The sequence below is a fragment of the Rhinolophus ferrumequinum genome, unplaced genomic scaffold, assembly GCF_004115265.2.
Source record: "Rhinolophus ferrumequinum isolate MPI-CBG mRhiFer1 unplaced genomic scaffold, mRhiFer1_v1.p scaffold_84_arrow_ctg1, whole genome shotgun sequence".
In the NCBI taxonomy this organism is placed as follows: domain Eukaryota; kingdom Metazoa; phylum Chordata; class Mammalia; order Chiroptera; family Rhinolophidae; genus Rhinolophus; species Rhinolophus ferrumequinum.
Window position 1 is genome coordinate 82,546 of NW_022680440.1, and position 70,467 is coordinate 153,012.

A 70,467-nucleotide genomic window follows, 5' to 3' on the forward strand; every position below is an offset into this window, starting at 1 on the left:
AGACACAGACAACAGTTTAGTGATTACCAGAGGGTCAGGGGGAAGGAGAAATGGTAGAAGAGGGTAAAGAATGTCAAATATATGGTGATGGAAGGAGCACCCCGATAAATTTAATTAAAAGAAAAGAAAAAGAAAAGAAAAGGGCATTAGGGGGAAATGAGGAAATCTGAATATAAAGTATGGAATTTTGGGCCTTGTCTAGTGGTCCCTCGGGGACTGTGTAATCCTGTGGGTGCATTTCTTTATCCGGAACTGGACTGTTTTTGCAGTTCTGTAGAGACTGAGTTAGCTAACAGGCTGAGAGAGAGGCATGTGACTCCTGCTCAAGACAATGCGCATGCATCTTGTCCAAGAGACATCATACAGCTCTGTGAATGCAGTTCTCATTTAAACTGCCTGTAGCATCTTACTGATTCCTCATTCATTAAATAAAATGTGTTGATTTTTTATTTGTATGACATGTATGTGTATACATATGTATGATTTTACCTTTTTAAAAATATTATACGTCTTAAATCATACAACAGCCCTGTGAATTGTGTTCTCACCACTATCTGTCTGACAGGAAACAAACTGAAGGCCAAGGTCATGTTGCGCCATAAAGTTTAGATGCCTCTAATGCCACAACTCAACTCTTAACAACCCCCAAACCTGGCTCCACGTCCTTCAATACAACCCAGATTTCTGCCTTGTCATTGCCCTGTGCCCGTGTACCTTCTGGAATCACCCTTTCCTTTGCTCTAGGGTAAAATGACTCACTGTCTCTTCCTACTTATTTTCAAAGTTCCTGCCCCACCACCCCTTAGGACCTTTGCTGGGCACAGGGCTGGGGGAAGATGGCATTTTTCTCTGTACACTGCTCTCTCTGTCCTCCTGCTCCTAGCAAATCCTCTCTCCTTTCCACCCTGCATCAGCTTCCACGAGGAACTAAGCCCCTTGTCCTTGATTTCCTCAAAGCAACATTGGCACACTAAAGGTTTAGGATTAAAGGTGGGATTTTCAGCCCAACACAGACTTAGAAACAAACTGAATATTAATCTTCGATGTCCTATAAACTCATCCAGTGTTTGCTCCAGGGATGTCTCTCCCATTTGTCCTTCCTCAGGCCTAGCTTCCTGCCATCTACTGACGCCCCTCTCCCTCCAGACTTTTCTCCTCATTCTCTCTCTACCCTTTCCCTTTTGAGGGTCCTCATATCCACCTCCACACAGACAGAGGCAAAATGACTTTATCATGCAGAGCAATTAACCTCTTTGGCTTCTCCCATCCAGGCCAGGACGGGGAGAAGGAATCATCTTTCAGAACCAAACATGATCTTTAAGGTATGTTTTTTCCAACAATTGACCTTTTGACTCTCTCAGAGAAATTTTCTGCTTCCTCTTATGTTAAACCATAGGCAACTTTTTAAATAAAAATTGTTTTCTTCCTATTACATAAAAACCAAATTCCCTGACCGAACATGATAATCTGTCAGCATGGAATGCACCCAAACCACATTGCCGCCAGCCTGAAGACATTTCCCAGAGAGGAAATTCTGGAATATACTGAGCAACTACAGTCTTTGTGAGAATAAGGACACATACACACAACACATTTGTTCATTTGGATGAATGGTTAGCTCAAAAAATTAGGGACTCACGTCTTAAAATGCAATCCCTGCCTTGGGATCGTGGTCTCTCAAAAAGTTCTTGTAAACAAAATAGATCGCAGGACAATGAAGGGAGGTCAGACTGGGGAAACCACCATTTCCAATGGGAATATGTGAGGAAGTGTGAGTCTGTGGTGGTGAGACTCAGGGTTCTGCAGGTGGCTGACTCTGGGATTTAGCCATTTTATTATAACCTCCTTACTTAAACATCATGGGGAAGCTGGGTTCGAGGACTCTAAGTGGATTGTTGGAGATCCCACAAGGGGCTCTGAGTAGAATCAGGACCTGTTCTCCTGTCCTTTCGTCTGTCAACCACCCTGGGTGCCAGGCTTTGCCCCCATCGAGACACAGGCTGAAACAGAAGTCTGCCATGGCAGACTCAGAGCCTACAGAGGGCTGACAAGTCTTAGCTGTTGGGTCAAATCTAACCAGGTAAAATAGAGCCAGGAGAAACACCAGTGTGCCTTTGAGTTTTTAAAACTACAGTACAAAACAGGCAAAATAATGAAACAGGTAACTGGGTTGGGATGATGGGATCATGACTCATTTCTTCCATTTGTTAGTAGACAATGCCCTGTGGCCTCTGCAGTAAGGGACTGAGCAGAGCGTAATGGAGCACAGCACTCAGCACCTGGCCTGGACCCTGCCCTGGTCGCACAGGCGGAGTCAGAAGAACAGGCAGCTCAGTCCCTCATGTGCAGCTCGACAAGTGCCATGACAGACAGATGGACAGATGAGGGTGAGCTCAGAGCAGGTGGCCAACCCCTGGGACCAGGCACTCGGGTCCTAAACGGAGTGAGCACCAGCAGATGTGGGAAAGGTGCATCTTTGAGGGGCACTTGGCCACAGCGAGGCAGAGGGAAGTCAGACAGAGGGAAGAGGGTGTGTGGCTCAGCGACGCTGCTGGGACAGTAAACTCAAGCCACAGAGTGGAGGAAAATGGAGTAAAAAAGATGGTCAGGGGCCAAATCCTGAAGGGTCTGGGTACGGGATTTGGACTTGTGTGGGCAAGGGGGACTACTAGGGAGTTTAAACACAAGGGTAATGTGATTAGAAATGGGATTCTGAAGAACCACCCTGGCAGTTATGGTACACGCCAGGGATGGACTAGAGAGAGATGCCACAGAGGAAACAAGACCCTCCAGGACATTATCACATGTGTTCAGGAGGAACTTGTGCAGGAGGAACTTGTGCAAGACCTGAACTAGGAAGGAGAGAGAGAAACCATTCAGAATTGTGTAAGAGGCCAATCAGAGGACTTGTGACAAACATGGGAGCATAGAGCAATCAGGAACAGAAACCCCCACAAATATGATGGGCTTATGTGTTTCACACATACACACAAAAATATGAGAAGATGGCAGTCAGGTTGGAATGAACGTGACTCTGCAGTGATGTCCCTCAACCTTACTGCTCTGCCACCCTCAGGGAGTGGCTTTGTCCTCACTGTAGCTTCAGGGTCACACGATGGTGGCTGCACCTCCAGCTCTCATTCTAGGCAGGGAAGGAGGCAGTAGATTTTCTCTTAAGAAGGCTTTGGCTTTTTATTTAGGAAATGATTCCCTCCCTCGTCTCATTGGCTAGTACTGTGTCATGAAGCCACCCAAAGCTGCAAGAAAGGCTGCGTGACTTTAGTGGAATTCATTGGTACCTTGAACAAAATCAGAGTTCAGTTAGGGAAGAGGAACAGAGGAATATTAGGTGGGCACCTAGTAGCATCTAGTGCATGCCCCAGGTTTGACAAGGCCAGCTTAGAGGCACATAAAGTTTGAGGTGCCATGGGCATCTGGGGAAGTTGGGTAGTTAGATACACCCACCTGAACCTTGGGTGAGGACACCAACCTGAACCCATAGATTTTAGGTCGCCAGCTCATAATGAAGGATGACCTTCCAGCACTTCCCCAGCCCATTCCATGACTCTGCTGTATAGGAACCATGTGTCCTCTAGATCTACCAAAACAAAAACGGGGTGTTGTAGCATGCGTCCAGAAGAAAGAGAATCCTATTGCATTAGCTCTGGGATGATTTCTGTGTATAACTCTGGCCTACCATGAGCTTATCACCTCATTGGAAGAGCTGCCTCTTTCCTGGTCACTCCCGGCAGTTCATACAGGGCAGGGTGCTTCTGGGATGTGAGCTAAACACTTGAGGTTGACAGGTTGGGGTACATGGCCCCTGCCCATGCTGGGATTCTAAGCCTTTCTTTTAGCAAGCCAGGACATCCTCTTTGCTCCTGGGTGTTGACTTTGGTTGCCTGGGAGAGGAGAAATCTCTTCTCCCTTTCTCCCACCAGCCTTTGGGGTCCTCACCTGTAATCAGGGGCTGTCAGGAAGGCAGCTTCCATGCTCATTTTTTAATTAGCATGATTTGCTTGGTGATTTGCTCTTCCATATAAGGAGAGCCAGGCCTGGAACGTTTTTGTCAGCTGCCATGTCCTCAGGCTTGCCCACAGCAACCTCTCCCAGAGAGCCCTGGGGACCCAAGGCTGTCTGGCCTGTCCTTCCCGCGAACTGGTTCTGAAGAAGGGAACTCTTCTCTGAAGAAGGCATTTCACAGCCCCTTGGCAGTCAGTGCTGCGAAACCTCTCCTTCCTCCCTTCTCCTGATATTGGCGACCAGGACACCCTCTGGACCCTCATTCCCTCTTCACTACAAGCTCTCCTCAGGTGGCTTCAACGCTTCCCTGGCTTGTCTCCATCTCGATGCCCCTCAGCCTCAACCCGTCTGCTGTGCTTCAGGCTCCCCAGCGGGAGCTGGAACCCCAGTCCTCTCCAACCCTGCCGACTTCTTGGCCAGACTTGCCTCCTCTACCTGAGATGGGCCTTCCCCTCCTGGGGATCCCCATTCACTCTAATAGCTCAGCAGACACCACCTCCCATGTGAAGCCAGGGTAGCGGCTGGCTCTTTTTGTCTCTAGAATCTTGAACACAGCACCATGACAGTCCCTGCTGTGGTGTTAACTGTTCTTGTCTGCCTTCCTCCAAACTGTGAGCGCATTAGTGGTAGTGAACACATTTTAATCTCTTTCATGTCAGTGCCTATCTGGGAAATGGTGGGTAAGTGAATGGATGTTCAGGAGACTGAATTTATACAGACATGGTGGTATCTCCTGCCTGGCCACTCTCTCCAAATGGCTGAGGAAAGCTACACTATCTATGCTGTAACCAGTGGTGGGACAGGTTCTGGGACATGCAGGTGGTGAGGGGCAGGGAGGTCAGATTGATATTTCTCCTTGAACATGGATTACATTCCCTGGTCACACACGGATCTCCTTGAAGTCAGCCCTAGATGGACTAGATGGAATACGTACACTCACAGACCTACTTGTAGTCTCTAACTGGTCCTGATTGGAGCTATTAGAATCCATCCCCCCGTCTCCTTGGAAGCCATACCCCAATTTTTGTTCAGGTATCTATCCTCCCCGACCCAGCCCAGCCCCACCTCCAGCTCTAGGTCTTGTGTTGAGCCAGTTCAGAGGTCCCACCCCTGGCCACAGCAACTGCTTCAGCACTGGGGATCTTATTCAGTTCAGGCCAGCGAGGCCAAGATTTGCTGGGGTCTTTGGGGAAGGAAATTCCCTGCCCCTCTGTGGAAGTCTCCTCTGCACCGTGCAGTGTGCAGACGTCAAACCCGAGACCATTAGGGACCCAACTCAAAGACAAAGCAGTGGGGGTAAGAGCACAGTGCAGGCGCTGGGTTGCAGCCTGAGTGGCCACCCACCTGGACACCAAGGATGCCCAGTCAAGTTTTGCAAATGAAACCAATGTTTGGTCACATGTCTGCACAGAACCTGGTGCTTGGGGGTAGGTGGAGCTAGGGTGTGAACACCTAACTTCCCAGAGGTAGAGCCGAGGGTCCCCAGGCCTGTGGGACCAAGAGAAACAATGCTGCTGTTACCAAATCCAATGAAGGACGAGGAGCAAGAGGCCAGCCACGGGCTGGACAGCGTCCGAGGTGCTGTGGAGGGTCTTGGGAGCTGGCAGGAGGAGAACAGAGCGTTCCCTGACAGGGAATGGGGACTACTGAGACATGCTGGCCACTGGGCTGCCTGTGGCCTTGGGCACAGAAATGGAGAGGCCGTAAGTACTGACAAGGTGTGTGCTGCCAGATTGAATGAATTTTCTTGGATGGACAAGTTGGTCGCAGCTCAACTCCCAGTCCCTCAGCACAACTCAGGCTTTAGGCTGGCTGCTTACCCACTTTGAGCAGGGTTACTGTGCCCAGCCACCCTGCCTCTGGGTGCTGTCCCAGCAGGGCCGGCTCCCACCTCCTGCAGGGAGCTCCCTACAAGCCCCAGCCTGTGACACTTGATGCTGGGAAGGGAGGCAAGTGGCAAAAAGAGGGAGAAGCTGGGCAGCTTCCTGGCACACTCTCAGGTCCTCCCCACGCGTCCGGGCCAATTGCAGAGGTTCAGACCCATCCCGCCACTCACCTGCAAGCCACCAAATCTCCTTGGGCCTCAGTTTCCTCAGTGACATGGAATCCTGGCACCTGACCCCCAAGTTCTCACACGTATTAAATCATGTCACTTAGAGCAGCACCTAATGGACTTCTTGGCAAAGAACTGGCTCTTCAAGCCCCTTGTCTTACCTTGCTATCCCCATCATCTGCAACCCAACCAACCACCGGTAAAAAACATCAGGGGATGAGCTGAAGCCCTGTTGGCTCTGGGCCCAGCTGAACTCAAAAGTAAGTGGTGGTCATGCAGCTGATGGGGGCACTGCCAAGCAGCGAGCCTCTTGCCCAGCAGCACTTGCTGGGGCAGAGGTCCTGTAGGGGTGGACTGTCCGGGTAGAAAAGCCACAGATAATCAATTACAACGCACAGCAGACAGGAGTGGAGGAAGAAAAATAAGTGAACACACATTTTCTGAGAGCTTTTGTCAGGTTTTTTTTTGTTTCATTTTGTTTTAAACACTAAGATTTATTTTCAAACAGCACACAGACGGTCTGCGAGGCAGGGCCAGGCCAGATGGTTATCTGGGTCCAAGATGTATGGAGAGATTGGACCCCACCCACAGCAGCTGCCAGGAAAGGAGGACCCTTGCCCAGATGGCACGGCCGAAGCTTCAGGCAAGCGTGGTGGCTCTGCAGCCCCCAGGTCCTGCCCTGCAGCCAGGCACACAAGCGGCAGCAGACACCCAGAGGGTGTGGGCAGGGGTGGGGGCAGCTAGGAACTCAACTAGGGGACACAGCAGCTTCAGGAACATAGGTGATTCCACCAGACTTGCCCAAACCAGGCTCTTTGGAAAACAACTGAATCTGTGGGAGAACATCTCTTGGCTTAGGTCTCTCCTCTGAATTTCCCTTTGCTTTCCAAACGTTTAAAAACGAAAACAGAAAAAAAACAACACACATTTTTCAGGAAAAGGTTCTTCACATGCCCGGAAAGCTGCACCAGCCTCTGCTCTCACTGAACCCTCTCAGTGAAGTTCTCGGGGAAGACACCCCGGCATTTCTCCAGCTCCTTGTGCTGGTTCCAGTCACTCTCCTTCACGCCCATGAGCCAGCCTTCATCCTAGGGGGAGGGGGGAGCACCCAGGTAGAATAGAGACGGGGAAGGAGGGCACTTGGACTCTACTAGGTATGCATCTCACTGGGGATCTGCTGAGAGGATGTCCCTTCCTGTGCCTGTTCATCTCCTCCAGCCTGTCACACTCCCTCAAAGAACACCTCCTCCAGGCAGCATTCCCTGCTAATCTCCCCAGACCCAAACCCAACTGCCCCAGGAGCTACCTGCCCTTCAGCAGGTGATGGATTTAACTCTTTGTCATTTGGCAAGTCCTCTTCACTCTGGAAAAGCAGTTTGACTGCTGCACTGGTCTGTACGTGCCTGAACAACTCCTTCAATCCCAGCCAAAGAGCTTCCCACCATCCAGTGCCCACAGAGGACACATCACTGAGGAGGATATCAGCTGTCCTTCCAGACTTCGACAAACAATTCCAGAAAGTTCTGCTGAGCGTTGACCAGTCAAAAGCTTGTAGAGTGACTTGAGGCTGCCCCACCAAGTCCTCCAACTCAAACGGCCTCTTTGCCCTAATCCTGAGCCCTCCCAGGAATCATGACAACCTCCGCAGCCCCAGACCCTGACCTCGAGCCTGCAGGAGCCGTACACCTGGCCTGGAGCTAAGGCCGTCGCGGCCCTTGCAGCTGAGCTAAGCCTGGGACCCACCTAGGTTTCTGTTGTTTCATTCTGCATCCTTGTCACAGACCCTACACATGTCCTATACCGAGCCACTTCAACCCACTGGGCGGGGGGCCAGGATTCTGCTTCTGAAAACCCCACCCAGCAGGGCTGGCCCCTAGGGAAATCAGTGGAGATATGAAGGAGGTCTAGGAGAATCAGCTGACTCGGCACCAGGCCCAGGAAATCCTTGTTATTCAAACCTGCCAGCTCAGTGTGACCTCAGGAAGTACCTGGCGCCCTCACTCCCAGCCCAGGACCCCCATCCATGTTGGCCTCACCCTAAACCCAGCCCTCCCCCGACCCTCAGCCACCCTGACAAACCCCACGATGTGTTAAGTAAATGGGTCAGAGTCGGACCAGGACCCCTATGTACTGTGGCGTCACCCGGACACCAGCATGGGCACCCCCACCCCACAAAGGCTCACTCTATCTCCACAGTGAAATTCCTGCTGAGGGGTCACAGCTACCTGCACAGAGTGGCCTGTCCCAACCTAGAAGATGCGTTCTGCACCAGCCCCAGGCCTGAGGGGGCCACTCTGAGGAGATTAATGAACAAGGAGAAGCCAGAGCAAAGAAGGTTCTGGGAGCATCTGGGGTGAGAAACAGCTGGAGCTCAGGGGTCCTGCGGAAGACCACACACTGTCCCTGTGGGTCCTGTGTGGACAGGTGCAGGAACAGCCTGGAAGGGGCACCTTAGTGGCAGTGAGCAGAGCAGGAGGGTTCATGGAGGGGTGGTCAGGGACCCTCTCCTGGGAGGAGGGATACTTCGGGGCAGGGAAGGGAGAAATGGAGAAACAGATGCACAAATGAGAGAAAGGCAGACAGAGCTGAGGAAAGGAGGAAGCTGAAAGAAGGAAGCACATGGAGTTCAAGGAAGAAAGCGAGGGAAGAGAGGGGAGACAGAGATGGAGACAGCAACAGAAGACGGGAGGATGTGACAACAGGGGAAAATGGCTGAAGAAAAGGGAGAGGGAAAGGACAGGACTAAGGGAGGAAGGGAGGAGAGCAATGGATGAGGAGAGAAGAGGACAGAAAGGAGGAACAGGGGAGAAGCCAGGCTGGTTCCCAGTGGGTAGGCTCCACACAGCTGCCGTGGCCCAACCCTGGGCCTCACCTGCTCTTCAGGGTTCTGGAAGGGGATCACCAGCACCACGTCCCCAGCCTGGAGCTGCAGCTCGTCTGTGTCGGTAGCCGTGTAGTCGTGCTGGGCCTGCACCTGCAGAGGGTGGGGAGAGGTCGACACCCCTTTCCTCAAAGTCCCTTTGTCCCACCTGAAACCCTGCAAAGTGGGCCTGGCCTCAGGGTGGTTTTGGTATGATGTGCCAACATGATGACCGGGAGCACATGGAAGCAGCAGGACAAGGCTTAGACACTGCCTTGCCCGACGACTATAGCAGGGAATGCAGGGGCAGGCCGACTCTGGGCCAACAACACAGCCTCTGGGGCTCAGCGTGCTCACCTATAAAGGGGGTGATCACACACCCAGGGTACCGTTGGGCGGTGGCAGTTAGAGGTGGTGGGATCAGTAGCCTGGGCTCACCTTGAACATGAACCCTGGGGGCAGGTCCAAGCGTGCAGCCCCACTGCTGCTCTCCACAGTGCCGTTCACAGCTGCTGAGAAGGTCTCCACCACAACGGCAGGCAGAGAGCTCTGGGGAGGGAGCACAGGTCAGTATAAGAAGGAGGTGAGCCCAGGAGGGCAGAGGGGACAAGCAGGGGAAGTGGGTGTAAGAGCCTCATGCCAGCCCAGCCCGCCTCCGTCTCCTCAACAGGAACTGTGACCTGGACAGAGCAAGGACAACAGGCAAGACACGGGGCTGGGAGCCGCAGGCAGACAGACGGACAGACAGACAGCAGGGAGGGAAGAGAGGGCCCTGGTCCCTGGGTCTTACGGAGGCTGCTTCACTTGCTGCCGTCTCCCCAGGCTCCACGGCTCCAGCCGCAGGTTGGGTCCCACCCGCCACCTCCGAGGCGTCAGCTGGCTGCAACATAAATGCCGGCATGGGGTCAGACACTGGGTGGGGCGATGCCACCAGGAAAAGCAAAGGGGCCACAGAGGGCAGCACCGAGTGGATCCCTAGAGGAGGGGTGGAGTCCTGGGTATGGGGAGTGGCTCGAAAAGGTACTGGCAGCTACAAGGATGCTGAGTGGCATGCAGTGAAAAACCCAGCACAGGCCCCTGGGCACCACTGCTGACCCTCTCACAGGCTCCACTCCTCAGTTTCCCTGAACCCACCCGGCCAGCCTGCCCCTCACAGGTTGCTCCTGGAAGAGGACAAAGCACAGGATGGGCAGCGAGATGGGACCCTGAGCAAGATACAGTGGATGCTACCTGGCTATAGTCAGTCAGGCTGTCCTGGGCCCACACTGACACTCAGCCAGTTCCGAGCTCTGGGAACAGTCCCTCAACCTTCCTAGCTCCCCTTTCCTCTGTAAGAGGAGGAAACGTCTAGTGTAAGGTAAAGATTAAATGAGAAAATTCTGGGAAGTTCCCACCATAAACCCGTTCCTCCCTCTCAGTGTGGAAGGCCTACGCTAAGAGGAGGGGCAGAGATGGAGAGGTGTAGACGGGCTGCTCCGACCCCAGCCACCCCCAGCACAACTGGCAAGCCCCATCCGGGCTTCCTGGCTCATGGCCGCGGTCGCGGCCTCAGGCATACAGTGGCCTTGTCCATCCTGTCCATCCCCTCCTCTGGGCTCTTCCTCCATGCTACATGCCCATATACGGGGGACAATGGGGAGCTGGCAGGTGGGCACTTACTTGGGCAGGCCCCAACTCAGCCATCTGGCTGGGCCAGGCCACAGCAAAGGTGCCCTCAGCAGCACTGGGCTCTCTGGAAGGTAAGCTGCCCGCTGGACTCTCTGTGGACTGGTGACAGTCACCAGGGAGGACAGGGTGGGAGGGCAGAAGGTGAGGGGGAGAGGTGTTGGGCAGGGCACGAGACAGAAGAAGACAGGCATGAGCCGCCAGTGTTGGCAGAGGGGAGACTGGTGCCTGCGGCAGGCAGCCTGGCCAGAGCCCAGTGAGCACACACAGACCTATTCCCACCTCGTCGCTCTTGTCACCACCAAGCTGTGTGAGCCACACACAGCTCAGCACCCACTGAAATCCACTTGTCAAAACGGCTCTGCCCACTTGCACCAGGCCTCCCCCAGAGGGAAACACTGTGGAGCTTTCCGGGCTGCCAGGACTTTCACACGTGTCCCTGCTCCTGCAGGAACTGTCACCAGTTATTGGGCAAGTCCCATGCCCTCCCTGAAGCTCCATACCCCAGCTACTAAGTTATGATGACAACTTCTCAGCCTCAGCAGGCCCTGCTCACATAAGGGTACTTGGCCTCAGCTTGCCTTTCCTTCCCCTCCTCCTGTCCCCACAGTCCCCTGATGCCACTGAGTGGCCCCTGTAAACAGAAAGCTCCTCAAGGGCAAGGACTCTCCACCCCTGCCCGTAGGCCTCAGCCTAGCATGAGGACACTATGTCCATCCTGGGGGACCAGCTGGTCACTGTCTAGGGCCACTCACAGACCCTGACAACTAGGCCATACTGAGGAGGACTCCCTTCTCAGGCTAAACCAAGGAGCTCTTTCCCACAGGGCCTGGCCAGGGGCACGGTGCCCCCACAGAAGGGAAGCAGCAAGACAGCTGGAGAAGCAGCTGTGGTCAGCCGCTGAGCATGTGAGCACGGCCGTGTGCACACCTAAGTGCAGGACCAGGGGGGTGGGCCCAGGACCCCCAGGGACAGGCACAGAGCAAACATGGCTTACCTCCCAGAGGTCCCATGGGACTGGCTGAGCGCAGCAGAGGGAGAAGGACAGAGTTAGCACAGAAGTTAGAGACGGGGCGAGCAAGCAGTCCCCAGTGCACCCCCTCACCCCATGCCCACCTAGGGCCCTTGACCCCAGAAGGCACAGGGCAGCCCAGGTCCAGACTCTAATGTCCCTGAGGGGTGAGTCCCAGACACCTCTCCGGGGCTGCAACCCCAGGCTAGGAAGTACCCAAATACAGGGCAGGTGAGGGGCAGGGTGCTGGGATAGACTGTACATGGCCAGGTGAGTATCCAGCTGACCCTCCTCCCGACGATCCTCTCACCAGCCTCTGTTTGCTCTCTTCCTTTCCCCCATGGTCAGGACCAGAGGAGGTTAAAGAGCTGGGGGCCAGAATGTGAATGGGAGGAGAGCCTGGTGACCCCAGGACCCCCAAAGGCCCTGGCCTACATGGGCTCATATGGCCAGTGGGCAGATAAGAGCCCAAGGCCCAGTGGGCCCATGGGTGGTAGACTCTGACCAACCTGACCAGTGGGCGTGGGTGCCTTCACGGGGCTCACCACAGGCGGGAGGGGGTCAAAATCCAGGTCCAGCAGACTGGCCTGCTCCGAGAAAGGCCCTGGGGCCTCAAACTTGGCAGCAGAGGCAAAGGAGGAAGGCAGTTAGTGACAAGCAGGGGGCACTTGACACAGGCACACACAGCAGGTGCTCACACTCAGGGACACGTGCACCTCACACACAAAGCAGTGCCACCCACACCAGACACCTTAGCACGTACTCCCACCCACACAGGCCTGGCACCTGCCTCAGTCATCGGCAACAGGCCAACTACCCACCAGACCAATGCCAAGCCCCAGAATCTCTTGTCTGTCTCCGCCCTACAGGCTGGCACAGGCCTCCAGGTGACCGTGCTTCTTTCAGTTCCCTGCACCACAAACTCCAAGACCCTGCCACAACCCCTAGAAGCAGCACAGGCCACAGACTGAGCTGGACAAGACCACACTGGTCCACCTGACCCAGATGACTCCTAGGACAGGCACTGGCTTCCCCTCGCTGCCCGATACAGACTGGTCATCCTGTGGTGACACCCACCCACCAGCCAGCTCCAGGGAGCGAGGACAGGGCTAAGCCAGCCACACCGCCTAGGAGCCCAATCGAAAAGGTGAGGTCCCCAATACCTGTGGCACCTGTGTTCAAACTAAAGATCTTACCCCAGCCACCCCCGAGATTCCCATTCAGTGGGTCTGGGTGCAGCTCAGGAACATGCACGTGACAGGTACAGCCCGAGGAGACTGGAACATGATGGCCCCCCTCACATTGGGAGAGTCAACCCCACAGCAAGCTGGCCCCACAATCGTGGGAGAAAGGGTATTTCCCAGAGCCACCTGCAGAGAGCCAGCTCAGCACCAGCGGGTACCGAGAGGACATGCTGCCCTCCTGGGAGGAGGGGTTTGCTCAACTGTGGCCTCCATCTGGTATGTGGAGTCTCCCTTTGGGGACCAAGGAGGACTTTGCCCAGGTCCAAGAGAAGAGGGAGCTGGCTCAGCCCAGGTCCTCCTCCCCCACTGTCATCCAGTACTGAGAGGGCCATAATGCCCTGAAGCCCAGGCCAGCCCAGCTCCACTTGCTCTTCATGGGCACTCAGCAATTACAACAAGTGCCCTCCAGCCTTCATCCCCCCCAAGGCCCTCCATCAAGGACCCGAGAACTTGGAGACTGGGGAGGGCTCCCCAGAGGGGGCTTGTATAGCTGAGGTGAGACCTATCAGGAGAGACCCAAGACTCTCAGTCCTGAGAACACTTGCTGCCAGCTGTCCCACAGCTTAGGAGACAAAGCATCTACGTCAGGCCAAGCTACAGAGCTCAAAGAGCCCAGGCCACATGGACTCACTCCCTGGACAGGAGCCCTGGTCCCCAAGCCCCTACCCCAGACTCACCCCAGCCACTAACTTTCCTTGAGGTCAAGCCCTGTCCAATGAGCCTGGGGGAGAAGTCAGTGTTCTGTCAATCACAATCCTGCTGTCTCTAGGGGAACACCTGCCTAGGCACCCTAGGTGCACAGCCTCGAGGAGCCCTCCCACCCGCTGGCTGGCAGCCTCTCTCCCTCAAGTAGCTCCATCACCCGCCCTTTCTCAGAAGTCAGCCAGGCCCAGACAGCTGCCCCTTTATGCTCCAAGGGGACGCAGTCAGCAGGCCAAAAGGCTGACCATGTCCTCCGTAGCCCCCCTTCCAGCAGGTAGCCTCCCCAGCACGCAGGTGTGGGGCTGTCCTGGGCGCAGTGATGAAGGCTGCTCACCACAGCCAGCAGAGCAGCCCTGTCAGCACAGCTTCGGGAAGACGACCAGCCCTCCCCAGCCCCAGGCCATAACACCCACAGCGCACACTCCCCACTCCCTTCAGGCAGAGACCTGGTTTCCTTCAGTGGGCAGGGAGGGGGCAGCAAAGGCAGCATGCGGTGAGCGTGTAGACGGACAGCTCAGGGAGGGCGGTCTTGCTGCAGGGCAGGCTCACAGGCTCCTGCCCTGCTCCACGGGCACAGCCCCTTTGCAGAAGGTGACAGAAAACTGAAGGGCGTGCAGGTAAGTGCGGGCACCAGCCCCTGGTCAGGGCTCACTAGCACTTGGGTCCCTCAGACTGCAAGCATCCCAGGGCCACGCTGTCCTGGAGGTCTCACCACCCATCTCCCCAGTGCTCCAGGAGTGCCCCGGGCCAGCCGCAGCCGCCTTCTGTACACAGGCTCCCATGCTTCCTGGGCCCCCGAGCCAGGGCATCACCCCTCACCCACCTAGTACTCTGTGCTGACCCAAAGTCCTCGCGTGGGTCCTTCTTAGCAGACACCACTGTCCTCACCTCCCAACCATCTCTCCCTTTACACTCACACCTTCTGGCCCTGCCCCTCGCATCCAGGCCCCAGCTTGTGCTAAGGAGTTAGAGCCCAGAGCACCCCTGGCGGGGCAACCCCATATCGCACCCCAACACAGGCTCACCCTGGCCTGGGATTAGCCTCCCCAACAAGAGGCCAAACCCTGTGTGTAAAGGGCCTGGCCAGGAGGCTTAGAAACCAGGCTTGGAGCAGTCAGCACACTGTGGCCTCTGCGAGTTGATCTAACAGTGTCGGCCCGTTTCAGTGCCACGAGTGACCTTCCTTGCTTGGCCCTCCTTTGTCCCTCTGTGAATGGGCATTCCATGTCTTCTTAGGGCATTTATGAACACCCTGAACTCCAGAAGTTCCTAAGCCCATCTCTTGGCCCTCCTGGCATACACACAAGCCACTGTCTCTGCTTGTAGCCACCTGGCAACGTCACCTGCTCCAGGAAGCCTTCCCTGACTGGCCCAGGTCCTCCATGCTCCCCGCCCCTTTTGGCCGTCCCATCAATGCAAACGTGAGGCTGTTGCTGAGCTGACTACCTCCACTAGGACCATTAGCCTGTGTCTCTGTGTCTGCCGCATCACATGATCAGAGATGGATGAGGGCTGACGGATGAAGGGATGAACCGGTGAGTGACAGGAAGGCTCAGGGCCAGTCTCTCCAGTCAGATTCCCGGCTCTTGAGGCAGAGGCACAGAGCATGGGATGGAGGGGAAGGCATGCCCCAAGAGAGCAAGAGGAGGAGAGAGCTGGGCCGCGTGGCCGCGGCTGACCTGGGAGGGAGTGGTCACGCTGATCTCAGGGACAAACGTGTCATCAAACAGGCTGAGGATCTGTTCCTGCTTGACCTCCTTGGACGGGGTGTGTTTGGGAGGCGGAGGGACTGGTGGGCCTTTCCGGAGCTGTGGGGCGGCAGCGGGTGAGGGGCCGCACAGGGAGGCACAGCGGGGCGTGGGGGTTGGGGGAGACAGAGACAAAGCCACCGTTAGTCACACCGCAGGCCATCGCCCCACCCAGGCAACTGAGGAAGATGAAGCAAAAAGAGTCACTGCTCCCCAAGACACAGACAGCAGAACCACGGCCACCCCGGGAAGGAGACCAAGGCAGGAGCTCCAGAAATGCTGTGCAGAGAGAAGGAAAAAAAGAGAGGGGAGAGAGGGGGAGGGAAGGAGGTGAGAGAGCAGAAGAGGAAAGAAGGGGACGGCCGTCAGAGGGCTCACCGCGTGGCGTGGCGAGAGGCTGAGGACAGCCGGCACCCAGCCTGCTCTCCGGCCCCCACTCGCCTGCACACCCAGGCCTCGCCACACCCCCCTGGAGGGACAGTCGCCTGTGAGGCCAGCACAGAGCCAGGGCCCGGGAGGCCTGGGGAAGATGGCCGCACGCCTGCGCACTTGGGTGGCCCTCAGGCAAGTCACCCAACCACTGCGAAGCCTGCATGTCCTCACTTGTCCAGCTGGGGTGATAAAAAGCATCTGCCTCATGGGGTTGCTGTGCTGGCACAGGATCCGGCCCAGAGTAAGTGTGGGCTCTTGTCACTGTTCTTAACGTCTTTGTTCTAATCAGCTGACGAACAGGGTGATGGCCTGAAACCAACAGAGCTGCTGCCAGGAGCAGGAGGGCCAGGGCAGCCTATCGAGGCTCGCTCAGGGCTGAAGAGGACTGCGCCTGTTCCCCGCTCTCAGCTCCTGGGGATGCTGCAGAAACCCAGAGAAACCTGGTAGGGCTGGGGCCATGCTTCCCTAGGAGGGGCCGGCCTGGAAGCCCTGGGCCCCTCCCCTTCCGTGCCTCACACTCCCCTCCCTGAGCCCTTGCTCTGGCTGTCCCTCTAAGACTCCTGCATGAGGGGGAAGGTGAAGACAGGGGCTGACGGCCCAAGCCTGTGTCTCAGTTGCAAAGGAAGATGGAGGAAGTTGAGCCGCCCAAAGCCAGGGGGAGAAGAAAGGGAGGGCGCTGCAACAGGAGACACTTCAGGAGGAAAGAGACAGTTACAGATGCCCCTGAAAGGGGCCAAAGCCACTGAGGAGAGACTGGGCCATGCAGGGTATGAGGGAGACTGACATCCAGGCTCAGTCCCCACTGGGCAAAGCCTCTGGCTCCAGGCTTGTCTAGGTCTGGGCAGGAGACATGGGGAGTGACAGCAAAGCAGAAAGAAGAGCAAGAAGGGGTGGGGGACAGGCCACCGAGATACAGTGCCTACCTGAGATGGGGACTTGGGGAGGGCAGCCCCAGGGGTGGCAGAGCTGGCCAGCTCGGGTTCATGGTTGACTCTGATCTCAGGCGTGGCGGCAGGGGAGCCGTCTGGCGGAGGTGAAGGGCTCTTATTCCCTTTTGCAGGGGTGTTGTCACTGTGGAGGCAACACAGGAGGGAGCAGTGGAGGGAGGTCCAGGCATCTGGGAAAATGTGTACTCACTGGTGTGCGTGTGACGGGTGTGTGCATGTGTACACGCCTAGGAGTCCATGTGTGACGTGTGTGCACACACGCATGAGCACGTAGATCAGTGCGAGAAACTGAGAAGTACCGTGTGTCCACATATTAGGTTGGTGCAAAAGTAACTGCGGTTTAAAAGGTTAAAATAATTGCAAAAACCTCAATTACTTTTGCACGAACCTAATACATTCACTGTGAAAATGGGATGCGTGTCCATGTGCATGAGAACGGGTGGAGACGAGACCACACGTGCTGGCAGCAGGGGCCTGTCTTGGAGACAGTGACAGCAACAGGGGGCATCTCTGAGCTGGAGGCCTGCAGTCCCCAGGGGAAGTGGAAGGCCCCCAAGGGCCACAGGCCTGCCTCGGGCTGGCCCTGGCAAAAGGCCCAGCGCTCCCCAGCAGGAGAAAGCCAGACACCCCACACGCCCGTGGCAGCCCCACCTCAGCCTGAACGCCGAAGGCCTCGTGGCTGCCTGTACCTGTACACCCACTCACACGCCAACGCCACGCCCAGCCCCCGCCACACACACACACCACCCCCATCCACAAGGTGCCATCACTGTCTCCAAGCCTTAGCTCCCACAGGCCCTTCCACAAAAACATGGGAGTAGCTGGGGATTAAGGGTGAGGTCTCTAAGCCAGACTGTTCAGTACCGAAAACCAGCACAGGTACGCGTAAATCTCCACTGGGGTGCAAAGGGGGCAGAACACAAATGCCTATATTTGTACTCATATAGAGGGAAACTGTAGGACAGCTGACCAAGACTACCCACCAGCCATAGGTGGCTGTTTACATTTATACTTAAATAAAATTAAAAATTCAACTCCTCAGTCACACTGGCCACATTCAAAGTGCTGGGCAGTGGCCACCGTGTTGGGCAGGGTAGGTCTGGGATACAAAAGAAACTGGTAGCCACGTCCCCTGGGGGAGGGAAGTCTAAATGGTGGACCAGACATGTGAGAGGCATTTCTGGTACACACACACACACATCATTTTAAAACCAACACCGTGCTGCAGCAGCCTTCCCCAAGCCTCCCCAGGTCTCCTTTCTGGAGACGTTCTCCACTTGTTACTGCTCCTAACCCAGCCACAGCCAGTGGGCACTCAGTGGTGCAGAGAAGAAGGTGCCAACTGAGCTCGGGCTGTCTGCCCACCACTCCCACCCGACAACCCATCTGCCCTGTCCCGCAGCACGTATACGACACAGCGCAGCCCTGCTCTGCCCTGCCGGGCAGCATTACTACACACAGGAAGGCGAGTTAGGGGTTAGTGACACCCTCAGAGCAGGGCACTAGACACATGCACGGGGCCACCAGCCAGGGTGCTGGCCTTGACAACCCCACAATGCAGCACTCACTGCTGGTACCTGTTCTTCTTTCTGCGCAGCCGGGAGAACAGTTTAGTTTTCTTTCTGTAGGGACGGATGGGACGTGGAGTCCTTCATTTGGGGGAAATGCTGGATGTGGGGCTGGCCTGTCTCCTTCTCTCATCAGCAACCCCTAACAAAAGGGTGGGCCAAGGGCACAAAGCCTCCCCTAACACTGAGGGGCCTGGAAGAGGGCCTGACCCTGCCCTCGGGCCCCATCCAGGCCCCCGCTGCCTTTGGCATGCTACTAGGTGCCTTGGGGTGGTGCTGACAAAACTAGCAAAAGAGGCGACTGCCCCAAACAGGGCCTGGCGAGCTGCAGGAGGTTCACGCTGGGGAGACCGCTGGCATCACCCTGCCTGTGGTCCTCAGGAGCTCCAGGGGCCCAGAGTGCCAGGAAGGGGAGGGGTCATCTGGCCAGTCTGGGGCCCTGGGAGGAGGCAGCCAGGACGCCGAATGGGCCACTTTGGTGTAAAGGAGGCTCACAAGCCTCCACGTACCTCCCTATCCCCTCAGACGAGCCCCTTTCCCACTGAATGTCCTTTGGAGCAACCTGCACTGCCCAGGACAGCCACCACTTGCCCCCTGCACTTCCATCTTGGATGCTCCCACCATTATCTCCAGGCCAGGCAAGGCAGCACAAGGGGAGGCCAGTCCTCCCTGCAGTGACCTGGAAAATCATCTTTTGGCCTTTATTCCACCCCTGCTGCTCCTCAGCCCAGGGCATGCTGTTGGCCCCTCAGGGTCACACATATTTTATTTTCAGGGGAGAAGAGGGGCAATAATATTCATTGAATACCTTCTTAGTATAGGTAATAGCCTAATCACCCCAAGAAGCAGGTACAATCACCCCATTTTATAGACAAGGAAAGAGAGAATCCAGTGGTCTCCACATTGTGCTGCGATGGCCAGAAAGGAAGGGAAACCCGAGAATCACTGTTGTTTCCCATGAACCACAGCCAGAGGCCAAGACCTTTCCCCCCCTCCCTCCTGCTTTCCCCTAAGGAAACAGGAATCTCCTGGGAGTGAGGCAGGAGGGGCCAGTGCTGGGCTGAGGGCAGGAAAAAGGGCACCCTTGGGTGTGTAGAATGCCGTCACCCTGAGACTTGGGCTTCCTGGGAGCAGGAGAGGGAAAAGGTGGCGCCACTCACTGCTCTAAAAGGACCACTCACTTTCCAGAAGGCTCCAGGCCTGTGAATCACTTAGCTCCCCTCGCCCCGCAAAGCTGGGCAGGCACCCTGGCCACTCCTGCCCCACAGATGAAGAAGTGGGGCCCAGGCTCAGGTGCTGTGCAGACTGTGAGGAGTACCCGCTGACCCGACGGCAAACAGGGGAGTAGGGTTGCCTTCACCTGCTCCTCTGAGCACAGGAAGGCCAAACCCATGAGACCATGAGAAAGAGCCTCGTGCCAGCCTTGCATGAGTCAGCAAGCAGCAGGAGCCCACCTCAGACCACACTTCCCACAGCCACCCGCAGCCTGGAGAGCGGTGGGCGTCACACACCTGGGCTGGGCCTTGACCGTGAACGCGTTGCTCCCGTGCTGCTTCTCCAGACTGACCAGCACGTCGTTGAGATTCTGGTTGAGCTGCAGACAGGACAGCAAGCAGATAGGGGCGCCTCTGGGGCCACCAAACAGCCATTGTCCCCATAACATCCCTGCTTCTCCCCTACTCTAACCCCTTCCCTGCACCTTTGTCCCCTACCAGACACTAGCTCTTCTTTCACCGTGAGTAGTAGCTGAGAACCAGCTCAGCAAACCCAGAAAAACTGAGGGGAATATGGAGGAAGTGAGCTGTACTACTAATGGTTACTGTTTCTGAGAACCATCTTCTCTTTTCTTTCTCTTTGTAGGGATTTCCTAAAATGCCATGTAGAGGATGCACTGTTTTTAAACTTTTTTTTAACTGTTTCTGCACTAACTGTTGATCCTAATTGTTAAGGTCATTTGGCCAAGATGCTTTCAGCCACACTACAACTCCAGAGAACTCACCAAAAGCAAGGCAAGAGAAGAGGGTTTATCTCATTCTCATTACTGAGAATATTTCCCTCTTTGTTCTGACTACCAGGAAGCTCAGAGATGAATTTTCCTCCTACTTTACAAGTTTTCTTCCCCAAAACATCTTTCTCTCTGTCTGTTTTTAAATTTTTCCTAAGTTGTCTCAAGTCTTTGAAGGAAAGAAGGAAAAAAAGGAAGGAAAGGGATGGCCTAAAAGGCAGGAAATCATACTCAGGGCGGTGACTCAGGAGAGGCTCCAAGCTTGCTTTTTCACCTTCTGCCCTGGGCCTGGAACCCACCACCATCACGTCACTCCTCTGCGCCCAAGAGACAGAGTCAGACCCACCCTCTTCACAGAGAGAAGAAGCTGCCAACACTAGGTTTCTCCAACTCAGCTTTGCAGTTTAACTGCCAGTTACATTAAAATGAAAATGACATAACATAGGAACTTAAGCTAATCAAACGCTTTCTTACACCAGATTCTGGCAGATAAAGCAGATCTGTTTCAATGTCTTATGACATATGAAAGAACATTAAAAATTGAGAAAATTCTAGCAATTTACTTATTATTTGCCTACAAATTGGGAAGTCACCACCATTTTCTGACACTGAGCTCCCCGGACCAGTTGCCTGAGAACACGTTCAAAGTTTGCGGGGGGCTGTCTCTGTCCAGGCAAGAGGAGCAGGAATTGGAGCAGGAAGGGGGCCGGGGCTGAACAGCCTCCCCAGCACACGCGACAGCTCCCACTGGGCAGAACACTCTGCATGGGGAGCTCCTTGAGAGCATGTGCTGGCGGGGAAACACTGTGGTCATCAATGTGTGCAAAACCTCAGCAGGCAGGAGGGGGCTCGGCCCGAAGGTTCCATGTCTCTGCCCTGGCCCTGGGCAGGCTGGCGCGTGGCCCCCAAGGCCCACAGGAGTCCGCAGGGCCTACCTTGCTCATCTCCTTGTGGAAGTTCTCCTCCAGACCTGCAATGCTCTGAAATGTATTGACGTAGAAACCTACACGGCTGCAGGAGGGAGGGAAGATGGGCAAAATGAACACACAGGTCAAGGGGGAAGACACGCTGACACACATGTGCCTCAGCAGACACAGCCCTGCAAGGGCACAGGGCCCCCTGCACAGACACACACGGCAGCCGTGCAGCCTGGGGAGGAGACCAAGGCCCAGCCCTACCTGTTCCACAGAGATGGCAGCTCCTCCTGCAGGTCCACATTCATCTCCTCAAACACCTTCTGGGCTTTGACGAGCTCCTCCTCGGCCTGAGGGGACGGCTAGTCACTCCACCTGCTGGACTTCTGTCCCAGCCAGCCCAGGCCAGGTCAGGCCCACCCTCCACGACCTGCACCCCAACCTCCCACCAACACGGAGGCAGAACTGGATGTCAATGCTGGGCAGACCCCCCTGAAGTCCCTTGGGCCCTGACTCGGGGACCGCCTACAATTCAGGCTCAGGCCCCGGGGGCTGCTCCAGGAAAGGGAGGGCTGAGCCCCTGTGACAAAAGGGAGAGCCCCTCTCTCTGGCCCAGGTGGGCCAGGAGGGAGGCAAGGGATATGTAGGGCACACAGGCGCAGACATGGGGCCGGAGCTGACGGGGCACGCAAGGGCAGAAGCAGACCCGGACCCAGCCAAGCGGGGACGTGTCCACTTACACATGAACCCCTCTCAGGCTAGGTGTCAGCCCACTGCCCAGCTCTCTGGACCTTGCTGTCCCCCCGAGTATTCCTTCCCCCCTTCTCAAGGCCACCTTCTATTCAGGTTCAGCCAGCAGCCTGCATTTCACCTCAGCAGAGTCTTTCCTACCCCACTCTCCTCTGTCACCTGTTCACACCAGATACAGGGCCAGGCCAGGAGAGGAGGGGGCTGGGCAGCTGGGCAGGGTGCCTAAGCCACTCCAAGGCCTGCCTCCCCAGAGCAAGCTCTGCACCCTCCATCCGTTTCCATCCACCAGGTGGTGGCGCTAAGACCCCATCGCAGGGCCAGGAACTTAAGGAAATGCAGTGCAGGTGCCCCAGTCTGAAGGCAGAGGGCCAGTACAGGGTAGGGGTGAGTCACAAGACCCCAGGCCAAGAAGGGGCTCTGCTAGCTCATTCTGGAGGGCGCTGCTGGAAACAGTGATTCAGGAGGGTGACTTGGATTCAGGCTCTGAGTCACAACCCAGGAATGTGACAGGCCCCACCTAGGAGAAAAATTTCTGCCAGCAGCCTCAAATTCCCAGGCCTCTGGCAAAGGCAGCCAGTGGGGCTAAATGCCAAATTGCCACAAAGCACAAGATTTCCCCAAGCCCACCAGGTTGTCCCACCCAGCTTCAGGCACCAGGATCTGCCCTATCTCCATTGTGCCCAGAACTGAGCCTGGTGACATGGGAGTGGGGCTGGAAGGAGGGGCCTCTATCACTCCTGACTATAGTTACCTTCAGGTTGTTGGAACCTGAGTGAACATTAGCTCCTTGCCTAACTTTTAAAAATGTAATTTAAAAATTAAAGATACTTGGTCAGCCGGATGGCTCAGTTGGTTAGAGCACGAGCTGTCAACAACAGGGTTGCCAGTTCAATTCCCACATGGGATGGTGGGCTGTGCCCCCTACAAGTAAAGATTGAAAACGGCGACTGGACTTGGAGCTGCGCTGCGCCCTCCACAACTAGACTGAAGGACAACGACTGATGGGTCCTGGAGAAACACACTGGTCCCCGATAAAAACTTTTTCTAAAAAATTAAAGATACAATGGGGGAATCTAAACACACATGCCTCGGCTGCTCCTAGGTGGATCAGGTCTGCTGTGCCTCCAGGCCATGGCCCAGACCACGCCTGCCTTACTCCTCTAGGCACCCCTGTGCCTCCCTGGGAGCTACTGACGACGGTCTGTAAAACCCACAACGTGAGTGATGCCCACACATCCAGCCACGAGTGCCTCGCACTGTGATGCATGCCTCCCACCCCACTACCAAGAGTCGGACTCAAGTTGCCTGCCCCCCAGGAACCACCTTGCCACCCCAGCTCCTGTACCTGCACAGACTGACTCTCATAGCGTTCAGCCTCTACCCCACAACGCTGGTCCTAACTGCCTGATAAACAATTGTGACAATGACAGTAATGATGGCATAGCATCTCGTCATTGTACACCAAGCCCTGTCCCCAAGTCCCAGGAATACTGCAAAGAACAAGGTGTCTCTGTTTTAGAGTTCCTGAAGGTTGGGCCTGAGTCTTTTATTCCCTCTGGGTCACATTCTCATATCCTGGACCTTTCAGAAGCACTGGGGTGGCAGCAAGTGTGGGAGAGCTGCCCACGTGGCGGAGGCCTTTAGCCCCCAGACTCTGCTAACGCTGACGGGCGGGCATGCACAGCACATCCAAAATCAGCCCACTCACCATGCAGCAGGGCACCAGGGTCCCGCAGACAAGTTTTGGGAGACTACAGCAAGTGTGAAGAACAGCTCAAAACTAGTGCTGGGGGCACCTTGAGCCGGTCGGTCAGCTCAAGAGAGCACAGCCCACAAGGTTGTATCGTCTCCCCAAAGTCAAGTCAGCTAGCAGGGTAGCCCCAAGCCCCAAGTGCCCAGCTCACAGTCAGCCAGCTGCTCATGGGAACCCCGGAGCCTCCCCCATTTCCAGCCAGGCATAAGGCAGGGCGGGGGCAGAAGGAGGATATGCTCAAGTAAAAACTGGATCCAAATGGGAAAGCCAATTTGGCCAAAAGTTGAAAGATCTGCAGTCCAACATCCAAAGATGAGATTACGTGCCTTAGCCTCCCATTGCTCCCCAAGGATCCCCAACCACACCCATCCCATGAGCCCCAAAGTAGCTACGGCATCACCCGAGGCCCCACAGTCTCCCAACAAAAATAGTCACCTGGCCTCCTACACATACACTTTTTGACCAAACCCATTTCAGAAAAATTATGCAGAACCCTGGCTTTGGGTCAGTGGCCTCCTTTTCCCTCCAGCAGGAAAGGCCCGTTGCAGCCCCTCACTCCTCCTGTACCTCCTGTGGCAGAGGAGAGCAGGCCTATCAAAGACCCCCAGGGCACCGCCCCCAGACCCTGGGGGCCCGGGGTCACTTTGCCCTCTGAATCCAGCCCACAGCTTTGGCCTGAAAGAAATCAGGCAGCAGGTCAGGTGAGAAAGTGGCCCTGAGCCCATGCTGAGCCTGGAGCGCTGCACATCACAGGCTCTCACACATGTGGGTGGAGGTGATGACATCAGAAGGGGGCCCAGAGAGAAACCCCACCTCCTGGGTGGGCCTGTCATCTGCCCCCAGCCCAGAACCATGAAGGGCGCTGGAATCATGCCAGTTTCACTGGTGAGAAAACCACAGGCCACCTCTCCAGTGGACTGCATCCCGTGGCCCCTGGCCACACTGGGTCCATTCCGAGAGCAGGGGACTGAGAAGAGTGAAGTTCTGTCAGGCGAGTCGTATCCTTCAGGAGTTTTGTACCAAGAAGCCCTCTGGGACCACTCTGGTGCAGAATGCCCCAATAAAACTCCCAAACAGCCAACCCCAAGTCTCGGCATCCCAGCCAGACTGAAGAGCCCTCTCAGAGTCTCCCCACGGGCATCATGGGGCCCACAGGTCGGAAGGGCCCCATGAGTCTGGCCAGCTGTGGCCTGACCACCCTCACAGAGCCCCAGACCACGGCCTTGAGTCAGGTGAGTCCCAACGTAGCCACTAAGCGGCTCTGGGACCCTCGGCAGGAGATTTGCCCCTTTGCAACTTTGTCTCCTCAGTAAATTCAGGATCACCGCATAGTTCTCATGAGGCTTGAAGGACAACACATGACAGTTCTAGGGATCCTTAGTGACATCACATCCCTCCTTGCAGGAGCTCTCCCAGAAGACAAATGGCTCCAAGGCTTTCCTGGGCTCCTGGAGGCTAGGATTTCAGGGACTCTCAGGACACCAGAGACGCTGGCGCTGAGCAACAGACCCAGGTCCATCCCAGTCAACCAAAGCCCCCAGCTTCTATCCCTTCCTATGTTTGACCTGGCACAGACATTTGAAACCCTCCCCACCCAGGGCAGCTGGGCTGACAGGTGCCCAGTGCCAAGGACAAGACAGCAGACGAGAAGGCGTCAGCACGTGCAGGGTTAGAAGCCAGTGTCACCTGATTTCGGAGCAGGTTAGTTTGAGCTACGAGATGAGCCTGCAGTTTGCCTTGACACCACTGGGGGGCGGCTTTCTCAAGCAGCGAGACAGGCTGGGGGTGTAGGGAGGTCAAGGGGAAGGAGAGTGGAGAAACAGGAGGGAGACGGGGAGAGAAACAGAGACATAGATATTAAACACCACGTCCAAACGTCCCGAACGCGGTGACAGACAAGCTGGCAGCCCCTCCAGGGGGCCAGACCCCCAGAGCAGGCTGCGAATATTAAGGAAGCCCCAAGCAAACGGGGCACAGAAAGGATGAACTCCAACTGTAAAGCAAAATGTGAGAATTGTTAGCAGGGGCAGAGGGGCTCAGCAAGCAGGGTCCTGCCCTGAGGTGGGGTGGGTGGAGTCATCCTTGGGGCTATATGGAGAGTATGGCCAGCCCAAGTCCTGTGCTCCCCCACTCCTCATCCCCCAACCCCCATGCCCACCCCAACCCCACCCGGCTAATCCCAGTGGAGACAGGGGCACATTGGATCCGGTGATGGAATCCCACTTAGCACAGCAGGTCGGCGGGGCCTTGCCAGTGAGGGCCGAGTCTGCCCTTATTCTGGAAGGTGGCCTCAGAGTGAGTGGGAGGCCAGTGGCCAGGGCAGGCACCATGAAACGGACCGGAGCTGGGCCCTCCCCCAAAGGACCAAAAGGACCTTCCACCCATTCGTCCTGGGCCCAGCCCCGTCCCCAGCCTAGTTCTGGGACCTGGTAGTAGTCACAGGTAGGAACCCGTCCCTAAGGGGGGGGTCAAGGATTCCCACCCCCAGAGGAGCATTGAGAGCCAGGGTGCAAGGGGCAGGTGAGTCCCAGGGTCCTGTGTACCCCCTTCCTGCTTTATCTTCCTGAACACTGCGCTGGCCACTCTCCAGCCCTCACCTTGGCAATTTTGGCGTCATCCTTCTTTTTGGCCGTTTGGAGCGACTCATAATGGTGCCGGGCACTGTCATAGTCCACCAGCTTCCGCCCTCGCTTGGCGATGCGTGACTGGGGAACAGATGGAAGAGGAGGGAGCTGAACACATGCTTGAGACACTGTTGCTCAAAAATTTCTGGTGACAGACCTCTCTCCTTCAGAGCAGTCCATGTCCTCTGTGGTCCTTTCTTATACAGAGGTCAGACCACTTCCTTGCAATATTAACCTATTTGTCAGTACCCAACAGCCAGTACTATGTTAGACGAGCCTCTTCCGTGGCCAGGCCCTCAGATCATTGAAGATGGCTCCTGGGCCCCAGGTTTCTCTTCTCCAGGGCCATCACCATCAACCTCCCTTCCTCACACCCCACAAGACACTTTTGGGAGCCTGAGACATCTGCATTGGATGGCTGAGGGGGCTGTCATGGAGTGTAACCCTCAGTGGACCAGGTCCAGCATGATGGTCACTAACTGGGCTCCTCTTCATCCATGGCCGAAGCACCTAGGTCCCACTGGCCTTGGTGGAGACCCTGGCACACTGACAACTTACAGCACATACCCAGGCCCAGCAGAGGCAGATGGCTTTTTGAACATGTGCAATCACACAAGGACATCAGATAAGGCGTGACACACAACAGTACACATTCCCTTCCAAGCACACACAGGGCATTTTTAGGCACACTCCCAGGCTGGACATCCCCTTGTGCAATCCTATAGACTTCCAGAGTGGCATGGCCACATACACGTACATGCACCATAGGGTCACCTCCCATAGCCTGGAGACCTAGAGGTACAGGGCCCGAAGGTCCCAGCTCAGAAAAGCCCAGGTCTGGGGGCTGGCACGCCAGCTCAGCAGGAGCAGCCCTGGAAGGATGAAGTACCCAGCAGAGGGGATGCCTGCTTTCAGGACAGTCACCTCAGAGCCTGAGCCAGTCCTAGACTGCCCTCACCCCAGTGCTTCTCTCCCTCTCCAGCTCCTCTAAATAGGCTGCCAGCTCGACAGATAGCCTCTCACCTTGATGTCAGGGAACTGGCCCAGGTATGTGTCCATGGTCAGCAGCGCCTGGTCCACTAGCTTCTGGTGGTAATCCATCCAGAGGAGGTCATTGTTCTGAAGGAGGCAAGGGCACGTGAGGGCACCATCAGGGCCTCCAGCCACCCCAGCCCTAGCTCTCGCCTCTCCGGAACCTGGGGGCCAGCTCTTGCCCCATCACTTCATGTCTTGGTGGCTTCTCAGAACCTCAGTTTCTTCATCTGTACAATGGGCTGGGGGCTCAGGCCAGTAGAGCCCTGTGGGAGGGCTGGGCCTCCTGGCATGGCTCACCTCAGCAATCTTGTTTGCTTCATCCCTGCCAGGCCAGTCAGGTTCATACACCTCCTGCAGACACTCATTCAGCTTCTTAGAGGCCTCATGCATGGCTGTGGGGCAGAAGGGCCATGCTGCAAGCAGGGCCATGGGGGCCTAGGACAGGGGGTTCCCAAAAGCCCAAGACGTATATGGTTCTCCACAACAGCCCTTGCCCGTCCCCCATAGACCCTGCTGCCCTTCCCAGCTCTTTACCCATTGGCTCCCACGGGGAAGGCCTCTCCCGGGGAAGGCCCTTCCCTGTGTCCCATGAAGTCCGGCCCACCCAGGCCAGGTCTGCCCCTTACCTTTGACAGAGGCCAGGTAGGTCCGGAGATCCTTCTGCAGCCGGGTGCCCTCATTCTGCAGAGAAAGACGAGGACAAGGTGAGGGCCTGGGGGCACACCCCACACCTGACCCTCTCCTTCCTGCACTCCCTCACTGACAAACGAAGGTCTTCCTGATAGCCACCATGGATCAGCTGTCCTCCTCAGAGCACTGGGAGAACTAGAGCCCTGTTCCCAAAGGGACATTCATATTGAGTTTATCAGCACCTGTCTCTTCCAGGCACTATTCTCAGCCCTGTAAGGAAGACAGGAAGACAGAATCTTCTCTGCCCTGCACAAGACACTGCGGGCATGCCTGAATGACACACACACAGCACAGCGTATGTGTGCGATGGGACCGGCCTGCCCTCAGACAACCAAGGACCAGGTGACCAAGGAGCACAGAAACATGGGCTGGGGTGGGGTGGGGGGTTTAGTAACCACCCGTCACCTTGCTCCAGAAGCTTAGGTGGTGCCCGAGACCAGCGGGCTCCCACTGTACCATGCCTGGGGCCGGGGTGGCCCTGTGGGGAAAAGGAGCCTCTGGTAGGGGAAGGGCCAAGCCAGAGCACAGAGAAGTGTGGAGATCATGTCCAGGTCTCTCAGGACACAGGCCCAGCTGAGGGGGGATGGAGGAGGTGAGAGGAAAAGGTTAATGAGGGAGAGTGGACCAGGGAGCAAAGCTTCATCATGCTGGACCTGACCCGCTGGGGATCACGCTTCCAAACCCAGCTTCCGTTCCTGCCAAGCCTCCAGTGCCTGTCTACACTGCACCCCAAGGAAGGGGTTGCCCACAGGGTGGGGTGCTGCACTTGCCCAAGCATCAGGCTGTCCCAGGGCCCCTTGTGCCTCCCAAACAAGGCCACAGTATGAGCAGGCATGCGGGGCACAGATGTACAAGGGGCCACCCAGAGTCTGCGCCCTCAAGCCAACCACAGCTAGGCCCCGAAGCCAGCTTCACAGTCAGTCCCGAGTCAGACACAGCCCTCCCCCACCGAGCTGCCTCCTGCAGGGCAGCACCCAGGCCGGCTAGCACAGAATGTCTGTGTTCACTTCCAAGCTAGCTCCTTTGGCCCCCCAAACGGGGTGTCTGAGAAACAACTCTCTGAGCTTCCCGGGGCTCTAACACTCCTGCAGAGCAACTAAGTGGAGGATAAAGTTCTGGACCCACTGTCCCGCTGGCCTGCTCTCTGGGCTCTGGACTTGGGAGTCTGGAAGGGCACCACAGCCTTCCCAGGACCGACACCTAGAGCTGCTCGATGGAGGGAGGCGGCTTGGTCAGGTGCTCCCCACCACCCCTGACCTCAGCTCCCATTGGTGGCCTGAAGAGCCCCCATCTTCCCAGGGGGCTAAGGGGCAGGGGTGCCCCCTCCTGCATGGATTCCCTCTGGCTCCAGCTGACTCTTGCCCCTCTGTAGTCAATGCCAGAGGACCTTCACTCAGCAGCCCTGGAGCAGAGCTCTGGGTGGGCCCTGGGGACAGGACGGAATCAGACCTGATATACCTCAGTAACAGATAAACAGCAACGATGAGTCCTGAGGTACAGGCTATAGGTGGCCCCTAGGAGGAAGAGCTCGGCCCACCTGGAGGACTCTGGATGGCTTCAGGAGGGCCCGAGCTGGGTTTGCAGTACTCAGGGGGAGAGGGCATACAAGAGGATCCCCCAGGCTCTCTCAGTGCAGGGACAGGAAGGCAGGGGTGCTGTGACTAGTGCTCAGTGGGCCCCCCAGGGGCTGCGAGAGGAGGTGACAACAAGGTGACCCATACCTTTTCCTAGGGCCCCCCTCCATAAGAAAGGGTAGGAATTTGCTTCCTTGAAGACCATATTCCCTGATCAAATTCACCCCCTCCTGCTACCACCTTTGGCCCCTGAATAGCTGGCTATCTCACCCAACCTGAAGGTAGACAGAGCCCCAGCTCAAGTTACCGCTCCATGTGCATAACCAGGGAGCCCCCAGATAACAACCAACACAGCACTGGCCTCACCGCCTGGCCCCTCTACCCAAGCATCAGCGAGGGACTCCTTACCAAGAGCCAGGGGCCAGAGGGGATGACTCTGAGGGACAAATGAGGAGAGCAACACACTCTGGTCACACCTCTGGGGCCAGACCACAGGAAACCTCAGCTCCCAGATCTGCACTTTCCTCACCTTCTACCAAACAGATCAGCCTGCTCTGGGGGGCCCCATCACCCCCACTCCAGGCTGTAACTCAGGAGGTGCCGTAATATTTCCCTCCAGCCCAGCCAGTTGCCCTCAGGACAGGGGCTCAACTCCAGAGTGGGAACCCGAGAGTGGACAGCTCTGAATTTAAACCCTCAAACCCCCACACCAGCTGTGTGGCCTTGGAAGAGTTGCTTAATCTCTCTGAGCCGCAAGTGCTTCACCTGGAAAATAAAGAGAATATTAGCATCCACCTCAGGGATGCCAGGCTTGTGTCTGTGAAACACAGCAGTACCTGGTCCACAGCAGGGACTCTAGTACCCACGACCCCTGAAAGACATCCAGAGCAGCACCCCACAACTGAGGAAACCAGCTCAATAAGAGACGTGCCCCAGGGGCTTACAGAAGACGAATCAGAAGAAAGATTTCAGGTTTCTTGTTCAAGCCTCCATTTCACAGGTGAGAAAACTGAGGCCCAAGGAGCAGAGACACACCCAGGGCCACAGAGGCAGTAGATGTGTCTGTCATGGTGCCTACCTGGGCCTTGAAACACTTCCCACTACTGGTCTGGGGGACAAGACAGGATCCATAGGGGTGTCTATCCCTGCCGTGGGAGGCTCTGGACTAAGCTCCTGAAGGTGGATGTGGCCCTGGAGGCTTTCCCAGCAGGCTCCCCGGCCCTCTCCCAGCGGGCTCCATAGCCCTTGGCAGTGGGCTGTCAGAGTTCTCAAAAAAAGGCCCCTTTCCCTGGGTTCCATTCCAGCGTGGAGATGTCGGTGGGTGCCTTCAGGGCTTCCAGAGGCCACAGATATGGACGAGGAGTAGAGAGAGACCTGGTCCCTCCCAGCCTGCAGTCTGAGCCCGTCTGCCCCTTTCCCAGCGTAGCTCAGACTCTGCCCTCACTTCCCGTGCACATTCCCACTCCGGTGGCCTCTTCTGGCCCCATCTCCATCTGTCACTCACTGGGGCAGGACTGCAGAAGCCCTAGAGCCACCGCCCAACTCTCCCTTCCTGCCTACTACCTTGGCCCTCCCCAGGGAGGGCGGCATCACCAGGGTTCTCTCACTCCCCCCTCTGTTGTCCTCAGACACAGCCATAACATCTGGCTTATTCTAGATTTAGCAGATCTCTATGGGGGAGTGGTTTCAGGGACAACCCAGTCAGGGTGTTCAGAGCCCTTCAATCAGGAAGTCCTCCCTTGTATCTGACCACTGCCCCCAGGCTGCCAACATGATTAAGCCCCTCTTGTCAGTGGCCACTAGCCTATAAAGGGACTTGGTAAGAATGCCCTTAAAGTTCCTTGCAATCCTTGGAACCAGGTAAGTATGGGTCTGAATCTACTCTGAACACTTGTATGGTCTTGGACGAATCACCCTACTTCTATGAGCCTCAGTTGCTCCATTTATAGAAAGGGCACAATGATACTGGGAAGTAGCTACCAGCCATCTCCAAATGGCGTGGCCTAAGCCGCGCTCACAAATGGCTTGCTACACCGCCAGGCAAGCTGGTGCTCAGCAGGTGCCCAAATCAGTCTGCTCTGTTCCCACATCAAAGTCAGCAGTTGCCTCTCTCCTTACAAGAAGCTTCTACAGCTCCCACTTGCTTTGACATTCAAGGTTTTCCAGAGTCTGACCACAATCTATTGTCTGCTCCCCCACCAACCTTTCTATGTCTCACCAAAGACCTAAAGTATCCCCCTGCCCCCTCCACTCCCATGCTCCATGCTCAGTGCCAGTGCTCCTTCCTCTAGGAAGTCTTCTGTGACCTTGCCAGCCCACACTGATCCCCTTCTCCAAGCTCCCCTACTCCACAAATTCAGTTTTTGACATTTTCACCTGGCAGCCACAGTTCCATTTTCACAAGCTCCCTAAGGCCAAGGGCCACCCACACTCACCAGCTGCTTGTTGAAATTCTGGACACACTGTTCAAACTGCTCATCCTTTGTTTCATCTGCCTTCCCCAGTTTCTGGAGGACCTGCAGAGGCAGATGGAGAAAGGAAGAGTGTTACCTTGAGAAAGAGACCGGCCAAACCAAGAGTACCCAGTCCCCAGCACTACAGACCGCTCCCCCACCTCAGGCAGAGTCTTGGAGGCCCAACGATATCAACAGTCCAGGGTGCTTGGACCATCAGGTCTCACAGCTGCTATGATCCGCAAGGGCAGGACTGACTTCATCAGGTCTTGAGGCCTCCCCATGCTCTGTCCTCCCCAGTAACTCCTGGGCCCTAAGGCTCACGAATTCCAGAGGGAGGGGCAGAGCAGGCCCTGAGCTGGGAGGGCACTGAGGGGTGGCCAAGGATCAGGCTCTTTGTATCACTAGGAGTCAGCTCCCAATCTGACTCGATTTTCAGATGTGACCCCCTCTAGCCACCCTGTTCCCTTCTCCGCAACCCAACAGGCCATGCGGGGCCCACCCCTGGTGTGCACAGGAGCACACACAGGACACACAGGCTGACAGCCAAACACACATGACCTACTCCCAACGGGAAGTCTCAGAAACTGTCTCTGCCCTCTGCTGAGTCCCAGCTGCCCCTGTTGAGCTGTGTTGGGGAGAGGAGGTGGAGGGCAGAGGTGGGGAGATGGGTGAGTAAACAGACGGAGGGAGGGGGACAGAGGGAGGGAGAGACAGACAGACAGACACCCCCAAGGCCAGTAGAAGAGAATAAGAGGAAGCCCTGACCAAAAGGGCTGGCCCACCAGGTTTTCCCAGATTCCCCTGCAGTCCCAGAGTTCCCTATGATGGGGTGGGAATGGAGATTGGGAGAGGGAGAGAGAGAGGAACCAAATAAAGAGGTGAGGGATAAGGGCAGTGGGAGAGAACACAGAAAGGGGAAGACGAGATGGGGGTGCAGACAGGGGACGCTGAGGCAGAGATGGGGCGGGTGTGCAGGGAGAGACGGAGGCAGAGACAAAGATGGAGAAGAGACTGCCATCTACAACCTCTATTAAGCAGCAGAAAGAACAACCCTGAGATTGTTCAGCAGCGGCAGAGGCCACAACCCAACAAGAACGAGGACACAGGTGGCAGGCAGTGGGTGTGGCAGGTGGAGGAGAAAAGGTTGGGACAGGGCGAGGCTCAGCACCCCATGGGGCTGGGCCACACAGGACCAGGGGGCCAGCCCAGCAGCTGTCAGAGACCAGCAGCTCATCATCCCACTCCCTCAGCTATGTCCTCCCTTCAAAGACCTTGAAGTGGGCCACACGGCCTGGAACGCCAGCTCTGCCCATCCGGGACCCAGGCTCAGGTCCCAGACTGAGGCCTGCCCAGTTCTAGAATACAGTCCAGACCCTTCCTGCTGCTGACTGTCCTGGGAGAGCCTGCGCTGCCCTGCTGCTCCTTCTCCTGCTGGCGCAGGGGCCACAGCAGACCAGTCAGCTCTCAGGTCCCTCTCTTATCATGTAGTACATCTGGCCATCTCGACAAGCACCTGTTCTATACCTGGTCCCAGGCATCTCTGCTGGGCCAGCAGAGATCAACCACATACATGTCCAGCCCCAAGAGACAGGGAGCCACTTGGGCCTATGGGAGCCCAGGGGAGATCCCATCTCACCTGGGCAATCGAGGATTTCCTGGGGGAAGCAGCAGCTCAGATGGAGCAAGAACTTGCAGCAAAGGCAAGGAGATCAGAAAGGTGAGGTTCATTACTAGGGGATTTTGAATCACTCAGGGCAACTAGAGGCCGCAGAGGACGGTGAGGAAGGGTAAGAGTAGCAGGAGGAGCAGGGGTTGGCACTGGGGTCTGGTCCACCAACGAGTCTATGCTACATGGTCAGGACAGTCTACTGGGCAAGTGCAGTTGGATCCCAAGTGCTGACACTAGGTGAGAGGAGGAAAGCAAAACAATCCGCCACGCCCATGGACTCCATATTTCCTGCAACAACTACCTGCAGCTGGTCCCATGGAACAGGGTGGCTGTGGAGCTGCCTGAGCTTCCATAGGAGACTCACCCCTATCAGACACCCACCACACGGCCCCACCACCTCCAAAAAGAGAAAAGGATCCCTGTGTAGGAGAGAATGTCCAGCAGTTAGCAGGGCCACCGAATAGGCCGGAGGCCCCCAGGGAGAAGCATCAGCGCCGGGCCATTCTTCAAGCCTGGAAAACCAGGGAAGCGGCCTCGCCTTCTCCCCGACGAGATGCTCCATCGACAAAGATCAGCACCCGCCTCAGGGCTACGACTGTGCACACAGACATGCACACCCAGCCCCATTCCGAGATACAGCCGTGTGTGTGCCACCCAGACAGCCAAGGCCACCGGAGGAGAAGGCCAGATACAGCCGTCTGTGTGCCACCCAGACAGCCAAGGCCACCAGGGGAAGGCCAGATACAGCCGTGTGTGTGCCACCCAGACAGCCAAGGCCACCGGGGGAAGGCCAGATACAGCCGTGTGTGTGCCACCCAGACAGCCAAGGCCACCGGGGGAAGGCCAGATACAGCCGTGTGTGTGCCACCCAGACAGCCAAGGCCACCGGGGAAAAGCCAGATACAGCCGTGTGTGTGCCACCCAGACAGCCAAGGCCACCGGGGGAAGGCCAGATACAGCCATGTGTGTGCCACCCAGACAGCCAAGGCGACAGGGGAAAGGCCAGATACAGCCGTGTGTGTGCCACCCAGACAGCCAAGGCGACAGGGGAAAGGCCAGATACAGCCGTGTGTGTGCCACCCAGACAGCCAAGGCCACCGGGGGAAGGCCAGATACAGCCGTGTGTTTGCCACCCAGACAGCCAAGGCCACCGGGGGAAGGCCAGATACAGCCGTGTGTGTGCCACCCAGACAGCCAAGGCCACCGGGGGAAGGCCAGATACAGCCGTGTGTGCCACCCAGACAGCCAAGGCCACCGGGGGAAGGCCAGATACAGCCATGTGTGTGCCACCCAGACAGCCAAGGCGACAGGGGAAAGGCCAGATACAGCCGTGTGTGTGCCACCCAGACAGCCAAGGCGACAGGGGAAAGGCCAGATACAGCCGTGTGTTTGCCACCCAGACAGCCAAGGCCACCGGGGGAAGGCCAGATACAGCCGTGTGTGTGCCACCCAGACAGCCAAGGCGACAGGGGAAAGGCCAGATACAGCCGTGTGTTTGCCACCCAGACAGCCAAGGCCACCGGGGGAAGGCTAGATACAGCCGTGTGTGTGCCACCCAGACAGCCAAGGCCACCGGGGAAAGGCCAGATACAGCCGTGTGTGTGCCACCCAGACATCCAAGGCCACTGGGGAAAAGCCAGATACAGCCGTGTGTGTGCCACCCAGACAGCCAAGGCGACAGGGGAAAGGCCAGATACAGCCGTGTGTATGCCACCCAGACAGCCAAGGCCACCGGGGCAAAGCCAGATACAGCCGTGTGTGTGCCACCCAGACAGCCAAGGCCACCGGGGGAAGGCCAGATACAGCCGTGTGTGTGCCACCCAGACAGCCAAGGCCACCGGGGGAAGGCCAGATACAGCCGTGTGTGTGCCACCCAGACAGCCAAGGCCACCGGGATAGGCCAGATACAGCCGTGTGTGTGCCACCCAGACAGCCAAGGCCACCGGGGGAAGGCCAGATACAGCCGTGTGTGTGCCACCCAGACAGCCAAGGCCACCGGGGAAAGGCCAGATACAGCCGTGTGTGTGCCACCCAGACAGCCAAGGCCACCGGGGGAAGGCCAGATACAGCCGTGTGTGTGCCACCCAGACAGCCAAGGCCACCGGGGAAAGGCCAGATACAGCCGTGTGTGTGCCACCCAGACAGCCAAGGCCACCGGGGGAAGGCCAGATACAGCCGTGTGTTTGCCACCCAGACAGCCAAGGCCACCGGGGGAAGGCCAGATACAGCCATGTGTGTGCCACCCAGACAGCCAAGGCGACAGGGGAAAGGCCAGATACAGCCGTGTGTGCCACCCAGACAGCCAAGGCGACAGGGGAAAGGCCAGATACAGCCGTGTGTGCCACCCAGACATCCAAGGCCACCGGGGAAAGGCCAGATACAGCCGTGTGTGCCACCCAGACAGCCAAGGCCACCGGGGAAAGGCCAGATACAGCCGTGTGTGCCACCCAGACAGCCAGGGCCACCGGGGGAAGGCCAGATACAGCCGTGTGTGTGCCACCCAGACAGCCAAGGCCACCGGGGAAAGGCCAGATACAGCCGTGTGTGCCACCCAGACAGCCAAGGCCACAGAGGGGAAAGGCCAGATACAGCCGTGTGTGTGCCACCCAGACAGCCAAGGCCACCGGGGGAAGGCCAGATACAGTGAGATCTGCAGGCAGTGAGAAGCCCGCAGAGGAAAGGGACTCTTACTGTCTCTATCAGCCTCAAGTGTCTCATCTAGAAAATAAAGAGAATGTTCGTGCCCACCTCAAGGCTCATGCCTGTAAAGATGTCTCTGTACCAGGCCCACAGCACGTACTCAAGTAACAGGACCCCCCCGGAAGGGCCCTTCTCAGCAGAGCAGCCTTCACACAAATGCGGGCCCGGCATGACACCAACCAACCCTCACGCCCGGGCCAGACAGGCGGCATTTCAGATGCTAGGCAAGTCACGTGCACACTCACTGTTCATATGTGCATGGGCATACATGTGCACACAGCAAACTACTATTCATCCTTCTAAACCTTCCTCCGCCAATGCCTCCTTCGTGAAGCTTCCCCTGCCCTCTCCCTCTCACACACCACTCTGTACCACTTAGGGCCTGGGATCTATTCCCTCATTGCCCTGTGATGGTGCCTGAGAGTCTGCCTTTGGCCCTGCCCCAGCCACATGAGCAGTCCGAGGTCAGGGACAGTGTCCAGCCCTATGTCACCAGCTCTTACACAGGGCTGGGCACAGGGTGGACACACAACATGTTCTTGGTGGCTGCTGGCTAATCTGAGCCATGGGCTTTGAGGGCAGTCATGACTTTGAACAAAACATCCCATCTCTCAGCCTCAGTCTTCTCTCTTATGCAAAATGGAAGTGTGACACAGACACTCCTGTGTCACACTTGTCATGTACTTATCAAACATGTCTCCCTTTGCAATAAACAAAGGGAGGCTTTTTGATGATGGGACAGAGGACAGGTGCACAGGCCCCCCACACTTGGTATCAACCCAGAAGGCGGCAGTGGGGGTGAGTTCAGCAGCCCAAGTGCCAGCAGTCACTGCAGTTCCTCTCACCACATTCTCAGCTCAGCCAGATACAAGTGGAGCTGAAGTGCCTCAGAAGTGACAATCCAGGCCAGGCCAGTTCAGAGAGAGGAGCTGGTGGCAGGAGGAAACCTCCTTCTGACAATTCCCACAGTCCAGGCTCTCTGACCCTGGGCTGTGAATCAACCAGGCCAGCGGCCCCACCCTGGGGGCAGGAGGGAGGCTCACCAGACCCGAATGAGTGACTCTTGGTGTCTGGGCTCAGCAGGGGCTTCCTGTGGCCAGGGTGCTATGGAGGAGAGGTGCTCCTTCCCCAGCCTTGCAGCTGTGGCCTCTCTCACAGCCCAGAGCCTGCAGCTGGCCCCCTCCTCGCTGGTACAGATGTCCTGCCCTCTCCTCTGCTCCTCCCAGTTAGCACACAACCTGAAGACGGGCAGGCCCACAACACACAGGTGCTTCTGCACAGCTGTGTTGCCCAGTAACCAAACCCACAGAGGCAGAAGGGCCCTTGAGGCCAGTCTTGTTTGAACTAAGAGCAGTTTATCACGTAATGTGCAGCCAACATGGCACTTTACAGACCCCAAGAGCTCCCTCCTTACACTTAAGTGTCTTCACCTTCATGTAGCCAATGTCAGGTAAGCACAGATAAACTAGGACACAGAGCCTAAGGTCTCATAGTCAGGAGTCAGCACTGAACCGCTCTGCTGCACCCAAGCTCCCAAACTGGAAGCCAGGCACCTGGTAGACCTCACTGGCTCACAACACTCTGGCCGCAACACGGTGTCATGGGCCCGCTGCACTGACACCCGGTGGTCCTGCTTGGACTCAGAGCGGAGCCCCGCGCCCCGGGGCCCGCCCGTCCTGGGGCCTCTGACTCCCACAGAGTGGCTGCGCCCCCTGCACTGGTGGGAACACAGCCACATCTGAACGGCATGGCACAGGGTAGGAATAAGTACTTACTAGAACCTAAGGCTGCGGAGGGCAGAGCCAGGGGCCCAAGAGGGCAGCTTGAGGCAGGAAGGGCTCACATTCCCAGTCAGCCCCACTCCCAGGCTCTGGGCCAGGCAGGAAAGCTGGGCACCCCCAACGGCCATGGCACCTGTCACAGCCGCTACAGGAGGAAGCATCTCACACAGCCATCCACCCCTCACCCAGAGTGTCCCCAGAATCCCAACCCACACCGACATACACACTCATATACGTGGGGGAGGGTCTCATCCAGCTCCCACCAAGGGACCCACCGCCCAGCTGCTGAAACCCCATGAGGCCCTCACCTTCCTCATCTCCTCTCGGCACCTGCCTGGCTGCCGGGCTGCCGCCCCAGTCAGCCGTTGTCGCAGAGTGAGCCGTACCCAGGTAGTGGGCGGTGCCACCTCACTTCTTCCTCCCAGCAGAGCTTGTGGTCAGGGGACCACAGCAACAGGATGCACGTCTCCGAACCCTCAGACAGAGGCTCCCAGAGGCAGGGCAGACAGACACACAGATGGGCAGGCAGGTGGAAGGCCAGGGTTTCCCAAAGATCACTCAGCACCCACAGCTGGGTCCTTTTCTGAGGGTGACACCCCAAGAGGGAAAAGTGAGGTGAGGCCACTGGAACTGGGCCAAAGGTGGTCAGCACTGCCCTCCCCGAGGCAGACATGGCAGGATGGGACCTTCTGCCCACTGACCCCTGAGTTTCTGGCTCCCCCTCACACCCTGGACATGCCCCCTGTGAGTGTCTCTGGTCATGTCGTCCGCCGTCCCTCCCACACACACTGGGATGGCCACGCTGGGGAGCATGCCGAGAGCTAGCCTAGGGCTCCTCCACACTGAGGCTGCAGGGCCGCTCCGGCCTGTCAGGGACTCAACACTGGAGTGGCAACAGTGAGCGTGGGGGACCGCACAGAGACGGTGGGCTCCTCCCACAGGTAGCCAGCACAATGCCTACCTTCCTTTCAGTGGGCATGTGGCATTCTCACTTAAGGAGAGAGGCGGCCAAGGCACAGAGGCTTGAGGTGACCTGTGGGCTCGCGGGGACTGGATCCGGGTCTCCTGGCTCTTGGGTCCTTTCCCTGGGTGCCTCTCCTGGGCTGTGCCTTTTGACCCCGGGCTGGTGACTACACGAAAGGGGTATTTTCATCTTCTCATCCAGCCCAGGAAACTCTGCTTCTCCCTCCTCCAGAGAGCCCAGTGAACTCACTAAGGAGGAATAAGGCAACTCTGCCTTCAGAGCGGCCATGCTTACCCCCAAGTATCTCCTACTGATGAGTTTGGCCTGGTCAGTCCCAGAGCTGCTGTTGCACCCTTGGCTTGGGAGGGGACCATGGAGAGAGGGGCTAGAAAGATGGGCCTCCCTGGGAGGGTGTCAGGACCGTGGGCCCCTTGGCCTGGCTCTAGCCCAGCTGAAGGGAGAAGCAGCCCAGGCTCCTACTCAGGAGCAGAGCCTAGGGTCTAGGAAAGCAAGTTCAGAACTCATGGCCAACAGGCCCTGGCCAAGAAAACTCCTCAGCCTCCTATAGCACCAAGAGGCTTTGCCGTACAACTTCCCAAAGGCTACATGACTTTTTAAGAAAAAGAAATACTGAAACACTGGCTTTGGGCAAGAGCCTACAACAGCATTCCATGCCTAGGAGGCTAGAATGCTCTCAGCAGTCAAGCCTCCCCAGCAGCGCCCGTATGCACACACACAGGTCCCACACCCATGTAGCGCGGCACCCAGCACGCGTGTGTTCACATGCTGGTGCTCACCACCTGTCTATGCACACACTCACACACATGTCCTGACAGGGCTGCCCGCGGCATTTCAGCACCTCCGGGCATGACAGAAAGGTGGCAGAAACCATGAGGAGGCCACAGATCCAGACAAGAAGCAGAGCAGAGGTCAGGAGAAACTGTGGGAGGAGAACCAGGATGAGGAAGCAGAGCTGCAAAGAAAATTGGAGAAAGGGAAACCAACAGTGGCCCAGGCAGGAGGGCCCGCCTCCGGGTGGTCACTCTGGGGCACGTGCGTGTGTGTGCATACAGGCAGGGCTGCCCCAGAAACACAGGCTGGGCCTAGGCCCCAGTCCCCTCCCCTGTCCCTCTGCCCCCAGCCCTTTCCCTAGGCTTGCTCTGGGGATGGGCTGTTTGCTGTTTGCCTTCCTCCCAGGGCAAATACTGCGAGCTCAGCTCACACTCAGGAGGGAACCCCTAACTGTCAGATTCTACCTCTTAGCCACACACCTGCCCGGCCCGGCTGGCCCAGTGAGTAACCGAAGGACCCCAGCAATGGGCATTGAACCCACCCCTCCTGCTGAGATCCACTGAGGTCACACAGCAAAGGACCCCAGACAGCCTGGTCCAGGGACCAACCTTGAGGGAGGCCCACCGCCCTCGATATCCTTACAGGTGGGCTCATATCACCAGGGCAACCTGAGGTGGTGACTGTTGGTCCCATTTTACAGATGAAGAAACAGAGGCTTAGAGAAGTCGGTTGGTTGATGAATGGCAGAGTCAGGACCCCAAACGTGTCGGTTCCAAAGCCCAAACTTAACTTGTGATTCTCAAACGGGGGGGTTCACAGACTCCTGAAAGTAACAGGCAGGGTGACTAGGGTTTACTGAAAAAGATTCACATTCCACTGCATCCCAAAGATTTAACAGGTAAGAGACAACACTTTTGTGGCATAACCAACACAAATAGTGTAGCAGAATGCAAAGTCAGCAAAGATTTTTGCGATGAAATGTGAAAGTAGAAAAATATTTCCAGGTTCCTACTGGCCAACTGAAGCTGGGCGGCACCCCAAACTCCAGGGCCTTCCCCCCGACATGGCAATCTAAGGTGTTTTTCTAAGTCCTTGTGTCCTAGAAGTCGCTGTCCCCAGACACCAGTCCAAAAAGACTCATCATACTTTTCTGTGGGCCCCTAGTCAGAACGGCTGACTGAATGAGGAAGCCAACTGGCCTTTCTTGGGAGACTGTACCTCTAAAATTATCTCCTTCCTCTTTTAGGTTTAGAAAGTGACTTTCTCTTTCCTTTATGAAATACTGGCGAGAATAAAAGGTGATGTTTGATTTCCCTTTTTACATCCTTAACTGAACACATAAAAACTTGGCTAGCCCCACAACAATGCCTTGGAATGCGACTGGTTGGTCAAACACCAAAGTGCAACAATGCCCTCCTAGCCCAGGCCCTTTCCACGGTGACCCCCCCCCAGGGCTGGCAGCCTAACCCCACCCCTGAGAAAGGTGGAGGGATGGGGGTCTCATCCTCATCCTCATCTATCCGTCTGTCTCTGCAGGTGGGAGCGGAGGCTCCCACCCAGGCAGGCAGTTGCGAGGCAACTCTAGGCTGGACGTCTCCCACCCTCTCCCCTTTCCTCCCCCTTCTCAGTGTGCCTCAAATTCCATGCTGTTCTGCAGATAAGCCTGTGTCCAGCGATCAGGTCGGGCCACCCAGACCACAGAAGAAGCTAGGGTGGGCTGGGGAGACTGGACCAGCCCAGAACAGAGCACAGGAAAGCACAGCAGCAAGCAGCATAGGGAAGGGGTTGGGGTGCTTGGAGGGGCCAGGCTGGGTTGGTGGGGTGAGGTGGAGGCCATGAAACAGCGGCAGCCTCTCGTGCAAAGGCATCCAAAAGCCGTGGAAGTGCCCTCCGAAGCCTGTGAGGGCATGGAGGTGCTCCACAAAGGAGGAGACAGGCTCCAAGTGCCTGACCTCAGGGCTAAGTCCGTGAGGAGCTGGAAAGCGAACACTACCATTGGGTCCCAAGCCTGACAGTTCTAACAGCCATGGCGCCACCTTCCACAGGCTAAAGTAGCACAGGAGCCCCATGGGACACCTAGAGGGCCCAGGCTGGGTGCCCCTCGCCTCACGGACACCCCCCCACACACACACACCAGGCTGAGCCCATTCCTCGTCTCACAGAATCAGGTGTGTGGGGGGAGAGGCGGGGAGGAGGGCTTCTGGAAGGGCCAAGACCAACCAGACCAAGACTGGCCCCCCTTCCATAACCAAGCACCACGTAACTATACAGAACCCCCGCCCCCACCACTAGCCCTCCACCCCACCCAGTCACACTCCAGTGGAAGAAAGGACTGTTCACCAAGGCTGCTTCCTCCTCAGTGGTCCCTACTTGACTTTCACCTCTCACAGCTCAGACCCGATGGCCCCTCCACTGTGAGCAGTCCCCACTCTGAACGTGGGGCATTGGCCCCCTGGGCTGTGAGGGCTGGGCTCGGCTTGGACGCCCTCCCTGAGCCTGCCTAGATCTACTCTGCAGAAATCAAAGCAACGTCCCTACTTTGGAGGGAGAGGCACGTGGTGCTCTAAGCCTATGAACAAAACCCCTGCAGGGCACCAAGCGGGTGGGGCAAGGGCGGGCTGCTCTTAGGGAGGACTCCGGAAGTGCCATCTAAGAACTGATGAAGGAGGGCATGCCAGGGAGAGGGCACGGCAAGTGCAACGGCCTGGGATGGCAAGAGCAAGGCCAGTGTGTCTGAAGAGAGGGTCGTGGGTGAAAAGCAGGGGCTCTACGAAGTGCCCTCATAGGGTGATTTTATCATAAATTCCTAACTGGGCAGGTCATGGTGGGAAGTCACGCCCCAGGCCTATGACTTCTTTAGTGAAAGGTTTTAAGCCAGCCCTGTCCATTGTTCTTGTGTATCTATGTTAACACACCTTTGAACTGCCAGAAGTAATGCCCCTCAAAGGGGTATTAACCCTCAAGAGAGCACATAATCTCATTAACCATCCCGTAATCCAACCCCCGCCTTGCTCTCTCCTATCTTACATAATCTCCCTTACTGTCCCTCTTTAATATCAAGTGCATAAAAGAAGCTGCAAAACTGTTATTCTCGGGAGCATTTGAGATCTTGCTCCTGGGCGTATGGCATCAGTTTGGCTCAAGTAAACTCTTACAAAAATTCTCTACAGGTTTGAACATTTCTCAGGTCAACACTTTGAAACTCCAGCATGGAATGTGAAACCGTAGAGAGCTCTGTTTGGACTGGCAGTTTTAATAGATCTCGGGCTGCTGTGTGGGGGCAGACTGCAGAGCGGAGTGGCACAAAACTGGTTTAGAAGGTGACTGCAATAGCCCAGTGAGAGGCAACGGTGGCTGGGGCAAGGACAGGAAATGGTGAGAACTGGTCAAATAAGGGGTGACAAAGAGAAGTGAAGGGGACTCCAGGATCTGAGCCATGAGAAGGAAGGAGCTGTCTTCATATGAGATAGGGACACCTGGGCATCATGGTGAGCTTGAGGTACCCAGAGATGTCAGGGAAAGAGGTAGGAACACATTGGCCAGGGACACTGGGGTAGCCAGGAGAGAGCCCACCATGGGACTCCTACCATCCCCCATTCTCCACCCATCTGCCCTCAGTCACACCCACTCCAGTGACCAGTTCAGGGCGGTGAGCAGAGTGTCTGGTCTGGACAGCTGCGAAGAGAAGGGGAGGAGTGGGAGGGGAGCACTTCCTGCTCTGGACCCCTGTTGGTGGCAGAGGTGCAGGGGGCAGGCCCAGGTTGTCCAACCTTGTTAGGGAACTCTACCTTTCTGAGCCCTGGGCCTCATCACTAAAACAGAGCCAATACCTGCTCCATCAAAGGTGACGAGTGGTTGTATAGGTAAGAGGGCCCGACACAGAGAGGTGGCTGGTTTCCTTTCTGCCTCATTACCCTTCTTGACCTGAGACTCCTCCCACCCAAGCCAGGAAGCTGCGGCAACCTTTCCTAGTCCCCACCCTGCTCCACACCCCCACCCTGGCCCCACCCCCACCCACATGTCTCTCCTGATGCCTGGTGCCCACTGCCCAGCACACCTGTTCCCATGACTCATTCAGGCTTACACAGGACATTCCTCTTGGACAGCAAACACCAGCCCACCCACCTCCCTCTCCTGGCCTAACCTCCCCTCATCAGCCTCCTCAACCCCCACCTCTGCAGGGACCATGCAAGCCCCACCCGCACCCTGGCCCCTTTGGTAAAAGGGTAAAATGGTAAGGGTCCCGTGGAAACCAGACAGCAGCAGCAAGTACTGGCGTCTTCTGACCAGCAGCATCCACACGGGCAGCCAGATGGGCCTCAGTATTCGACATCCCAGAGCCCAGCCTAGATGCACCCCACTCTCTGGAAAGGTTTAGAGGGGGCTGTAGCCAGGGCCACCCAATGGCCCTTGTGTCATGCTGGGTGTGGCTTGAGGAGAACAGGCTATGTCCTCACCCTCGGCCTAGCCCTCCACACCACCTGTTCAGAGATGTCAGCACAACCACTCCCAGAGCCAGCGTCCACCCACCTATCCCCTCCATGCAAGTGCGAGTGCTATTCTCAGCCCAGGCTCCTGGACGCTGGCCATGAGCAGAGGGGTGGAATCTGCGCCCAGCCTACCCACCTCCTCTCATCACCTGCTTCCCGAGTTCAGTGGGAGAACAGCCTGTGCGGAGGAGCAGCGGAGCCTGGGCCCAGCCACAGCAGAGCATCGGGCAGGGGCAGAGGAGGGTGGAGGTCTTGCCTGCACCCACCTGCCTCGCTGGGGCCAAGCAAAGGTCTCACTGGGGGAGGACCACGGAAACCCCCAGTCTGCGGCATGCTGGCCCTTCATGTCACCTCCTCCAGGCAGCCTTCCCTGACCCCAACCCGGGCACAGGGACTCACTTATCCCTCCAGATGCCCTCAGCCCTTTGCATATGTTTGTTCCTGTCTGAGAAGCTAGACCTAAATGTGCAACCAGGTTGTTCATTCATTTTACCAATTGGAATCCTTCATTTCCACGTCTATACAATTGGAACTATTAAATAGTACCCCAAGCAGATAAGATACACGGTATTTTTTCAAACACATGATTGCTATTATTGTGGTTATTGTTATTTTTGTTATTCAACGAAGTCAATGCCCAGAGTCAGCTTTAAACAGCTCCTACCCACCCAACCAGGCAGCACACACGACAAGGGCTGCTCCTCACACCAGTCCCAGGCCCTCCTCTGTCCAGCATGTGAGCTAAAGGCTTCCTGCCTCAGCCCGGTACTGTACACAAGTTCCTGGTACCTATCAGAGCACCAAAGGAATTCCCCCACATTTTGTGGGGGACAATCAAGGGGGGGACTCGCTGGATCTGGGGTGGCTCTTCTCCCAGCCCAGGGCCAGCTCCACTGCATTTCACTAGAGTCCAAGCTGGAGAAGAGCGAAAGGGACTGGAAGGGGGTGTTTGACTAACCTACAGGTCGAGGGTAAAGGCTGGTGGGGAGTGAAGCAAGAGGGGACCAAGAACAGACTAGGGGAGTCATGTGGCTGCCCCACCCCGAAAGACAGAAAGAATGCTCAGCAGGCAGGAGGGACGTTTCTGGGCTTCCTCCTGCTAACCCTGCAGCCTACTATTCTTGTGCTGGGAGGTGGGGAGTAAGAGTAATAGGGGGCACGAGGTGGCTGCTGAAGGGGAGGACAGCGCTCCCCCACCCCAGCAGACGCAGCTCGCTCAGTGGGCAGAGCAGGGCTTCCCAGCATGGGCCTGCAGACCTCCCCTGGCTCAGGAGTCAACGCAGAGGCTGCCAGAAATCATTCCAAACACCTGCTGGGGAGGGGCTCATGCCTACTGCCCCTTCCTCCCCTGGGGCCCTCTTTACCAGGAGAAACAGTTCAACGGTGAGGAGACGTTGAACAGCCACACAGAGTTACCAATCCCTTTTTTTAAAAAAGACAAAATCAGGGGAATGAGCCAAAGGAGGAGTGCAGGCAAGAGCAGAGCGGGGCCGGGACTGGGGGTGAGCCCCAGGTCCTAGAGGGCGGACCCTGGCCATCACACGCAGCTCTGCACACTTCTGCATCATCTAAAAGCTAGAAGGAATTCCTGCTGCCTACAGGGAGAGAGGGTTAGGACGGGAGTGCTGAAATGGTGAGAAGTGCAGGGAGTCCATGTTGTCCCCGGGCCCTTGGCCTCCCCAAGGCCTTGTCTGGGCAAATCCCCTCCCCTGAGACCTCAGGCTTGGACCTTGACTCCTCCACTGCTGCTGGGCAAAAGCAGCCGAGGCCTGGGCAGGACCCAACAGGACACACACACATGGGTACAGCTGAACACCCCACATGTGCCTAAGGTATCTCAGCCACCCCCCACCCCACAGTGCAGCTGGGCCCGTGAGCTGCCACCCCAAACTTAAGTCCTTGGGTGTGAAATGCAGATACTGTTCTCCCACTTAAACCTCAAAAACATGAAAACCGAGGCTCAGAGGAAATATGTAAGTTGCCCAAGTTCAAGGGATTGCGAGGAGCAGGGCTGGGATTCGAGCCTGGGTCTTCCACCTTGCCACACTTCATAAGGTGCTTTGCAAAACCTTTCCCATCCCTTATGCACAATCTCATTCATTTGGCATTAAGTGCCTACTATGTGCAGTGCTGAGGTCACAGCCTCTACCCTCACTGCTCAGGGTGCTGGAGAGAGATGGTTACCTCACTTCATGGAGGAGCAAAGCACAGCGAGAGGTTAAGCACTGGTCCAAGGCCCAGGTGGAGGGAGGAGGAACCGGCTTTGGCTTTGGGCCTCCTGGTATGCTGAGAGCTCCATTGCCCAGGCCTCTCCCTCCACCCGCTGCTCAGAAGCGGCACTGCACTTGCTGCACAATGTAGGGGGCAGCCTCCCCGGTCTCCTGGAGCACACAGCGGGCAAGGTGACCTGCGATTGCAGTGCCAAAGTCGCAATGCAGGCATCAGATTCTGTCCTGCTGCGGGCCATGGGTTTCCCGTAGCGCTGATGCAGCCCCCCCACGAGGTCCTGAAGCCCCACACCCCCATCAGGTCCGTTCTCAAGTGCCCAGGCCAGCAGGGGAGGATGGACCCCAAGAAGGGCCCCCACCCAGCCCACCAGATTCAGAGCATCACTGCCCACAACATCCTGAAGGACGAAGGGCCCGGCTGAGGCCTCCTCTAGGGCCACACAGTTCATCCAGCCGGGAGGGCGGGACTTGGGGAAGGTGGTGACGTTACAGCTCGGCCAGGCCTGTTTCCAGAACAGACTGCTCCACTGAGTGCTCAGTGACAAGGGCAGGGAAGATACCAATAAACTTCTGGCTTAGTTTAAATTTCAGAAAAACAACAAAAACGTTTGGGTCCTGTCTCAGGTTCAGCAAATGCATCCAATTAATTGTAGATTCTTTTTCTTGATTTAGATCAAGGCTCAGCTTGTATTCCTGGCCATTAACTGGTATTGCGTCTCCCTGGCCGCAACATCCCCCCCCCCCAACTCTTTCTTTGTGGGAGGTGGGAGCTGTGGTGTCTGTGCCTAGCTCTCCCTCTAACTGGAGGCTCCCTGGGGAGTGGGGAGTAAGGTCAGGTCTGTCTAAATCTGACCCTGACCCTGTCGGGTTCCTTGATTCCTAAGAGTACCTAGGTTCTAGGCTCTCTCTGCCTCCCTCATGGAGTCGTTTGGGGATTGTGGGTGAAACAGGGCCCACATACTAAACCTGAGCAGCTCAGGGGAGGTCCGCATGGCAGGCCCTACAAACTCAGAGACCAAACTTAACCACACAGGACGGTCTGAACATATAAATTCCTAACTGAAAGCCATCCTGGTGGTAGTCACATCCTTGGCCTGTAGCTTCCCTGATAAAGGTCAATCTTTACAATAAATGAGCCTGCCTATTGTCTTTTGGCATCTAAGATAACAGGCCCTTGGAATGTCAGAGTAATCCCTTTTCCAAAACCCACAAGGCACAACCCAGCACACCAGAGCAGGAAACTGCAGAATCCCTTGTTGTTGTCCTGGTCCCTTGATTACCACCTCTATGTGCTGTAAATGCTATTAACTATCCTGCACCCACCCATATAATAGAAGTACCTGTCTCTCCAATTTACTTTTTATCCAATCTCAGAGATTTCCCCGTTAAGGTACCACCAATGGATTTCATGTAACCCTCCTGTGCTTTGACTCTAATGTATAAGTTGCAAAATCACCATTTTGCAGAGCATTTTATAAATCCGTTGAGATTTTGCGTCTCGGCAACTGTCGCCACTTTGGCTCAAATAAACTCTTAAAAACTTTCCCTTAGGCTGGCTGTTTGTATCATCAACAGGAACTCCCACACAGCGAAGGGACAGCTCTTCAGGTTCACCATCTCTGGTTTGCAAGCTTCCTGCAGTAACCAAGGGTCCCAAGGAGCACGCGCACACATATCTGCCCCACAAAGCAGCCCCCACCTACTGATTTTCATTTGAAAACTCTTAGGCACTCACATTTACACATTAATGGTCATTATCACCCTCTCATTACCTGGATTCAGCAATGGGGTGACAGCACCCGGGAAAGGCCAACGTGGGGCCAAGTCAGATGACTGGGAGGGAGGAAATCCCGCGGATTCCCTGAGCCTCAGTGTTCTCATCTGCCAAAGGGAACCATAATCCAGTCCTGCCTACCTCCCAGGTCACAGAGAAACAAATGAAAAATGGTGGGTGTGAGGGTTCTTAGTAAATTAGAGAATGCCATAGAGATACTAAGATTGTCCTCCCCTCTTGAACCATCTAGACCTGACTGGACTCAGCAGGAACTCAGCTCTGCCATTGTCATATACAAGAGGCCTGGAGTTCACCGTATCTCACTGACAGGCTTCCCGGTTCCCAGATGGACACACGCTCTGGGATGCCAAGCCAGAGTTCAACCCACGTCTCACAAGCCTGAGCTCTTTTGCTACACATCAGGCTTCTTGAATGAATGAATGATGGGAGACCCTTCACCTCTGTACCCAGCTCCCTGTCCCTCATCTGGCCCCTCAACCCACAATCCCCCCTGGAACCACTTGCCCTCCCCTACCCTCAGTCAGGCTCTGGCTCAGGAGGCTCTGACTTCCCCACCTCAGGGAAGCGACACCACCACCTCCCAGTTTAGCTTTCTCAGTCTATCCAGGGAAAAAGGGAAAATGCATTGCAGTTCAATTTCAAGAATCCTGTCATAAGCAAAGACAAAGGGCTCAAACACAAAAGCCAGAATGGTACATGCACAAGGGCTCTCAGGGGCTTCCCCACGATGGCCCCCGCCGGAGACCAGGAACTGACAACACTCCCTTCTTCCTGGACCCTCTCCACCAGCCCATGGGGCAGGAACTCCTGTTCCTATCCACAGAGGAGGAAATGAGGCCCTAAAGAGGACAATGGTCAGTGGGACCTTTCTCAGGGGTCCTTTCTCCCTCTGTTTGAGTCTGTCTTCCTCCCACACACATCTCTTAATTGTCTTCTCCCCTTTCCTTCATTCAACCTCTCCTTCCCCAACTGCAGTGCTCCAGGGTCTTGGGTTAGCACCTCATCCACCGTCACCCGTCACCCGTATCTGGTCCTAAGGTAGTTATCAATGGGCTGGAGGACATGTTCTGAGAGAATTCATGCCATCTCAGAGCAGAGAAATAGGGGCGCCACAGTAGGTAGGTTGGGGGGAGCAGGAGTGCCCCTGAGGGGTCTCTCCCAGCCCAGGTCTCCCTGCACCAAGTCTGTCCCTAGTGCCTAATGGCCAGGCCATGCTCGCCCAGGGCTCAGGCATGTTGGCCATAGTCCTGGGGAGAGGCTGAGCTGAGCAAAGGGTCCAAAGAAAGTAGCAGCAGCTGTTGGAAAGGGGGCCGGGCTGGCAAAGGTTCTGTCACCATCCGCCTTCCAGCTCCACAGCCTCTGTGAAGCTCCTCAAGCCACAGGCCTGAGTGGAAACCCCAACACCCTCCGCAGCCAGGCACTGCTCCCGGAGCCTCCATCCACACATTACCGCTATCGAACCGACTCCCCACCCGGCAGTCTGTGCTTAGAGTCAGGGGTCTCCACCAGCTGGCACGACCAGGACTTTCCTCATCTGACAAATGCCCCTGGCTCTGACCCAGGAGCCAAGGGACCCCCACCGGCCACCTGGTCAATGGCCTGGCCTGAAAGGGCAGAGCACACAGGGGTGTCTTGAAGAGGGGTGACTGATCCCTGATGGCCCCTGTCGGCTGTGAAGCTCTCCAAGCCTACTCCTGTCGCCCTCTGCCCCATGTCACCTTAGGGCCCCCAAACCGACAGGGGAGCAGGTATGCACATAATGGGGTGGAGGGAGGTACAGGATGTTGTATACCAGCCTTTCCAGCAAGGTTAGGGCACAGGTGTCATCCAGCTCCTGTGACCCCAGCCCCGAAGGGGTGGACTCTAGGATGGCAGCCCTGCCCCAGACCCCCTTGGGCCTTCCTGGACACATTGCACTCTAACCTGTCTGAGGTCAACGTCATTCCCTCAAGGGACTTGGGACTCACCCCTCACCCCGTCTCCTGTTCCTCAGAAAGCTAGGGGCTCACAAGGCCCAGAACAGTGAGACAGTGGGTCCTCAGTGAGCCCAGACTGGGAGACAAATGGCTCAGGCCACACCTGAGGAAGAAACGTGAGCGGGCTAGGGCAAACGGGGGTTTGAGGGCAGAGCCTGCTCATCCCTCTCGGCCCTCCAGGGCCTGATCGCCCTCAGCTGTCTTTTCAGATTCAGTCTCATCCCACTTCACCCCCCTCACACACACATTCTAGCCACCCTGAACAGGCTTCCAGAAATACCCCTCCCCACCCCACAACCTGACTCCTTTGCCTTTCAAACACAGCTCAGGGTCCACCTTCTTTGAGGAGCATTCCCTGTCTGCCCAAGATGGGTGGGGAGCTCCTCAGTGTCCCACTGCCCTTGCCTGAATAGCCACCCGCCTCCTCGGCTCAGTGCCGTGCTGGGCACTGTGTATAGGGCTGGGAGCTCCTTGAAGGCAGGGGCAAGTTCTTCTCTTCTTAGTCCTCTCAGGGCCTCAAGACCCCGGCCGACAGTGTGGGCAGGTCATAAACAAGAGAAGGAGGACAGCGATAAACAAGGTCATCACAGCTACTGGGAGATAATGCAGTGTAAGAAGATGAGGCATCTAAAACAAGGAGCCAGTGGAGATGTCCCTACAAAGGTGCCCTGGGAGCTCCAGGACAGAGGCCTGCAGGGACCCAGAAGGCCTGGGAGTCCAGCCCCGTCCCACAGTGACTGTTGCTCCCTCCAGTCCTGTGGTGCAGCTGCTTGCAGCCACCCACTCACTCGCAGCCACCGGTGGGGTTCAGCCCCAGATACTGCTGCAGCGGCCTCGCACTGCAGAGGTGGAGATGTCTGCAGCTCGCTGGACTTCCCTGGGGCGAGAACGGCAGTGGCGACCCAGCGCATTGCCCAGGCGTGGCCACAGCATGGAGGCACCAACGCCCACTCCCAAAGGTATACCATGGACACTTCTCAGAGCCCAGAGACCACTGCCCCGCCACCAGCTCCAACCGTCACCCTCAGCCCATGCTTTGGCCCTGATCCCACCCCATGGACAGTGGCCCTGGGATCTGGGTCAGGAACTGGGGTGTAAGGTGAAGTCCTGGAAGCAGAGGGAAGAGGTCCAGCAAAGAGCAGAAATAGGAGTGAGAGCAGCAGCTCACCAGCCCCTAACAGGGAAGCCTCAGGTCCAGCCAAGCACATGGACCCGGCGTCAGTGATCCCCAGCACCTCTGTCACCTACAAGCTTTCTCAGGTTGGAAGAGGACCCCTGCAGAGGGCCCAGGCCCAGCCCTCTTTGGCATCTGGCCTAAAGCCAGGAAGGGCTTCCCAGTAGGGCCCCAGCCCGTTCCTAGAAACCCGTTTTGGGCCCAAGCGCTACAGCCCCTGGCTCAGGCAAACAGCACAACAGCCTTGAGCTGGTCTGCTGTGTGAAAAGGTGCTATGCCGTGATGCTTGCGTCCCTCAGGATGGCCTTTGGTGGGGCGGGATGTGGCCCCTCCATCCGACTCCAAGTCCTGAGCTCTCACCGCTGCCCCCTGCTTTTTGAAGGTCTGAAATCTTGCAGCTGCAGCTCCCAGTGCCTCCCACCATACACCGCAAAACCAGTGAGCCTCCCAGTCCTCTGCCAGTCATCCGCCTGTCTGCCTGCTGCCTGGAGAATCCACGCACCTGTACAAGTATGCACCAAGCACTTGTGTACCCAGCTGGGGACGCCACCATGACTACAAGACGCAAAACCCACCCTCATGGAGCAAATATTCTAGGGGGTTTGCCCCAGGCCACCATGGGCGGGCCTCCAAGCTGCACCCAGGAGGGCTGCCTCCCCACCCACGTGGCCAGTCCACAGGGCTGGGCACCAAGCTCCCAGAGTAGTGAGTCCCAGACTTTTAGATCCCATATCTAGAAAAATCTTCCTGGTGTGTGTGTGTGTGTGTGTGTGTGTGTGTGTGTGTGTGTATTCAGCAGCAGGACTATTTCCTCCTCAAGAACATTAAAGAACAACTAGTATTGCCATCATTTCATGAAAGAAATGTTGCAACAACATAAACCAAAGTAGACACAAAATAATCTCAGAATAAAGGGTATTCCTTTATATTAAATAAACCGGATGCAGCTTTTATATTTGGGGAAACACTCATACCCATACCACATGGCCTCATTTGCATGTAGAAACACGTGTCCTAGACTTGCATGAAGAAACCCCAGGCCATCCCCTGGCCCCAGAGCCCACCATACATCCCAAAAGGAGAGAGGCCACATCCCAAAGTGTAAGCCTAGAAGTCTGCTAGGATTCTGGGGGACACCAGAGCCCCAGATCTAATGTAATGGGGGAGGGAGAGGTCTTGGGGACCAAAACCTGTCAAATGACCTCCTTGATGCATAGCCCTTCCTCAGGAAGGCCGTGCTGGAGATCCGCATCTCCTTTGCATGTCCCTCAGCACCATAACGGTGGCAACGCAGACAGGTTAGCGCGTAGGCAAGCCACACCACTGCTCTGAGCCTCAGTTTCTCCATCTGCTGACTGAATCCTAACCACCTCACCGTTGCGGTGACAATGAGAATTTTTACCAAGCACCTGGCACTCAGCAGCTATGCAATAAACCACAGCTATTATTACTAAGTTAATATTTGACAGGGCTTCCCTTGGGGCAGGATGAACCTGCCTTTCTCTAGTCTGACCCCTTTCAGCCTTGGCACGGAGCCAGCTTTCACGCGCAGTCCAGAAAACCATGTGGACTAGGGGGAGGTAGCAGGCACCCTGGATACCAGCCAGTTCCCGTGAGGCGTGCCCCTTCCACAGACAAGAACAGCTGCTTCAGGGAACCACGAACCCTGCCCTTTGCTCGTGTCCATTTCACCTGTACAACATCCTCTGTGGCACACACCTGTTTCAGGTGAGGAAACTGAGGCTCACAGAGGTTAAAGTGACTTTCCTGGGTGATGATTCATGGGGAGGGATCCATCCAAATCCAGTGCTCCAGAGCCTGAGTGGTTTTGCCACACTGCAGTGCTGCATGATGTGAAAATCTTAGAAGCGCCCCCACTCCCACCCCCTCCCTGCCCCCGTGGGGCGGGGCCATCTTTGCTGCCTTCCTCCTCTCCAGCCACCCTCCCCCTTCCCCATCCTATATCCTGAGCAAGAGCCCCTGCCCGCCCAAGTTGCCCAGATCTGCCCTCTCTCATCACCCTGATGAGTGGTTTTAACATTGGTGTCCTTTTCTTTGCACTTTTAATCCCAAAAAGAGATTGCCAAAGAGGCAGCTTTAGAAAAACACAATAGAGCAGGGTGACGTCCCAAAGGAAGCCTTCCTCTCTGGGTGCCCTGTGACCTACAGGTCAGAAGCCTGTCCCCGACCAATCCCCTGCACGCACATTTATACCCACACCGGGGTCCCTGGCATCTGCACTGGGGTGTTCAGGAATGGCTAAGTCCATTATCAGATTCCACCGAGGAGAAGCTAAAGGCACCCCCCGCCTCACTGCCCTTGTAGCTACCTGCCAACACACCTGTTTGTTTATTTTGACTCTCCAGCTACAATGTCAGCTCCATGAGGGTGGGGCTTGGTTTCATTCAGCCTGTACCCATCCCTAGAACAGTGCTCACCACCTAGTGGGTGCTCGATATTTGTTTCATGAATAAATGAATGAAAAAGCATCATCATCATTTTGCTGATAGCCAAAGTGGAGCCCAGAGAGGAGAAACAAACCCACAGAGTTTATGTGCAAGCAGGTCAAGATCATCCAGGAACTGTCTGATTCCCTCGCCCACTGTGGGCTGCCCCCCCACACACGCACACACACGCATGCGCACACACATGCGCTCACACACGTACGTACACATATACACACACCACTCGGGACTGGGGCAACATCATAAGCCCTGATCAGCCAAGGGCCGAGGAGGGATTAGCTGTCTATAAAGTCGCGTACTGACCACTCCAGGGAGAGGGGCTGCACAGGGGGCACAGGCTGCACTGTGGCTCACTCTCACTGCTCTGCCCGCAGGGCTGGCATTTAATGGGCACTTGCTATGTGCTGGGCACTTGTCCAAGGCTTGACTCCACAATAAGCATGTGAAGAGGAACCATTATTTTGCCCATTTTATATGTAAAGAAACTGGGCTCAGGAAGGTCCTGTAACTTGCTCAGGGTCCTGACTAGCAGGCAACACAGGACCTGCCAAGCCCGTGCAGACACTCTGTCTTCTCCTTGGTTGACACAGAGACCTAACACCAAGGGTAGGACCAGGGATTCTGCAACCTTGTGGGAAAAAGAACCGTGTGAGTCCTGGGCTTGGGTTAAGGCAGAGAGAGGGACAGAGGCATTTCCCTCATGTTATCCAACTCACACAGTGTGTAAAGGACAAGCTGGGCTGAGATGGCCTAGTCCGCGTGCCAGAGAGTGAAGGTAATAAAGGGTCTCGATGGGGTCGTCAGTGAGGAAGGCAGAAGAGGTAAGCCTCGGCTTCTCTGAGAACCCAACAGGGTATACAGACTCCCCTGCATTCAAGATTTGATCAAATCTGGCCCAAATCTACTGCCTGCCCCCCTACCCCACACACCATTCCCACACACCATGCCACTTGTCTTCAGGTAATCTGGTAACCTTGCTGTCCTCACTCTCGGGCCACAAGGTGGCCTGTACCTGTCCCTCCTAGAACACCTTTCCACACCCCATGCAGCCCAGTGTGCTCACCTCCTCTGTGAGCCCCTGGGCCACACGGCCTTTGCCTTGCTTTAAGCTCTGCCAGGAGCCAGCACACTCTGCTCAGTGGGGACGCAGCTCATCCCAGACCCCAGCCCCCCAGGGCTCACTCGGGCTCAGGGAAGGCTGGGCGCCAGGCTTGCCATCTCCCCATGCCCACATTCCTCAGCCAAATGTCCACTGAGCCCCTATAAACACCCCACCCAGAGATGACGTCCAGCTCAGGATCCTTCTGTCCAGCAGGAGACGTAGACCATGTACATCAATAACTGGAGCTCAGGGAGCTGATCTGAGTGAGACTGGAGAAGTGCAGAGAAGCCTGTGCAAGCTCAGAGGAAAGGGACACAGACAGAGGTGGGGGGCGGAGGGAGGGAAACCGGCCCCCTGGCCCCCCTCCCTGCAGATGAGCAGGAAGAGTCCTCAGACACTCAAGGACAGGAAAATGGACATCCAGGGGAAAGAAATGGAGAATATGGGTAGAAGAGGGTAACTTTGGACTGGGGCCTGGGCAAGGGGAGGTCGGAGGATGCCAGGGCTTTGGAGACCCTCCTGCAGACCTGCTGGGCTCCTGATCCCAGGGCCTGCTGTTGAGGCTGCCTGCCGGGAGGAGAAGGATGGGCTGTAAAGGCGTGACTCCTACTGAGGCCAAAATGGATGGTGCGTGAGGAGCTCCTGACCACAGATGAGCATGGTGCCATTCCGGCCATGTGTCAGGGTTCTATAAATAACTGCCACTGCACCTTCCTTCTAGTGAGCAACTGCTCTGACATGCTGGCACTGTGCTGTCCACTGACGGGGACAGACAGAGAGTGTACTCCCACCCCTGCCCGGGCCTTCTTCCTGTGCTCACCACGGGCCCAGGCCCCCAGCACAGGAGCAGCCTCCCTCAGGCAAGCTCTCCGAGGACTTTTAGGTGGTGGACTTCAGCGGGGAGCAGGCAAAATTCCAACCCCCGCCCCAGCTGTCCCTTCTCCCCAACTATCCCCTCCCCCAAGGGGCCCAGCTTGACAACCTCTAATCCTCTGTCATCTGACCCAGCTCCACCCTAAATTAGCTCTGCCCAGCCACCCTACTGAGGCCCAAAAATGGACAGTGTCATTTATACAGGGTCTTAGAAGCCAAATACAATTGTGAGATGACCTCATGGTGCCCGAAGCCTGAGCTCCAGACATGCCCTCTGCACCCCAGGCACTCTGGGGGCCGTTGTGTGCTGGGAAACGAGCAGAGATGGTACCATGGTAGCAGACCCTGGTGACTCTTCCCATATTTTTTCAAGTCCTCCCCACACCAGGCCCAGAGGCCATAGGACCCTACAACCATAACACGCCAGCCAGAGCCATGTGCACCCTGCTCCCCACTGCCCATGGGCTCAGCCCAGGATCGGGCACAGGACACATGTCCAGGCAGGATCTGCTGAAAAAGGGAAGGCAAAGGAGCAACAGCACAAACCAGCTCACCCACAGTCCAGTATAAGGGCTCCCAAGCCAAGCCCTTGTTTGTTCATGAACAGTCACTCGGTAGTTATGGGGACCAGACGAATGCCCCATCCCTGAGGGAGCACCCAGAGCAGTGATGGAGGCAGGCAGGTCAATGAGTTTGCCAACCAGGGCCCATGGAGAGACACACTGAGCTGGGGACAGGACGACTGGCTCCACAGGCACCAGAGGGCAAGCTTTCCTTCAGCACACTGTTGCCCTCTGAGTCCTGGCAGACTGAACCACTGCTTAGCTCAGGAACTGCCCTCCTGTGGTAACTGGACAGCGTTGGAAGTGCCACATTACTCACTGATTTGACCTGGGGCAGGAGCGGGGTGCCTCTGAGACCACTGACAGTGGTCCTGACACCACCAGAAGGTGCTGTGATGCAGCTAGGTCAAGGCACCCAAGCTGTGACACAGACTCTGAGCTGCAGGAGGGAAAGGGGAGAGGTTCCTGTGGGTTGAGGCATCAGACTTCCTGGGAGGGAGTACTCAGCTGGGCCAACAAGGGAAGGGAAAGAAGGAAGGCTCCTAAGCAATGCTGCACCAGTAACACTGAGCTGCTCCGGGCCCACGAAGCCCAGGCTCAGGCTGGGTGAGCCCTGGTGCACGGCCAACATCCACAGCTGAGCAGCTGTCAGCCAACTGCCTATGGCCACAGAACAGGGGCTGAAGAACGAGGGGTGGCAGTTCAGTGAGGTCAGTGATGACATACTGCCAATTACATGGAGGGGGCACAGCCCAGGCCTACTGCCCCCAGACTTACTGAAAGATGCTCTGTAATGACAAGGCAACCAGGGCAAAGAGAACTCAGCAAGAGCAAAGGGGAGTCAGGGAGTCCTAACCTCACTGGAGTGGGCGCAAGGAACTGGTCTCAGCTAACCCTCGGCTTCCCATTCATCTTCCTGGCCCCTTAGGAACAGGAAGCAGGCTTAGGCTCCAAACTGCTGGCTCCAGGCACCTAGATGGATTACCCAGTCACAGGAGGTGGGGGTGGGGCAGCAGCATCTCCCCGCCCCCACCAACCTGGAAGACTGAAGCTTTCCCAGCACCCGATGGCTATCTATGGGGCTCTAATCTGTCCTCCAGCCATGGAGGAAAGTGAGGACAACTGAAGCAGGCCAGATCTGCAGCTTGGCTGAAGGCCCTTACCTTCATGCACAGCCACCCACCTCCTCAACCCAGGACAACCAGGATAAGCAGCAGGACCGAGGGAGGCACAGGGAAGCTCTAGCCAATGCACCCCTTCCGTCACAGGGCTGCATCCCTAGGAATCCTGCAGGTCCCAGCTGCAAAAGTCATTGTTTATGAACAGCCACAAGCCTAGCAGGGGAGGTCAAGGCCGGTGGTCCCCAGGGTCTCACTGTGCGTGGACAGGGGGCAGAACCCGCGGTGGGGAATTAGGGACTGGGGGCCACTCCAGCAGCACAAATTCTGTAATCTCAGATTTCAGAATCCGAGTGGGCAGAGGAAGTGGCGTCAGCAGCTGGTGTGATCCAATGCAATAAACCAGAGGTGGCTTGGGATAGAAGGCCGAGCGCGCGGACCCCCACCCTCAGTCCTGCATTTCCTGAACAGTCTGGACACCACGGGAAACCGGGCTCCATCCCCCGCCCGCGGACAGCTGCTCCCGGAGCTAGGGCTCAGGTTTCCCGCAGCGCCTTCCACGCTCCTGCGGCCCTCCGCCCCTCCACCCGGTCGACTGCCCACCCCGGCGGTGGCCACCACCCCTCCCCCGCCGCCGGAAACACGAAGCCCCCGAGGGGTGCGCAGCCCTCCGCTCCCCCGAGCTTTCAGGCCGCGGGCGCCCCTCGGGAAAGGAAACCCAATCCTCCGGCTGCCCGCGGGGAGCGAAGGGGTGAGGCGAGAGGAAGGAGGGCACGGCGGGCGCCGGCGGCTCCCAGAGGCCTGCAGCGGGCGCGCCGGTTCCCGGGCCGAGAGGCAGCCTCGGGATTCCCCAAGCACGGTGGCCTCCGGGACAAGGGGCAGGCCCGTCCTCACGCGCCGCCCGCATGCAGGGCCCGTGGAGGCCTGGACGGCCCACTTCGTCCCAATCCTCCCGGCCCTTGGCCTCCAGGGTGGGGTTAGCTGTAGACGTACGGCGAAGATAAAAAGTGGCCCAGGGGGAAGGGGGTGCAGCTGCGCCCTCTTCGGCCCCGCCGCGGGGTTTGGGGGGAACACATGACGCGGACTGCAGAAAGGCGCCCAGAGCTCCGGGGGGCGCGGCCCATGGATCCCTAAAGGCCCTCGGCAGCAGTAGTCCGTAGGTGACAGGGCCAGGCACCGGGTGAGGTTCAGCTCCGGGGGCGGGATGGGGGCAGGTGTCCGGGACGACACGGCTGCCGGGTCTCCGGCTCGCTCACCTTCTCCTGGGCGCGGGTGAGCTTCTTCTGCACGTTGCTGGCGATCTTCCCCGCCGTCACCCCCTTGCTACCCATCTCTGCCATCGCGCCTCGGGCCTCTCCGGTGGCTGGCGCCCAGCTCCCAGCCCCAGCCCCGGCCGCCCCCGGGTCCGGCTCCACGCCGCGCACTAGATACGCTAGCCGACTGGCGGAGGCGGAGCGTGCGCGGGGCGAGCGAGCGAGAGAGCAACGCCGGCACCGAGGGAGGGACGGACGCAGGGAGAGGGAGGAGGAGGGGAGGGGCCGGGCCTGCGGCGGCTGTCAGCACCCCCAGCCCGCGCGGGCCAGGCTAGACACTGCGCTTTAAAGAGCGTCCCTGGCTTAGGAACCTCTCGGTGCGCCGGGAGGAAGCGGCCCTCACACTTGCACAGGGCTTGGGTGAGCCGGCCTCCGGAGACGCTTTAGTGATCCCGCCCCGCGGCGGGGACTAATTCAACAGTCTTGGGTCCCGCACCGGCGCGGGCCCGGTTCTCCTCCGGAGTAGTCACCTCCTGCAGCCCAAGGTCGGAGGCCAGATGGAGAAGAAGGGTGCTTTCGAAAAGCAGAGATAACGTGCGGCGATTGGCGCAACCCGGTGGAATCCGAGAGCCCCTGTCCTTCCAAGGCTTCTCTGGCCCTGCGCTGGAAGCTCCGCCTCCTCCCGGCTTACAAACTCACGGGTCTTCACCTGGGTTCTCCTGGCGCCTCCGGGACATGTTCACATCTCTGTCCCTGGAGCCTAGTCCCATGCCAACCAGGCGCTCAGTCTTCCAGTTTGCTGATAATTATTATAACAACCTAATATAACTGAGCGCTCACTGTGTACTTGCACCCTGCTAGGTGCCTCCTGGATAGGCATTATCGCATTCGGTCTCCATGACAGCCCTATGAGGTAGGTGCTATTATTAAAATGTATTTTAATAGAATTATTATATTAATTGTTCTATTAATAATAATATAATTATTATTTTCATCTCACAAATGAGGCACAGAGAGGCCTGGAAACAGATCTCTGACTCCATCTCAGGCTCTGAACCACTATACCCTGGGTGTCTCCTCTTGCTTGCTGGAAAAAAAATGATTAATGATCATTATTCAAAGAGAAGATAAGGTTACTGCTAACCAGCTTTGCCAACAGACCAATGACACTTATTCAACATGAATAAATATATATTGACTTTACTAATTCCACCTACACCCCTCCTGCAAATCATGTCAGAGCTGTGAAGGATGCCATAGCTCTTTGCTGCCCTGGAAGGTTTCTCAGGGACTATGGGCTGCATTGAATGGAGAGAAGAGTCTTGGAGGCTCTGCTGGGAGTGAGGCCTAGACATGTGCAGTGCATGGACAGGAGCCAGGGCAGAGGTCCCTGGGAGCAGGAAGGGATCTTGCAGACCATAAGCTAAGCCTCCTATACAAATAGAGAAACAGACCTAGGAATAAGAGGTTCAGCCTGGGTTCCACAGCCAGTTCTCTCTTCCATTCGCCTGGTAGGCCCCCTGAACTCTCTCTGGCTACTCCTGCTTCTTCCCATTACTACTCAACACCTATAGGTGAGGATCTTAAACAGCCCTCCCTCCTGGCCTGTTATTCCTATTTTGCAGAAAGACTGAGACTTTGCTGAAGGTCACAACAGGTAAGCTGAGATCCAGACCCAGGCCCTCCTGCACTAACGCCCTCAACAGATAAACTGAACTGCTTCCCAGAAAAAGCACCAAGCACTGCATGAATGGGAAGCATTTTGTCAAAATTATTATAAACTCATGCCTAATTCGTGAGTTACAAAAACAAAACCTAAATAGTGCAGCCTGAGTTTTAAGGCAGGTTTCTCCTAAAAGCTCAACACACTTTTACCGTGTAGTCTCTCTCCTCCTCATTTTATATTTGTCATTTTTCTAACCATTCTCTAAGAGCAATTTCTTCCATCACTACTCTGAGGAAAGGAGGAAATGAACAGAAGTCAAATCCTATTACAGTCAGTCCCTGGAAACAGTGGGAAAGTCTGCTGCGCTGGACTTTGATATTTCTAAATATCACTTGACAAAAAAATTGGAAGCAACTTAAGTGGTTATCAGCAGGAGAGGGTCAGCTAGATGGCACAGCAACCAGAGGGGCTATTAGGGGATCATTTTAAACAACATTACAGAGATTATGTAGCAACGAGAAAATATTGCTTATAGTATAATTATAAATGAAAAGGAAAAGATAGGAAATTGTGCATGCACTATCCTTGCAACCACATAAAAATAAATATAAATGCTCATGACCAAAGACTTGAAAGAACCAGACACAAAAGAAATAGATGTGTTAAAGTCAAGGCATTGTGGCTGATTTTTTCCCTTTAGTTTCCTCAATATTCTGTAATATTCTATATTGCCTTCATAAAAAAGCACAAACAACTCTACCTTTAAATAAAGTATTTATTTGATCTCTAGATTGGAAAGACATCTAAGCACAAAAGCATTGGAGGATATATGAAATAAAAACTTCTAGTTTGGTGATACATAAAAATTAAATTTTTTTAAACCTCAAAAAAATACCATGAACACATAGGATAAAAGTTTGGAAGGAAATGCTCCAAAATGTCAATACAAGTCCAAGGGATAGGAATGTAGGAGATTTTTACTTTCTTCTTGATGATTTTCAATAGTGTCTGATTTTTTTTTAACCATGGTAGCCCTTTGTTTTTACTACCAGAGGGGGAAAAAGCTACTTATATTTTGAAAAAAAAAATTGACATTAAAAAAATTAAAGTGTAAGAAACTAGGGAAATATTTTTTGAAAATAAAATAGAACTCTTACAATTCATAAGAAAAACATTAAGGGCCAGCCCGGTGGCTTAAATGGTTAGAGCTCCATGCTCCTAACTCCGAAGGCTGCTGGTTCGATTCCCACATGGTCCAGTGGGCTCTCAACCACAAGGTTGACAGTTCAATTCCTCGAGTCCCACAAGGGATGGTGGGCTCTGCCCCCTGCAACTAAGATTGAACAGGGCACCTTGAGCTGAGCTGCTCAGTTGGTTGGAGCGCATCCTCTCAACCACAAGGTTCCTGGTTTCAACTCCCGCAAGGGATGGTGGGCTGTGCCCCCTGCAACTAGCAACGGGCAACTGGACCTGGAGCTGAGCTGCGCCCTCCACAACTAAGACTGAAAGGACAATAACTTGAAGCTGAATGGCACCCTCCACAACTAAGATTGAAAGGACAACAACTTGACTTGGAAAAAAAGTCCTGGAAGTACACACTGTACCCCAATAAAGTCCTGTTCCCCTTCCCCAATAAAGTCTTTAAAAAAAAAAAAAAAGAAAAAAGAAAAACATTAAGATCCCACTATATAAATGGGAAGATAACACAAATGGACAATTCACAAAATTGGAGATTCAACAGGCTTTAAAAGTTCAGTTTTACCAGGAAAAGAAAGAGTTCATTAAATCAATGAGATACCATTCCTGACCCCACTTTCGTCAAATCAGCAAATCAGTTTTTAAATTACGTTACTTAAAACCAGAAAAACAGACATTCTCACATACTACTTCTGAGAGTGTAACTGATACAAAATTTCTGGAAAAGAATCTTGCAATATGTATTAAGAATCATCAAAGTATCCATATTGCTCAAGCCTAGAATCTCAAGTCTGAGAAATAATTCAAAATTTTAGCAAAGCTTTAATCACACGGTTTGTGCATCACATTCATTATAATTTTTACAAAACTGAAAATGTGTGAGCTATTTACTATTGCTGTTGTTGTTATTCTTGTTTGCTCACTCCCTCAGTCTGCGAACATTTCTGAGCACCTACTGCATACCAGCCCTGTGCTCACTCTGCAGAAACAACGGTGGGTGCAATGAAGCCCTTTCCAAGGGATACCTTCCCATATGGGGTGGGATGGGAGGCCTGGGAGGGGTTGGAGCCTCTTTGAAGAAGCAATGTTGAAGATGGGAATTCTGCATTGACAGGAGAACAAGGAGGGAGCCTGGTGCCTAGGAAAGCCCTCACATGTCGAGGCAGGAAGAAACTGGCCTGCCTTTCCTTGGGCCCATCAGCAGCCTAGCCTCCCAGCACTGCACCGCTCCTGTTCTCCGTACGGAGACCCCCACCCCCAGAAGTCTACAAAAAGCCAACTACCACCCGGTGGTTAACTGAAACACATTAGAGTCACACAGATGTTTAATAATGCTTGTGACGTTTTCTTGTGATGGGAAGTGCCTATAAGGTGTTGTTAACAACACAGGACATTAAATTGCTTAACAGTATAGGGCCGACTGCTGTCAAAATGTGGTTGGTGTCTCTGGGTGGAAGAATTCCGCGTGAGGGTTTTTTTCTTTTTTTTCTTTTCCAAATTTGTTCTTTTTGTAATCAGAAATAAATGCTATTAAAAATACAAATATTTTTACTGAAACAAGGAAACTGTCCCCTGAGACTGCTTGGGCTGCCACAATGTGGCAGAGTGGAAGGAGAAAGCGCAGAGGCCGGGCATGTACCGGCGTGTACTGTGCCTCCCGCCCACCTGTGCCTCTGGACTGTGAGGTCCGAAGGGGTTTTTCAAACCGTGAAGAACGCAGACAAGCGAAGGGCAGTCCTCCTTTCCCTTGAAGAGAAAAGAGCACCTATGTTTTCATTCTGTCATTCGAGAATTGAGTAAGAGGCTCTGAGCCAGCACGATGACTATCATCGTCGTCGTCGTCGTCGTCGTCATCATTCTGTCTTACAGAGCAAGGTTTTTTCGTTTATACTCTTTCGACTGACAGAACAATCCTGTGTTTGACAGCAGTAGGATTTTTTGCCATTCTGTCATAGGTGGAGACTTGGAGAATCAACCAGAAGGCACACGCTGACGTCACTTAGTACCTAGCCATAACGCTTCCCACCTGCGTCCTGGGCTCGGGGGCGTCATCTCTGAGAGAGACAGGGAGGATCCAGGAGAATCCACAGGCCAAACCAGAAGCGTTATTTCAGGGCAACATATGTGTGATACGTCCAGGAAGGGCCCTCTGACTCAAATTATTCTCATTCCCCCTGGCATGTAAAATGCCACTATGATATTGTGAGAGGAGTAGACAGGCCAGGAGTCAGAAGTCAGCTCCTCCATTTACCACTTTTCCATCCTTGGCTACATTAGTTAAATTGTTCAAGCCTCATCTGTAATATGGGGGGTGGGGTGTAAAATATACTCTAGATTATTGCAGAAACAAAAATATATACCATATTTCCCCCAAAATAAGACCGCATCTTATATTAATTTTCAGAAAACATTTCTTTATTTCACACGAGTGCATTAAGTATGTACATTACAATAAACGACGTATTGAATTATGAAGATTCATATTAGACACAACCATGTCCGTAATCAAGTGCGCACGTTATTCGTGTGTTGTGTCTGTACTCCGATTGGTCATTTGCCAATAAGTCTCGAGTTCGTCTGTTTACATAGGCATTTACCTCTCATGCAAAGTTCCCGCTTGGGTATTTACAAATACTTAATTATAATTTATATTACTATTTATTTTAAGTATTAATGTCAATAATATTATTTATTTATATTTAATTATATATTAATATTATTTTATAATTCAATACATCCGTTTTGTGTTGCAACGGACGTACTAAATGCACCCGTCTAGCTAACAGTCTTAACTGGGTCTTATTTTGGGGGTAGGGTTTATATGACAAGCATCCTGAAAAATCATGCTAGGGCTTATTTTCTGGTTAGGTCTTATTTCGAGGAAATATGGTATAAAGCCCCTGGAATATTTGAAGTGACTCTAAATCAGGACTGTATAGTGGATGACATTAAGTTTGATCTGCTCAGCTAATTGCCCTGCTTTCTTTAGGAATTTCTTCCCTGTTTGGTGTGGTTTGAATCAACGTTGTCCCTTGCGCATGATGTGCACATATCATAGGGGAGCCTCACTGCAGCCACAACAGTTGGCTCAAAGATGAGCGCATGACCCAAGCGAAGCCTTAATAAGGGCCGTCCTTGGGCTTGCAGGGATGTGTGCTTGTAGGATACAGGAGTTCCTCTTCCCGCTAGAGCTGCTAATATGGGAAGATGTGAGTCTAGGGTCTCCAGAGGCCAGCTTGCCCACCATGTGAAAGATCCTGCCGAGAAGATGAAGTCACCAAGAGTTGAGAGTTGAAGAGATAGGGACAGAGACAGAAATAGAGACAGAGAGACAGACATAACAATATTGTTTGGGAACTTGTTCCGGTCATGCCTAAATCCTTCCCAGTCCCTACTTCCAACTATCCAGCTATGTGAACCAATACATTTTCTTTTTTTCTTTTTTTCTTTTTTTTTGCTAAAACCAATTTGAGGTTACTTGCAATCAAAAGGCTCATGACTAATATAGTTATCCTAAAATGTCCTTCTCAGAGACAACCCTGATGGAGCCCTAATGCTACCCCTAATGGGATCTTCATGGTAGGGTTTGTCTCGAGCATCTCTACCTGGTCCATCTAAATTAATATAGAATGTCCAAACTTGGACAGTTTTGAGTGCAAAGGGGTAAAAATAGTTACATCCGGAGAGTAGGCATAAACCATGACTGTCCTCGGCAAATCGGGTCATCTGAGCACCTAAGTTGAGGTTAAGAGTAAAGGTGAGAAAGGAGATTAAGGTCACACAGTTCACAATCTGTGTTCAAGCTGGTGCTGACCTCTGCACCTGTTCATTCTCCGGGGCCTGTCCAGCCGTCCTTACAGGATCCTTGCAGAGATGGCAGGGTGACACTCCAGAGGACCTTCTGCAAGGAGACATGTCCCCAGACTTCACCTCCTGGTTTCCGAACATGCTGACCCAGATGTTTACCTCCAGTCTAAACATCCAGTTTAGATCCAGTTTGATCATGCCCTGTGGGAGTGAACTAAGGAATAGGCCATTACAGGGTTACCAACTAGCTCCAGGATGTTTCTAAGGCTTCCAGCAAAAACCAGTTACCTCCTTTTGCCACCAGCAAACAAAGTCTCTCCAAGAGCAAAAAAAAATTAAGATGATTGACTTTTGACTTCCTTTGGTAACCTGTGTGTAGTCTCTGGTGTGGCTGAAAAGTAGGGGACTGAAAAGATGACAACATAGGCCTCAGACCAGAAGGCTGTTGTTATGAATCATGTGACCATGGGTCCCTCACTGCCTGCTCCTTTTATTTCTTTTGGAAATTAATAACCACAATGATACCTTTTTATTTCTCAATAGATTTACAGTAAAGTAAAAGATTGAACAATATAGTGTTAGTAAGGGAGAAGAATCAGGTAATATGGCCATATTTTATTCAAACTTAAATGTGTACGTGCTTTATTCCAATTTTATTTCACTTCAGAAAACCTGTCTGAAAGTCATAGATGTAATGGAACTACAAGAATATTTATTTCTGTATGTCTAGCATTTGCATGCACACGCGCACGTGCACACACACACACACACACACAAAAAAAATCTTTGAATGAATTAAAGTGTATCTATATGACAGATACCATGCAGGTAATAAAATGAATGTGCCTGCTCCTTTTAAATGGAGCAGTACCACCAGGCAAGGCTGTTGTTGGAGATTATAGGTAGCGCAGTTAGTCCCTGGACCAGGTCTAGTGGCCTGGGGAAATGGTAGTTATTATTATGTTCCTGAAGGTCAGGAACTGGTTTGTGGCCTCTTTGCTGGTGTGACACAGTAGGCGGACCTTTGTCAGCATCACAGAGGTGCAGAAAAGCAAACTGCCCAGCACCCCTTCAATACATCACTGCTGAGTTCCTTTAAAAGTGAGATTCTAGCTACTGGAAACGCTCGCTGGAGATTTATTATAATCATCTTGATGAAAAAAATGATTTACTAAACAAAGTGGAATGACAAGATTACACATGCATGTTTTTAAGTATTTCTAACGTTTCATTTATTTACGAACAAATAAACAAGCTATGGGAATACTAAGAGGCTGGTGTGTTCCTTTGAAATTCGCCTTCACTGACACGTTACCAGGTGCCCTTTGGGGAAGCCATTCCAAGGGTGTGGAACAAAAGCCTTACCAAAAGCCTGAGACATATCTGATACTCTCCTTAGAGCACAGTTTTATGTACAATGATGTTTCTCACAACAAATAAAATAGTGAAAAGCTAGAAACAGCCCAAATGTCCAAGCATGGGTTGGTTAAATAAGTTAATTTCTAAATTTTGGTATATCTATCTTTGTAATTTAAACTACCCTTAAAAGTTTATAAATGGGACTTCTTCAAAATTTAAAAAGTCTGCCCTTCAAAATATCAAAAGATACCATTATGAAAATAAAGACTAAGTCATTCAGATAAGAACTACTCATGATACTTATATCTAACAAAGGACTTATATCCAGAATATATAAAAATTTGTTGTAACTTAATAACAAGAAGACAAGCAACCTATTTTAAAAAACAATGATTTGAAGAGATGAATCTTCACCAAAGAAGATGGTAATAGTGCATGAGAAGATGCTAAACTTCATTAGCCTTTAGCTACGTGCAAATTAAAACCACAATGAGCTAACACTATATACTTCCCCAAAATGGCTAAAATAAAAGACTGACGTCATATGTTAGTGAGGATGTGGAGAAACTGGAACTCTTATCCTTATACCAGATTCCTCTTCCTTTCCTCATGATGAATTTTTTTTCCTCTTTATCTTTTCCTCCTACATCTTCTACTCAAGTTCATCATATATACTTGAAGTCTAATTGTGGGCCCAGCTGAGGGTTTTGCCCCCTGAGCCTCCTTGTGGCTGCAGGCAAACACCTGGACTGAGAAGAGCTGCCCAACTCAGATAGGCCCCAAAGACATATTGGCATTTTGAGTGTATCCTTCCTGAAGACAGGCTTACACAGGCCCGGTTCTCCTCTCTTTTCTTCACCTAGCTACCTGACCACCTCTCCTCATTCTTCAGATCCACTCACGTTACCTCCTCAGAGAGCCTTCTTCCACCCATCTCACTCGGACAGGGCCAAGTAGCCCTCCTCTGTACTCCCGGAATCCTGTGCTTGCCTTTCTCATATACCCAGCACCAGCAGCCCCCCAAAGTTACTATGTAATGGGAGTAGAAGGCACTCTGGGACCTAATTTTTAACTGACAGTGAGGGTGCATCTACTGGCTTGGTTATGACTGGAGTTGACAGAGGAGGTTATGCTCCTTTGGGGAGAAAGAATACTTTCTTGCTCAGACTCCAACTTAAGAAATGATGACCCCTACACAGAACTGTGGTTGCCGTTGAGTGGACATGATGCTCAGTTTGAGGACCTCCAGCTGAAGCTCCTGGGTGGAAGGCACTGGGTCTGGGTGACTCCCATACCCTCCGTGAGGCCAGACAGATCAGGCACTCAGCAAATGTATGCTGGATGTTGCCACTGAACTTGACGCTGGGTGTGTCCACCCAAGATTAGGGAAGGCGCTCAGGACCCAAGAGTGGGGAACCTGCCTGGAGCTGGTGTCTCATAAGTGGGCAAACTGCATTCAACTTCACCTGCCTTTTTGTCTTTCCACACGTATCCCACCCTTGTCACCTCTCTTATTGCATGCTTATTACATTTGCTGCAATGAGCATGGTTATGGTGGTATGATGTAAGTCATTGGTCATGCTTAATGCACGAATTTCCAGATGACCTGTATTACTTCTAAAGCCAGCTGCTACCCCTCGCTCTCCCCAGACGAGTTCCTGGACCACAGGAGCTAGTGAGAGCACAGGAACAGCTGAGCATGGCTGGTGGACCTCTGAGTGTCGGGTGCAACAGGGCAGACAGAGATCCACATTCACAGAGTGCAGGTGGCCAGCGTCACTCTTGCAATGAAATCATGCTTCTCGCATTTTATAATTTACAGGGTAGGACACAGAACATAATAATAGTTTTTGTTCCTTCTAAGTAAACATCTGACAATGTCCAATTCAATGGGTTCTGCCCCCAAAACACAACAATTCTTCCTTAACTAAAAAATGAATGCAAATATGTGCACTTGTAGGCGGTGGCGCAGACCTCAGTCCACAGTCCCGGAGGTGCAAGAAGTAACTGACTTCCTGTACTCTTTTCTCTCAAACCCTCACTTCACCGGCAGGTCACAGCTGCCTTTGGCTCCCACTCCTTCACAGACTCTGGTCCTCACATCTGTCTTCTGGCCACTTTCGTCCACCACAGCACGCTCTTCTCTCTTTCTCTCCACTCGGGGGTCCATACATCACCCACGCAATGTGTCACAGGTCTGTTCCAGGGCAGAGGAGACACATCCCACATCCTTCACGACTGGGTTTTGAGACATCCAACTTTGGTGGCCTCTCGGGCCAGTGGGCAGACATAAGGAATCATTTTGCTTCTCCATGTTGGGGCCCTGCGTGTAACCATCTGAGGCTTCCTTAGGCCCTCCACCCACACAGGACACAGGATGGCAGTTTCTCCTGCCTTCTGTACAACGGCTGTACTCTGCTGTCAGATTCTTCCAAACTGGCTGAGGTTTCTCTCCCTCTCTCTAGGCCTGGGGATTGGTCCCAGTGACAGGGCCATGGCCTCTCTCAAGAACCTAGAAATGTCTACATTTTCCACTTCTCTAATGCTCCACAATCCCACCAATTCTGATCTGATAAGAGGAAGACTTGCTCTAGATTAACTCCAGGTTAGTCTACTGGCTTAATAAACACATCCATGCTTTTCAAAGTCAAAAGTCAAGAATTTGATCCACTCCTTGAGGCAATGAAAGTAGAGAGTTCATCTGTTTGAACCAGGAAGGGTAGGGGGTAACAGAAAATGCCAAGGGGAGAAGCCATGGTTAACATTCCAAATACCATCCTGTGTATATCACATACAGAGTTTACATCTATAAACACCTTATGCAAACTCCACTGTAAACATGAAGCAAGGAGGTATTTTGTACTATCTAACAAGGCCCCAGCACAGCCAGACTGTTAGAGCAGAAACAGAGGCTGCTGAAAGGACTCTGCCGCCCAGGCAATGAAAGCCTGCATCAGTGTGCACTGGGCCCTAAGCTGGCCAGCCTTGGACGCCGGGCTGGACAGCCTAGGACAATGAACTACCCAAAGGAGATGATCACCTGTAACATAATAAAGTGTTACCTGTTGCCAAAACTTCTACAAATGGGAGAGAAACCTGAAGAATGACAGGCATTTTGAATTGACTTTGAATGACAGACATGCAAATGTAGACACCTTTGGAGGAAAGCAACTGCCTCACACATATAGCTGTGGGACCTAGGCCTAAGACCTTTCCTTTCTTTTTAACATTTTTTTTATTAGTTTCAGGTGCACAAAACAATGTAATAGCTAGACATTTATCATTTATGTCCCTCACACAGTGATAACCCCCCTCCCCCATCTACTACCCCTCTGACATCGCACACAGCCATTACATTTCCACTGTCTCTATTCCTAATGCTGTATTCTGCTTCTTGTAACTATATATACATACATATATATAAAATTATAGTTAACATT

At 54.7% G+C, this 70,467-nt stretch overlaps 1 protein-coding gene across 30 annotated transcripts; it reads right to left on the reverse strand.

The window, feature by feature from the left end:
* Positions 1–6,508: 6,508 nt before the first annotated feature.
* Positions 6,509–59,236, reverse strand: BIN1 (bridging integrator 1). Of its 30 annotated transcripts, none has more exons than XM_033102269.1 (20): positions 59,002–59,236; positions 32,035–32,115; positions 27,962–28,016; positions 27,633–27,727; positions 27,324–27,419; positions 26,274–26,381; positions 25,363–25,455; positions 21,438–21,523; positions 21,195–21,270; positions 19,766–19,848; positions 18,264–18,308; positions 16,663–16,810; positions 15,239–15,367; positions 12,123–12,230; positions 11,599–11,622; positions 10,596–10,703; positions 9,727–9,816; positions 9,375–9,485; positions 8,949–9,050; positions 6,521–7,164 (listed from the first exon to the last, which is right to left on the reverse strand). In XM_033102269.1, exons 1-20 carry the CDS (start codon positions 59,083–59,085, stop codon positions 7,057–7,059), a joined length of 1,830 nt encoding a protein of 609 aa, XP_032958160.1. In that variant the 5' UTR covers positions 59,086–59,236; the 3' UTR covers positions 6,521–7,056. The 30 variants fall into 30 exon arrangements, with proteins under 30 accessions (XP_032958190.1, XP_032958162.1, XP_032958160.1 ...); XM_033102270.1 differs by having other exon boundaries at positions 12,159–12,230; positions 18,255–18,308; XM_033102268.1 differs by having other exon boundaries at positions 18,255–18,308.
* Positions 59,237–70,467: the final 11,231 nt, after the last annotated feature.

Excerpts from the sequence above, each read along its gene's own strand:
- BIN1 (XM_033102268.1), bottom strand. The coding sequence starts at position 59,085 with ATGGCAGAGATGGGTAGCAAGGGGGTGACGGCGGGGAAGATCGCCAGC. Across the intron at positions 16,811-18,254 it reads AAGAAGAACAGGTACCAGCA|TGACAACACCCCTGCAAAAG; the intron begins GTGAGTGCTGCA and ends TTGCCTCCACAG. Across the intron at positions 9,486-9,726 it reads CAGCAAGTGAAGCAGCCTCC|AGCTCTCTGCCTGCCGTTGT; the intron begins GTAAGACCCAGG and ends CTCCCTCCCCAG.